The following is a 72,089-nucleotide window of genomic DNA, read 5'->3' as shown; positions in this document are numbered from 1 at the left end:
GGCTGGGGGCCCAAGGCAACATACAGGTATTCCAGGGTAGGTGACAGGAAGACTGCCAGCCTCGTGGAGGGACCCCCTAGCCCAGCGTGGCCCCCTTCCCCAGCGGTCACCCATCCAGTCTCGGGCATGACAAAATAAAATATGTAATATAAGATAATAAATAGCTTTTGATTCAAGTTATTTGCCATTTTTGGTGCTAGTTTTTTCTTACCTGGGAAGTGAAGAGTCGTCACAGTACCGGGGAAGTGAAGAGTCGTCACAGTACCTGGGAAGTGAAGAGTCGTCACAGTACCGGGGAAGTGAAGAGTCGTCACAGTACCGGGGAAGTGAAGAGTCGTCACAGTACCTGGGAAGTGAAGAGTCGTCACAGTACCGGGGAAGTGAAGAGTCGTCACAGTACCTGGGAAGTGAAGAGTCGTCACAGTACCGGGGAAGTGAAGAGTCGTCACAGTACCGGGGAAGTGAAGAGTCGTCACAGTACCGGGGAAGTGAAGAGTCGTCACAGTACCGGGGAAGTGAAGAGTCGTCACAGTACCGGGGAAGTGAAGAGTCGTCACAGTACCGGGGAAGTGAAGAGTCGTCACAGTACCGGGGAAGTGAAGAGTCGTCACAGTACCGGGGAAGTGAAGAGTCGTCACAGTACCGGGGAAGTGAAGAGTCGTCACAGTACCGGGGAAGTGAAGAGTCGTCACAGTACCGGGGAAGTGAAGAGTCGTCACAGTACCTGGGAAGTGAAGAGTCGTCACAGTACCGGGGAAGTGAAGAGTCGTCACAGTACCGGGGAAGTGAAGAGTCGTCACAGTACCGGGGAAGTGAAGAGTCGTCACAGTACCTGGGAAGTGAAGAGTCGTCACAGTACCTGGGAAGTGAAGAGTCGTCACAGTACCTGGGAAGTGAAGAGTCGTCACAGTACCTGGGAAACTGAGTTATGAATGTTGTGCTTTGGTTACTGAAGAAGTAATGGTTCATTTGTGTTTCATTCATAGTTAACTAAACTATCGTTTAGTTAACTATGAATGTTCAGCTTGCTGCATATACTGGTAAGTGTCACTCCTGTACATACTGGTAAGTGTCACTCCTATATATACTGGTAAGTGTCACTCCTGTACATACTGGTAAGTGTCACTCCTGTACATACTGGTAAGTGTCACTCCTGTACATACTGGTTAGTGTCACTCCTGTACATACTGGTTAGTGTCACTCCTGTACATACTGGTAAGTGTCACTCCTGTACATACTGGTAAGTTTCACTCCTGCACATACTGGTAAGTGTCACTCCTGCACATACTGGTAAGTGTCACTCCTGTACATACTGGTAAGTGTCACTCCTGTACATACTAGTTAGTGCCACTCCTGTACATACTGGTAAGTGTCACTCCTGTACATACTGGTAAGTGTCACTCCTGTACATACTGGTAAGGGTCACTCCTGCACATACTGGTAAGTGTCACTCCTGTACATACTGGTAAGTGCCAGTCCTGCACATACTGGTAAGTGTCACTCCTGTACATACTGGTAAGTGTCACTCCTGTACATACTGGTAAGTGTCACTCCTGTACATACTGGTAAGTGCCACTCCTGTACATACTGGTAAGTGTCACTCCTGTATATACTGGTAAGTGCCACTCCTGTACATACTGGTAAGTGTCACTCCTGTACATACTGGTAAGTGTCACTCCTGTACATACTGGTAAGTGTCACTCCTGTACATACTGGTAAGTGTCACTCCTGCACATACTGGTAAGTGTCACTCCTGCACATACTGGTAAGTGCCACTCCTGTACATACTGGTAAGTGCCACTCCTGCACATACTGGTAAGTGTCACTCCTGTACATACTGGTAAGTGTCACTCCTGTACATACTGGTAAGTGTCACTCCTGCACATACTGGTAAGTGTCACTCCTGCACATACTGGTAAGTGTCACTCCTGCACATACTGGTAAGTGCCACTCCTGTACATACTGGTAAGTGTCACTCCTGTACATACTGGTAAGTGTCACTCCTGCACATACTGGTAAGTGTCACTCCTGTACATACTGGTAAGTGTCACTCCTGTACATACTGGTAAGTGTCACTCCTGCACATACTGGTAAGTGTCACTCCTGCACATACTGGTGTCACTCCTGTACATACTGGTAAGTGTCACTCCTGCACATACTGGTAAGTGTCACTCCTGTACATACTGGTAAGTGTCACTCCTGTACATACTGGTAAGTGTCACTCCTGTACATACTGGTAAGTGTCACTCCTGTACATACTGGTAAGTGTCACTCCTGCACATACTGGTAAGTGTCACTCCTGCACATACTGGTAAGTGTCACTCCTGTACATACTGGTAAGTGTCACTCCTGCACATACTGGTAAGTGTCACTCCTGCACATACTGGTAAGTGTCACTCCTGTACATACTGGTAAGTGTCACTCCTGCACATACTGGTAAGTGTCACTCTTGCACATACTGGTAAGTGTCACTCCTGCACATACTGGTAAGTGTCACTCCTGCACATACTGGCAAGTGCCACTCCTGTACATACTAGTAAGTGCCACTCCTGTACATACTGGCAAGTGCCACTCCTGCACATACTGGTGTCACTCGTGTACATACTGGCAAGTGCCACTCCTGTACATACTGGTAAGTGCCACTCCTGTACATACTGGTAAGTGTCACTCCTGTACATACTGGTAAGTGCCACTCCTGTACATACTGGCAAGTGCCACTCCTGCACATACTGGTGTCACTCCTGTACATACTGGCAAGTGCCACTCCTGTACATACTGGTAAGTGTCACTCCTGTACATACTGGTAAGTGTCACTCCTGCACATACTGGCAAGTGCCACTCCTGTACATACTGGTAAGTGTCACTCCTGTACATACTGGTAAGTGTCACTCCTGTACATACTGGCAAGTGCCACTCCTGTACATACTGGTAAGTGCCACTCCTGTACATACTGGTAAGTGCCACTCCTGCACATACTGGTAAGTGCCACTCCTGTACATACTGGTAAGTGCCACTCCTGTACATACTGGTAAGTGCCACTCCTGTACATACTGGTAAGTGCCACTCCTGCACATACTGGTAAGTGTCACTCCTGTACATACTGGTAAGTGCCACTCCTGCACATAAAAGTGCCACTCCTGTACATACTGGTAAGTGTCACTCCTGCACATACTGGTAAGTGTCACTCCTGCACATACTGGTAAGTGCCACTCCTGTACATACTGGTAAGTGCCACTCCTGCACATACTGATAAGTGTGACTCCTGTACATACTGGTAAGTGCCACTCCTGTACATACTGGTAAGTGCCACTCCTGCACATACTGGTAAGTGTCACTCCTGTACATACTGGTAAGTGTCACTCCTGCACATACTGGTAAGTGTCACTCCTGTACATACTGGTAAGTGTCACTCCTGTACATACTGGTAAGTGCCACTCCTGCACATACTGGTAAGTGTCACTCCTGTACATACTGGTGTCACTCCTGTACATACTGGTGTCACTCCTGTACATACTGGTAAGTGCCACTCCTGTACATACTGGTAAGTGTCACTCCTGTACATACTGGTAAGTGCCACTCCTGCACATACTGGTAAGTGTCACTCCTGTACATACTGGTGTCACTCCTGTACATACTGGTAAGTGCCACTCCTGTACATACTGGTAAGTGTCACTCCTGTACATACTGGTAAGTGCCACTCCTGTACATACTGGTGTCACTCCCGTATATACTGGTAAGTGTCACTCAAGTTGTAGCCTGGACGAGTCTGAAAGGTGTCGTGTGTTACGCACAATCCTTTGTGGGATATATGAAGCAGTTGAGAGTGGGGAACAGACTTCAGTAATAACTGCATTGACTTCACTAAAGCCTTTGATGCTGTGCCTCACACCTGACTCTAACTACACCTGAGCACTGTATTGAGCTGGTTGTTTTAAGTCGGGTTAGGACGTGATTATTTCCGAGCAGAGAGAGACTTAGCGTCATAACTGAAGGCATATCCTGGCGGGAGACTTGTGAGTGGGGGTCCCTCAGGGCTGTGTCTCGGCTCCTCTCTGGTTTACAGTACATGTAGACCACTAAGACACATCACTGAGCTGTAATATTAGCAGACGATACATAAAAGGGCGGAGATTACATTCAGAAGGTACAAAAACTGAGCAAGACGTCTTTGCTAGGATTATAAAGCGGACGAAAGACTGGACTATACAGAATCACATTATATTGATATATCAATGAACACATCCACACGACCATGTGGTGGCGCAGTGGTCTAGAGCGTGCATCTGGGAACACCCAGCGCACAGGTTCGATCCCTCTTGACGGCTCCTGTGGAGTTATACAGTATAATGCTGACAAACACAGTTGTAAGGCTATGAAATAATAGCTTAGTTACCACACATCAACTGGCTAAGGCGGGGATGGACAAGTCACAGATGGACAACAATAAGCGGTCATCACTTCCTGCCAAACACACACCGAAACTACGACGTTGGTACAACGTTTGAACAAGTTTTAACACTTCCTAACCAGTTATAACAACCAATATAGCAAGTTGTAACAACGTTCTAACACGTCAAAAACACGTTAAGCCAAGATGTAACAAGTTTATTACAAGTTGTAACAAGCGGAAAATAGAGACAGTTTGGGTTTGTGTTTCCAGGGATTGTAAGGCCAGTAACTCCAGAGATCATTATATAAATGTTGGACGTGATGACAATGAGACACTTGGACTCGTAACTTGTGTTTGTAATAAACATTTAACTAAATAATATATACACTGACAGGTGTACATTATTTCTGTGTGTACATACAGTGTGATTGATTTGATTGTTGCCGTCACGGGTGGCTAGTTTATTGTGCACCCTATACTCATCCTGTGAGCGGTAGCGCAAAAAAGTATTACAGAAGGCACACAATGTCTTTATCAGACCTCAGCGAAGATTATTACATTAACAATTACATCTGTCCTGTACACCTAATATTATGTCAGCTAGTTAAGTGATTGCTCCGTTTCAATAGCTATATATTTACAGTTAATCATTATACAGTAATGGCGGACGTTGTGGCTACTACATAATTGTCTTGGAGATATTACAGGGTCATAGGGACGCTTCTGTTAGTCTTAACAATACTTGTTTCTTAATCTCATATGTCGTTTATCTACTGGGAGCGAAATAAGGATACAGTACAAGGATTTCAGGTATTTTATCCTTAGTAATAAGATAGTTTGCCATATCATAGAACGTGAGATTAGATTTATCTCTAAATGGCTCAGTTTTATTAGTTCAAGATATAATGCTCTAGTTTATGTCCCTGTCTTTGTCCACACACTTTACACTTTACTTCATCTAGATCCCTATACAAGCCCAACTGCCAGAGATACTTGTAGCCAAGTCTTATACGAGCTGTGACAACATCTGTTAGTCTACTGACTTTGTTACTTGCCCCATACACATGTTTTACTTCACACATTTCATTGTGATAAACAATGGACCTGCTAGTTCCAGTTTGCACTGTTCTACTTTCTTCAAATCCATCCAGGAGTTCTCGTCTAATGACACTTTTAAGGAACCTATTTGATAACTCAAGATTGCGTTCAATACTGTCTTTATTTACTGCAGCCTTAGCAAGGGCGTCAACTGTATCATGTTCCTGCAGGCCAATATGAGAAGGAATCAACAACATGTTGATATTTACCCTCGTGTTAAGTTTGCGTATATCTTCGGTAATGAAGTGTTGGGCTGTGTTCAGGCTTGTCTTGAGGTTATCTTGAGATGATTTCGGGGGCTTTAGTGTCCCCGCGGCCCGGTCTTCGACCAGGCCTCCACCCCCAGGAAGCAGCCCGTGACAGCTGACTAACACCCAGGTACCTATTTTACTGCTAGGTAACAGGGGCTTGGAGTATACTTGCTAGTTGGTCAGTAAGCTGCTGTCACGGTGTTAATAACCCTCGCGCGGTTGATAAGCCTTAAGCCCAAAACCAAGCTAAAGGCCTAATGATACTCTTCAGCCTTATCTTATCCATGTTAAGCTCCCATTTAGATTGTGAGGTCCAAACTTGGTCTCCGTACCGTACAACGAACATAAATTCTCTACAAAGATTAGGCAAAGAAACATGAAGTTAATCCCTGGGATTAGAAATCTTCCACGTGGAAAGTGACTTGAAAACAGTTACATTTACAATCTCAAGAAAAGGGAACAGAAAGGATAAGAATGACTGAAATATCCAAATGGATGAAAGGGTGTCGTAACAAAGGAATATAATACAAAGGTGGTAAATATGTCGACAGAATATAGAACACGAAACAATGTTTGCAGATTGGGCAAGTATAAATTCAGGAAATACCTGGGTAAATACTGGTTTGGAAACAGGCCAGGTGATTTGCGGAACAAATAACTGGGAAAGACAACTGCCGTGGGGTCCCTGGATTCTTCCAAGAGTAGCCCCGGGCCTGCACCCTGTGTCATGATGGCTTGGTAGCCCCGGGCCTGCAGCCTGTGTCATGATGGCTTGGTAGCCCCGGGCCTGCAGCCTGTGTCATGATGGCTTGGTAGCCCCGGGCCTGTAGCCTGTGTCATGATGGCTTGGTAGCCCCGGGCCTGCAGCCTGTGTCATGATGGCTTGGTAGCCCCGGGCCAGCAGCCTGTGTCATGATGGCTTGGTAGCCCCGGGTCTACACCTTTTCACGTTGGTAGCCCTGGTCTACACCTTGTTAGTAGTACGGGTCTACACGTTTTCATGATGGTATGAAGCACTCAATGGGAGTCAAACCCTGTAGTATTAGGTGACAAGGCACTCTCACGTCTCAAGCTGAGAGTGACTAGACACTCACGTCTCAAGTTGAGTGACTAGACACTCACGTCTCAAGCTGAGAGTGACAAGACACTCACGTCTCAAGCTGAGAGTGACAAGACACTCACGCCTCAAGCTGAGAGTGACTAGACACTCACGTCTCAAGCTGAGTGACAAGACACTCACGCCTCAAGCTGAGAGTGACTAGACACTCACGTCTCAAGCTGAGAGTGACAAGACACTCACGTCTCAAGCTGAGTGACTAGACACTCACGTCTCAAGCTGAGAGTGACTAGACACTCACGTCTCAAGCTGAGAGTGACTAGACACTCACGTCTCAAGCTTAGAGTGACTAGACACTCACGCCTCAAGCTTAGAGTGACAAGACACTCACGTCTCAAGCTGAGAGTGACAAGACACTCACGTCTCAAGCTGAGAGTGACAAGACACTCACGTCTCAAGCTTAGAGTGACTAGACACTCACGCCTCAAGCTTAGAGTGACAAGACACTCACGTCTCAAGTTGAGTGACTAGACACTCACGTCTCAAGCTGAGAGTGACTAGACACTCACGCCTCAGGCTTAGAGTGACCAATGTCACTAGTGTTAGGGACTCTCAGGTAAATTCAGGATTACAGATGCTGCGCTGAGTACTGTTGGTCAGCAGGCAGCCTGCACCTCCACACAACCTGCTGAGTACTGTTGGTCAGCAGGCAGCCTGCACCTCCACACAACCTGCTGAGACTGTTGGTCAGCAGGCAGCCTGCACCTCCACACAACCTGCTGAGACTGTTGGTCAGCAGGCAGCCTGCACCTCCACACAACCTGCTGAGACTGTTGGTCAGCAGGCAGCCTGCACCTCCACACAACCTGCTGAGACTGTTGGTCAGCAGGCAGCCTGCACCTCCACACAACCTGCTGAGACTGTTGGTCAGCAGGCAGTGTGGAGGTGCAGGCTGCCTGCTAAGGACTCTCCACCACTGTTCTTCACGTGTCGTGTGCTACTTCTTTAATTAAAGTCATCGTCCGAAACTGCTGGTGATGACGCCTCCCCAAACAGGACCACTCGAGCCCGCATGCATCAACCAAGAAATAATATTCTCCCATAGCAAAGAATATCACGATACACAAAATAACTAAATATTCTGGCAGAAGACATGGACTGGGTGGTGGTGGCTGGCGACACTCGGCACCTCTCCCCAGTGTGTACATATATACCTGGAGCGTCGTCCACCCGCCGTCACTCTCACCACAGCTGCCGGAGGGGCACTCACCTCTCCTGCTCCCGCCATAACCCAACCCGTCCTTCTAACAGAACGTCGCATTTTGACGTATACTCTACCTAAGGCCAACAAATGTCGTACTAGAAAATGGTAGCGGCTTCACGAAATTGTCACAATGTCCTGTTTTGTGCTGTTTCTGGTAGGTTAGGATAAAGACATTTTAGTACGATAATTTCTTGACTTTGGGAAACCTTAGGAGGACGGGCTGCATAACGGCTCCTAATACCATGTTCCCCTCGCTGCTTTTCCTCAGTTACTACTGTAGGTCACTTATCACTGATAATTGGCCACAGTGAACGTCAGTGAACACTGCCAGTTACACCAGACCGTGACGGTACTCTGTCACCTGCAGGAGAGACACGTGTGGCTGTCACCTGTTGACACCATCTCTCCCAAACTGTGCTGACTGTCCTCTCTTACGGCTGCCATCCTCCACACAACTGTGACCTCAGGTGTTGGGCTGTCTACACACAGGTGGCCCGTCTCCAGGCACACCTAGGGCCGCCCTCCTGACTAGCACTCCTCCAGTTATAACGTGAATCCAATATGGTGACTCCCAGTGCTGGCCGGCGCCGTCTTCCCTCGAACTTGTTGACGTGTCCGTCGCCGTGGGGCGCCCAGCGCTGCGTCGTCCGCTCCTCCTCCACTTCCACCCTTGCCGCTTCAATTTCCTCACTGCACGACGAGCCGACCAGCGCTCGTGAGAGCCCAAACTAAGTAAGAGTTAGTGTCAGGAACGCGAAAATATGTCTTCCTCGCAACGTCTCCACCACCTGAGTGAATCCTGGACCAATCACAGGCCTCCATCTCGGGACACGTCACGGCCAAACTTCTCCTGATTGGCTACCGCTGACGTCATCACCCGACCTCTTGAGCAGCTCTCCTTCCTCGCCACATTTGAATATTTTTTTTATTATAACCGTGAGCCACAACATGTTGGACATGTGTACTTGTCCCAGTGTAACTTCTAGTGTGCCTTTGTATAATAATAATAATATTTTATTTAGGAAAAGTACATACATAGATGCAGAGTTACAAACATTCTGATTATTTATAGGCAGAACTAGTACATACAAATACCTAAAGCCACTAATACACATAGCGTTTCGGGCAAAATAATAATAATAACCTCTGTGTCAGTCGACAGGTAAGTGAGAGGGAGAATAACTCTCACATCAGGCGAGCATAACTGGTGTAACTGCACCGAGAATCACAACAAACTCTACCATCATCGGTGGTGCGGTGCGCGGAGCAGTGTGACACTTGACTCGTCCAGTCAACGTGACCAGCTTCAAGGTGAGAGGTAAATAGTTCCTTAAAACTTGGGGAACAACACGAACAACTTAAGCGTTTAGCGGCAGCTGATGTACTCCCATATGGTCTATGGTTCCCTCGGAATGTTTACTCCGGTGTGATGTGTGACCCACCAGGGTGGTGTTAGTGGTGGGGCAGCCGGTATACTCGACCCACCAGGGTGGTGTTAGTGGTGGGGCAGCCGGTATACTCGACCCACCAGGGTGGTGTTAGTGGTGGGGCAGCCGGTATACTCGACCCACCAGGGTGGTGTTAGTGGTGGGGCAGCCGGTATACTCGACCCACCAGGGTGGTGTTAGTGGTGGGGCAGCCGGTATACTCGACCCACCAGGGTGGTGTTAGTGGTGGGGCAGCCGGTATACTCGACCCACCAGGGTGGTGTTAGTGGTGGGGCAGCCGGCATACTCGACCCACCAGGGTGGTGTTAGTGGTGGGGCAGCTGGCATACTCGACCCACCCGGGTGGTGTTAATGGTGGGGCAGCTGGCATACTCGACCCACCAGGGTGGTGTTAGTGGTGGGTCAGCTGGCATACTCGACCCACCAGGGTGGTGTTAGTGGTGGGTCAGCTGGCATACTCGACCCACCAGGGTGGTGTTAGTGGTGGGTCAGCTGGCATACTCGACCCACCAGGGTGGTGTTAGTGGTGGGGCAGCTGGCATACTCGACCCACCAGGGTGGTGTTAGTGGTGGGTCAGCTGGCATACTCGACCCACCAGGGTGGTGTTAGTGGTGGGTCAGCTGGCATACTCGACCCACCAGGGTGGTGTTAGTGGTGGGTCAGCTGGCATACTCGACCCACCAGGGTGGTGTTAGTGGTGGGGGCAGCCGGCATACTCGACCCACCAGGGTGGTGTTAGTGGTGGGGCAGCCGGCATACTCGACCCACCAGGGTGGTGTTAGTGGTGGGGCAGCCGGCATACTCGACCCACCAGGGTGGTGTTAGTGGTGGGCCAGCCGGTATACTCGACCCACCAGGGTGGTGTTAGTGGTGGGGCAGCCGGCATACTCGACCCTCCAGGGTGGTGTTAGTGGTGGGGCAGCCGGCATACTCGACCCACCAGGGTGGTGTTAGTGGTGGGCCAGCCGGTATACTCGACCCACCAGGGTGGTGTTAGTGGTGGGGCAGCTGGCATACTCGACCCTCCAGGGTGGTGTTAGTGGTGGGGCAGCCGGCATACTCGACCCTCCAGGGTGGTGTTAGTGGTGGGCCAATCGGTATACTCGACCCACCAGGGTGGTGTTAGTGGTGGGTCAGCTGGCATACTCGACCCACCAGGGTGGTGTTAGTGGTGGGTCAGCTGGCATACTCGACCCACCAGGGTGGTGTTAGTGGTGGGGGCAGCCGGCATACTCGACCCACCAGGGTGGTGTTAGTGGTGGGGCAGCCGGCATACTCGACCCACCAGGGTGGTGTTAGTGGTGGGGCAGCCGGCATACTCGACCCACCAGGGTGGTGTTAGTGGTGGGCCAGCCGGTATACTCGACCCACCAGGGTGGTGTTAGTGGTGGGGCAGCCGGCATACTCGACCCTCCAGGGTGGTGTTAGTGGTGGGGCAGCCGGCATACTCGACCCACCAGGGTGGTGTTAGTGGTGGGCCAGCCGGTATACTCGACCCACCAGGGTGGTGTTAGTGGTGGGGCAGCTGGCATACTCGACCCTCCAGGGTGGTGTTAGTGGTGGGGCAGCCGGCATACTCGACCCTCCAGGGTGGTGTTAGTGGTGGGCCAATCGGTATACTCGACCCACCAGGGTGGTGTTAGTGGTGCGGCAGCCGGCATACTCGACCCTCCAGGGTGGTGTTGGTGGTGGGGCAGCCGGTATACTCGACCCACCAGGGTGGTGTTAGTGGTGGGGCAGCCGGCATACTCGACCCACCAGATAGGTGTTAGTGGTGGGTCAGCCGGCATACTCGACCCACCAGGGTGGTGTTAGTGGTGGGCCAGCTGGCATACTCGACCCACCAGGGTGGTGTTAGTGGTGGGGCAGCTGGCATACTCGACCCACCAGGGTGGTGTTAGTGGTGGGGCAGCTGGCATACTCGACCCACCAGGGTGGTGTTAGTGGTGGGGCAGCTGGCATACTCGACCCACCAGGGTGGTGTTAGTGGTGGGGCAGCCGGCATACTCGACCCACCCGGGAGGTGTTAGTGGTGGGGCAGCTGGCATACTCGACCCACCAGGGTGGTGTTAGTGGTGGGGCAGCTGGCATACTCGACCCACCAGGGTGGTGTTAGTGGTGGGGCAGCTGGCATACTCGACCCACCCGGGTGGTGTTAGTGGTGGGGCAGCTGGCATACTCGACCCACCAGGGTAGTGTTAGTGGTGGGGCAGCCGGCATACTCGACCCACCAGGGTGGTGTTAGTGGTGGGGCAGCTGGCATACTCGACCCACCAGGGTGGTGTTAGTGGTGGGCCAGCTGGCATACTCGACCCACCAGGGTGGTGTTAGTGGTGGGGCAGCTGGCATACTCGACCCACCAGGGTGATGTTAGTGGTGGGGCAGCTGGCATTCTCGACCCTCCAGGGTGGTGTTAGTGGTGGGTCAGCCGGCATACTCGACCCACCAGGGTGGTGTTAGTGGTGGGGCAGCCGGCATACTCGACCCTCCAGGGTGGTGTTAGTGGTGGGGCAGCCGGTATACTCGACCCACCAGGGTGGTGTTAGTGGTGGGGCAGCCGGCATACTCGACCCACCAGGGTGGTGTTAGTGGTGGGCCAGCCGGTATACTCGACCCACCAGGGTGGTGTTAGTGGTGGGGCAGCCGGCATACTCGACCCTCCAGGGTGGTGTTAGTGGTGGGGCAGCCGGCATACTCGACCCTCCAGGGTGGTGTTAGTGGTGAGCCAGCCGGTATACTCGACCCACCAGGGTGGTGTTAGTAGTGCGGCAGCCGGCATACTCGACCCTCCAGGGTGGTGTTAGTGGTGGGGCAGCCGGCATACTCGACCCTCCAGGGTAGTGTTAGTGGTGCGGCAGCCGGCATACTCGACCCACCAGGGTGGTGTTAGTAGTGCGGCAGCCGGCATACTCGACCCTCCAGGGTGGTGTTAGTGGTGGGGCAGCTGGCATACTCGACCCACCAGGGTGGTGTTAGTGGTGGGGCAGCCGGCATACTCGACCCACCCGGGAGGTGTTAGTGGTGGGGCAGCTGGCATTCTCGACCCACCAGGGTGGTGTTAGTGGTGGGGCAGTTGGTATACTCGACCCACCAGGGTGGTGTTAGTGGTGGGGCAGCTGGCATACTCGACCCACCAGGGAGGTGTTAGTGGTGGGGCAGCTGGCATACTCGACCCACCCGGGTGGTGTTAGTGGTGGGGCAGCTGGCATACTCGACCCACCAGGGTGGTGTTAGTGGTGGGGCAGTTGGTATACTCGACCCACCAGGGTGGTGTTAGTGGTGGGGCAGCTGGCATACTCGACCCACCAGGGTGGTGTTAGTGGTGGGGCAGCTGGCATACTCGACCCACCAGGGTGGTGTTAGTGGTGGGGCAGCTGGCATACTCGACCCACCAGGGTGGTGTTAGTGGTGGGGCAGCTGGCATACTCGACCCACCAGGGTGGTGTTAGTGGTGGGGCAGCTGGCATACTCGACCCACCAGGAAATAACTGGGAGTAAATTTCATTTCATGTCAAAGGACTAAATTTGCTCAATAACTTGCAATTCTGAAGTGAATGCATCGTGAAATTCCGAAATAACAATAAGAGTATGTTAGATAACATGTTGAATGTTATAGTGTATTTACTTCACAAGACACCTCCAGAGAAGGCTACACAAAGCTGTTTAATACCGTCCTACGCAAGTCACTAGTATTTTAAATTTTTAAATATTACCCCGAGGGGCGAACTTATTGGGCAGCGCCACACATCCTGTGAGTGGACACACCGCCATAGTGACAGTATTGGGCAGCGCCACTCATCCTGTGAGTGGACACACCGCCATAGTGACAGTATTGGGCAGCGCCACACATCCTGTGAGTGGACACACCGCCATAGTGACAGTATTGGGCAGCGCCACACATCCTGTGAGTGGACACACCGCCATAGTGACAGTATTGGGCAGCGCCACACATCCTGTGAGTGGACACACCGCCATAGTGACAGTATTGGGCAGCGCCACTCATCCTGTGAGTGGACACACCGCCATAGTGACAGTATTGGGCAGCGCCACACATCGTGTGAGTGGACACACCGCCATAGTGACAGTATTGGGCAGCGCCACTCATCCTCTGAGTGGACACACCGCCATAGTGACAGTATTGGGCAGCGCCACACATCCTGTGAGTGGACACACCGCCATAGTGACAGTATTGGGCAGCGCCACTCATCCTGTGAGTGGACACAGCACCATAGTGACAGTATTGGGCAGCGGCACTCATCCTGTGAGTGGACACACCGCCATAGTGACAGTATTGGGCAGCGCCACTCATCCTGTGAGTGGACACACCGCCATAGTGACAATATTGGGCAGCGCCACTCATCCTGTGAGTGGACACACCGCCATAGTGACAGTATTGGGCAGCGCCACTCATCCTGTGAGTGGACACACCGCCATAGTGACAGTATTGGGCAGCGCCACTCATCCTGTGAGTGGACACACCGCCATAGTGACAGTATTGGGCAGCGTCACTCATCCTGTGAGTGGACACACCGCCATAGTGACAGTATTGGGCAGTGCCACTCATCCTGTGAGTGGACACACCGCCATAGTGACAGTATTGGGCAGCGCCACTCATCCTGTGAGTGGACACACCGTCATAGTGACAGTATTGGGCAGCGGCACTCATCCTGTGAGTGGACACACCGTCATAGTGACAGTATTGGGCAGCGTCACTCATCCTGTGAGTGGACACACCGCCATAGTGACAGTATTGGGCAGCGCCACTCATCCTGTGCGTGGACACACCGCCATAGTGACAGTATTGGGCAGCGCCACTCATCCTGTGAGTGGACACACCGCCATAGTGACAGTATTGGGCAGCGCCACTCATCCTGTGAGTGGACACACCGCCATAGTGACAGTATTGGGCAGCGTCACTCATCCTGTGGGTGGACACACCGCCATAGTGACAGTATTGGGCAGCGCCACTCATCCTGTGCGTGGACACACCGCCATAGTGACAGTATTGGGCAGCGCCACTCATCCTGTGAGTGGACACACCGCCATAGTGACAGTATTGGGCAGCGCCACTCATCCTGTGAGTGGACACACCGCCATAGTGACAGTATTGGGCAGCGCCACTCATCCTGTGCGTGGACACACACACCGCCATAGCAGCATGTACAACACTCCCCAATAGGAAGAAAACCCGCCAGTGTTGAAGTGGTCTAGATTAATATTTCCCATTTTTTTTGTATTATGAAGGTCTTGATGAGATGAGGTCTGTCATGTCCGTTTTTGTGGTAATTTGAGGCCCCTCGACCGTTCCTTGTCTGAGACTTGACGAAGACCAGGGAGGATACATGTCACTGTGGGCTGAACCTTTCACTGTGGGCTGAACCTTTCACTGTGGGCTGAACCTTTCACTGTGGGCTGAACCTTTCACTGTGGGCTGAACCTTTCAATGTGGGCTGAACCTTTCACTGTGGGCTGAACCTTTCACTGTGGGCTGAACCTTTCACTGTGGGCTGAAGTAGTCTTGTAAATGACGTCTAAATGTCTGGATACATTACCCCGAGGGGGAGGGAGGTGGGTGTGCTGGAGCACCACTTCCCTTCCCTCAAGTAATCAGTTCTCTTGATTATACCTGTTGCTCACAGGTAATTTTCTGTTCAGTCTGGTGCAATATGGAGCGGTCAAGATGGTCGCTGGCGAGCACTGTTGTGTTCTATGTGGAGGGTCTTGCACTGTTGTGTTCTACGTGGAAGGTCTTGTACTGTTGTGTTCTACATGGAGGGTCTTGCACTGTCGTGTTCTACATGGAGGGTCTTGCACTGTCGTGTTCTACATGGAGGGTCTTGCACTGTCGTGTTCTACATGGAGGGTCTTGCACTGTCGTGTTCTACATGGAGGGTCTTGCACTGTCGTGTTCTACATGGAGGGTCTTGCACTGTCGTGTTCTACATGGAGGGTCTTGCACTGTCGTGTTCTACATGGAGGGTCTTGCACTGTCGTGTTCTACATGGAAGGTCTTGCATGGTAAACACTGATTACCTTCCTCTCTCTCTCTGACCTCTGCATCAACTGCTGACATAAGGATATCACACATTGATATCACGACGTGTACCACAACGTGGTCCGTGACGGTGTCTTCTACGTCGCCGACGTCTACCACAACGTGGTCCGTGACGGTGTCTTCTACGTCACCGACGTCTACCACAACGTGGTCCGTGACGGTGTCTTCTACGTCACCGACGTCTACCACAACGTGGTCCGTGACGGTGTCTTCTACGTCACCGACGTCTACCACAACGTGGTCCGTGACGGTGTCTTCTACGTCACCGACGTCTACCACAACGTGGTCCGTGACGGTGTCTTCTACGTCACCGACGTCTACCACAACGTCTTGGCCCTAAAATGTATCCCTCTGGCAACCTGTTCACAACGGTTAATTTTCCAATTTGGTTTTATCCCGTTTAGAGCCATTTTCCTGTCTTGTGTTGGTGAATAAGAAGTGTGATGGTTTATCATTCCAATATTTGTACCCTCATTCCCCGTGCTGGGGGCTGCTGGTGGCTGCTGGGGGCTGCTGGGGGCTGCTGGAAGCTGCTGGTGGCTGCTGGGGGCTGCTGGTGGCTGCTGGTGGCTGCTGGTGGCTGCTGGTGGCTGCTGGAAGCTGCTGGTGGCTGCTGGAAGCTGCTGGTGGCTGCTGGTGGCTGCTGGGGGCTGCTGGTGGCTGCTGGGGGCTGCTGGAAGCTGCTGGTGGCTGCTGGAGGCTGCTGGAAGCTGCTGGTGGCTGCTGGAGGCTGCTGGAAGCTGCTGGTGGCTGCTGGTGGCTGCTGGGGGCTGCTGGGGGCTGCTGGGGGCTGCTGGTGGCTGCTGGGGGCTGCTGGGGGCTGCTGGTGGCTGCTGGGGGCTGCTGGGGGCTGCTGGAGGCTGCTGGTGGCTGCTGGTGGCTGCTGGTGGCTGCTGGGGGCTGCTGGTGGCTGCTGGTGGCTGCTGGGGGCTGCTGGTGGCTGCTGGGGGCTGCTGGTGGCTGCTGGTGGCTGCTGGTGGCTGCTGGTGGCTGCCGGAGGCTGCTGGTGGCTGCTGGTGGCTGCTTGGGGCTGCTGGTGGCTGCTGGTGGCTGCTGGTGGCTGCTGGTGGCTGCTGGGGGCTGCTGGGGGCTGCTGGTGGCTGCTGGGGGCTGCTGGTGGCTGCTGGTGGCTGCTGGTGGCTGCTGGGGGCTGCTGGGGGCTGCTGGTGGCTGCTGGGGGCTGCTGGTGGCTGCTGGTGGCTGCTGGAGGCTGCTGGTGGCTGCTGGGGGCTGCTGGTGGCTGCTGGTGGCTGCTGGTGGCTGCTGGTGGCTGCCGGAGGCTGCTGGTGGCTGCTGGTGGCTGCTTGGGGCTGCTGGTGGCTGCTGGTGGCTGCTGGTGGCTGCTGGTGGCTGCTGGGGGCTGCTGGGGGCTGCTGGTGGCTGCTGGGGGCTGCTGGTGGCTGCTGGTGGCTGCTGGTGGCTGCTGGTGGCTGCTGGTGGCTGCCGGAGGCTGCTGGTGGCTGCTGGTGGCTGCTTGGGGCTGCTGGTGGCTGCTGGTGGCTGCTGGTGGCTGCTGGTGGCTGCTGGGGGCTGCTGGGGGCTGCTGGTGGCTGCTGGGGGCTGCTGGTGGCTGCTGGTGGCTGCTGGGGGCTGCTGGTGGCTGCTGGGGGCTGCTGGTGGCTGCTGGTGGCTGCTGGTGGCTGCTGGTGGCTGCCGGAGGCTGCTGGTGGCTGCTGGTGGCTGCTTGGGGCTGCTGGTGGCTGCTGGTGGCTGCTGGTGGCTGCTGGGGGCTGCTGGGGGCTGCTGGTGGCTGCTGGGGGCTGCTGGTGGCTGCTGGTGGCTGCTGGTGGCTGCTGGGGGCTGCTGGGGGCTGCTGGTGGCTGCTGGGGGCTGCTGGTGGCTGCTGGAGGCTGCTGGTGGCTGCTGGGGGCTGCTGGTGGCTGCTGGTGGCTGCTGGTGGCTGCTGGTGGCTGCCGGAGGCTGCTGGTGGCTGCTGGTGGCTGCTTGGGGCTGCTGGTGGCTGCTGGTGGCTGTTGGTGGCTGCTGGTGGCTGCTGGGGGCTGCTGGGGGCTGCTGGTGGCTGCTGGGGGCTGCTGGTGGCTGCTGGTGGCTGCTGGTGGCTGCTGGTGGCTGCTGGAGACTGCTGGAGGCTGCTAGGGGCTGCTGGTGGCTGCTGGTGGCTGCTGGAGACTGCTGGTGGCTGCTGGTGGCTGCTGGTGCTGCTGGTGGCTGCTGGTGGCTGCTGGGGGCTGCTGGTGGCTGCTGGGGGCTGCTGGAGGCTGCTGGAAGCTGCTGGAGGCTGCTGGTGGCTGCTGGTGGCTGCTGGGGGCTACTGGAGGCTGCTGCAGGCTGCTGGTCCCATCCCAAATCCTTATCCTGACCCCTTCCAAGTGCTATATAGTCGTAATGGTTTGGCAGTCTCCCCTGATAGTTGCCGTCCCTTAATATTCAGGTACGACCTGCCTCACACTGTCTGGCCAGCGGAGTCGGACACACACAGTCAATGCCGCTTTCTACTTTATTGACTTGCAAAACACATTTGTAAATTCCAGTGAGGTTGCTTGGGGGGGTGACGAAACATTCTGACCCGCGCTCATGTTGAATGTGGAATATTTAGAGTCCACGCATGACAGTGTAACGAGAAGTGACACTTAATGTACACTGAACACTGCTATTACTTCGTGAACACTGAACACTGCTATTACTTCGTGTACACTGAACACTGCTATTACTTCGTGGGCACTGAACACTGCTATTACTTCGTGGGCACTGAACACTGCTATTACTTCGTGAACACTGAACACTGCTATTACTTCGTGTACACTGAACACTGCTATTACTTCGTGGGCACTGAACACTGCTATTACTTCGTGGGCACTGAACACTGCTATTACTTCGTGGGCACTGAACACTGCTATTACTTCGTGTACACTGAACACTGCTATTACTTCGTGGACACTGAACACTGCTATTACTTCGTGGACACTGAACACTGCTATTACTTCGTGGGCACTGAACACTGCTATTACTTCGTGGAAACTGAACACTGCTATTACTTCGTGGACACTGAACACTGCTATTACTTCGTGGGCACTGAACACTGCTATTACTTCGTGGGCACTGAACACTGCTATTACTTCGTGGACACTGAACACTGCTATTACTTCGTGGGCACTGAACACTGTTATTACTTCGTGAACACTGAACACTGCTATTACTTCGTGGACACTGAACACTGCTATTACTTCGTGGGCACTGAACACTGCTATTACTTCGTGGGCACTGAACACTGTTATTACTTCGTGAACACTGAACACTGCTATTACTTCGTGGACACTGAACACTGCTATTACTTCGTGAACACTGAACACTGCTATTACTACATGGACACTGAACACTGCTATTACTTCGTGGAAACTGAACACTGCTATTACTTCGTGGACACTGAACACTGCTATTACTTCGTGGATACTGAACACTGCTATTACTTCGTGGACACTGAACACTGCTATTACTTCGTGGATACTGAACACTGCTATTACTTCGTGGACACTGAACACTGCTATTACTTCGTGGAAACTGAACACTGCTATTACTTCGTGGAAACTGAACACTGCTATTACTTCGTGAACACTGAACACTAGAATTACTTCGTGAACACTGAACACTGCCTTTACTTCGTGGACACTGAACACTGCTATTACTTCGTGGAAACTGAACACCGCTATTACTTCGTGGACACTGAACACCGCTATTACTTCGTGGACACTTATGAACTCCAGGTAGCCTGGTGGAGCGAGTCTACCAGGTGAGAGTTATTCTGCTCACCTGACCACAGATTAAGACGTCATGGAAGGCAGTTTATTAACTAAACGTCAGTGAGTGACTTATAAGAACACAAGCCTAAGAGGAGCATCTGATAAAAGTTGGATGGAATGAGATGTCGACATTATTGACGTGACGCTGATAGAGAGGGTAACATGTCACTTGAGTTACCACAGTCTCAGGAGTGGACGTTACGTCGTTGGCCTGCTGGGAAGAGGGAAGAATATAATCCTCGGTTTAGTAAGCGAGTGGAGGCTACTTGTTATCAAGTGTAAGGAAGCTGTAAGCCCGCTAAACACACACCGAAACTACGACGTTGGTACAACGTTCGAACAAGTTTTAACACCACCTAACCAGTTATAACAACCAATATAGCAAGTTGTAACAACGTTCTAATACGTCATAAACACGTTAAGTCATGATGTAACAACTTTATTACAAGTTGTAACAAGTGGAAAATAGGGACAGTTTCGGTTTGTGTTTCCAGGGAGGGACGTCGTACGCTATTTCTCTGTGTAGTGAAATTATTAGAGGCGGCTTGAAGCCTGGATGGGGAGTCACTCCTGTGGGAACTGTAATATGTGTGTTCCTTCAAGTGGAGGGAAATAAGCAGGCGTTTCTGTAAGAAGCCTGCCAGGTCACTTCGTGTACTCAAGTCACGACTGGGAGGAGTTTTGAGAGACAGTCCCAAAGGACTTTTGTGGGTGGCCTGATTGAGTGGCACCATTGTGGACCATCAGTGGGAAGTGTCGCCACCTCGTCATTTCTGCAGATCTCATTAGAAAGTATTAGTGTTTATTATTAATTGATCGTGTGCCCAGCGATCATAGAGAACGTATATGAATATATAGATATGAGTAGATATATCAGGGTAGATTAAAACAGCGTTTGGGATCCTCTCGGTCGTAGGTTCGAACCCTCGTCATGGCCCTTGTGGATTTGTTCATAGGGTAGATATTTTATTAAGATAGTTAAGAGATGTAAGGAGTTAGATATGAGAGGACATGCTGGTGCCAGGAGAAGCACATCTTTGCTCACCTGTGGTCAGTAAGAGACTGAGTTGCCCCAGGGCGCGCCTCTGAGGTTGATTTCGGCGTGGACTCGCCCAGAATGGGGGAGTACCCACCGCAGTTGAACCGACACGGAGCGTCGTCGGATGGCGAGATTTAGTGTTGGCATATAAGTTTATTATTTATGTTTAATTTGGAAAAGTGTTATTATGGCATGATAGTGGAATTACAGTTTGTATGGGAGAAGTTTGTGAAGGAAGTTTGCATCTGAAGAAGATTATATGGTGAACTTCAAGTGGGAGCTGAACTCCAAGTTGAGGAGCCCATGGACAGAGCTGAACGTCTAGTGTCGGGAAGCTACACGTTTCTTTGGTGAAGCCGTTTGGAGGAGCTTCGCTGACATTCAAGTGGGACTTCAGGTGCAGCAGATTGGAAGGACTGCAGGAGTACCTACATGATTATGAGGACCCAGATAAATGTTCTTAGCAGTGGGCCTCGAGGAATAGAACAGAGAATCATATGGACACATTGAGTTGTTTGAGAGAGTACTTGATTGTGTTTTGGCATGAGAGGCGCATAAGGTGGGGTATTGATTGATTTTCTTGTTGGAGATATGTATATATAGTTGTGCCAGGTATTTCTGCCCCAAGCAGTGAGGGAGCAGTAGGCTGCGAGCGGAAGATGGAGCAGCAGCCTAATGCGGTTTATGTGATGAAGGTCTGAGGTGATATTGGAGTGTTATCAGTTGGTAGCAGCCTAGGGTGATGCACTGTAATATTATTATTATTATATTTTCTTGTGTATGTTTTTATGTAATAAATGTTTGTATGTTAACAGCTGATTTTTTCCTTGTCCTGGTGAGGCTTCCTGGATAGTGAGAGAGAGACATACAGTTACAAACTGGGTGACAGTGGTCAGTAACAATATAAAGGGGAATATAGATCATCCCACAATAAGGAGAGTGTAGGGGAGTCACGGCGGCTCGAGTGGGTATGTTCTCATGACAACTAGGCCTTCGTGGACACTAAACACTCGGCTATAACTTCGTGAACACTGAACACTCTGATATTACTTCCTGGACACTGAACACTGGACTACTTCTTAGTGGACACTGAACATTCAAGTATTAGTGGACACGTGTTGGACAGTCGCCTGTTCGTGGACACTTGTTGAGCATTAACACTAACAACGTGCCGGTCACGGCCTTGATTAACTGTATTTAAATTAGTTTGGTTTGGGAGCGTATTAGCATACGTGTTCGAGCGTGTGAATGGTGTCAATATACATATGTATATCTCTATACACGGAGAGGAGAATGCGTTAGGAATACCAAGTGTCCCGTATTTACACCGCATTAAGTATTAAATACGGGGAAGCATTGTACTGGGACTTAAGAAATAAAGTAGAAATAGTGTTGTAAAGTGTTTTGGAAGAAGATTGTTAATGTTATCACATCCAGTATTAGTGTTATTGTTATCCTTCATCTTGCTACTTGTTATCATATTCTAAGACGACAGTTAAGGGTAAGGTAATACTTATTACAGTTTAACCCTGACTTGGGGGCCGGTAGTGCAAGTAGTTTGGGAATTCACATGATAACTTGATAGTTCCTCGCTGCATGTTCATATTGTTCATCAAGCATTTGGGCGTTACTTTGTGAACACAGTGTTGAACACTTGGTTCTTGGTTAACAATGTTGAACACTTGGTTAAAAGTGTTGAACACTTGGTTTATGGGCAACACATTCTTATCCCTTCATATGCACCTTTGGACCTGGGGGGGGATTAACAGGAATGGACTGCCCGTGGAAGCCTTGTGACAGTTGTGACCAGTGACCGTTGGACGTGATAACGGCTCGGTGTGAGTGAATCCGTAAACAGTAGCCGTTTATGAGGCTACTGATGAGACAACCGAGGTCCTGGTCAGCAAGTGCTCCTTCTCATATTCGCCTGTGAAGTGGCAAGTGGAGTGTTGACTTTGACCCTGGAAAGGGAGTTCTTTATTTAACTGTGTACTAGACTATATGAAGGGGAGTACAGTGTGTCTAAAAGCTAGTTACATGATGCTAAAAAATCGCCCATCACACAGGATGGTTAGTCATAGAGGCATGTGATCAGTAGTCTGCACTGGCAGACTCCGGGTGCATTATGAGGATATCATCAACACAGGAGTGAATAAGGCAGCAGTGGTACTAAAAGTCCCCATCTCGCAGGATGGTTAGTCGAAGAGAGGCATGTGAACAGAAGTCTGCATTGGCAAACTATTCGTTTAAAAACTAGTGTTAAAGTCTATGGACTGGGAACTGAGCATTTTACCTCCACAGACATGACGGAGGGACAGCGCCGACCCCAGACCGCTTGTGACACTCTTGTGAAAATCACCACTAATACTTCAAGTGTTAATGAGGCTAGCCCTATGTGTCTGGCCTGAGTGGCTTCCGGCCTCGAGCCGGTATACATAGACATTGTTAGACCTACTGGTTGGTGACAGTAAGGTTCACATTGCTAACAATAATGTCTTTCATGACGCCTCCTGGGAGAGGGATAACAGGTTCCTTTTGAACATTTAAACAGTAGAGACAAATACTGTGTTGTGTGTCGTCTCTAAACCGTCTGCTGGTTTGTAAGTCTGACTATAACTAATATAATAGTATATAATATAATATTATGACTACAACTGAGTATAACAATATATAAGCGGCACTCCGGAAGGGTGCCACTATAGTTCAGGCTTAGAGTAGCCTGCTAAGTGTACAGTGTGGCACGTCGACGGGACCACAGACTGGAGGACTGTGACCACACCCACACTTACACCCACACCCACACTTACACCCACACTTACACCCACATCTACACCCACACCTACACTCACACTAACACCCACACTAACACCCCACACCCACACTAACACCCACACTTACACCCACACTTACACACACACCCACACACACACCCACACTTACACCCACACCCACACTAACACCCACACTAACACCCACACTAACACCCCACACCCACACTAACACCCCACACCCACACTAACACCCCACACCCACACTAACACCCACACTTACACCCACACTTACACACACACCCACACACACACCCACACTTACACCCACACCCACACTAACACCCACACTAACACCCACACTAACACCCCACACCCACACTAACACCCCACACCCACACTAACACCCCACACCCACACTGGTCAACACCAGCCCCCAGAGACGCTCCCACACCCACACTGGTCAACACCAGCCCCCAGAGACGCTCCCACACCCACCGCCTGTCAACCACAACAATAACTTAACATACTCCTGTGTGCCCTTAAGGCTGTGGCACGGTGGAGTTAGCAGAGAATGGAGTTGTGTGGCGAGTGTGTCCGTGTGTGTGTGTGTGTGTAGCTCCGGGTCATGATCAGTCAGACTGTGTCTCCAGGCTGGTGGCTCTTGACACTCACATATGTATATCCAGCTTTGTGCTCTCCAGTAGCTGTTGACAGGTGAAGTCCAGACGTTTTGGCAATGTTAGTTTCAATCAGTCAGTTGACCTTTGTTTTATGGTCGGCAGTTGTGTCCTTAAAGAGGGAGAGAGAGAGAGAGAGAGGGAGAGCTCCCGAGTTCAATTCCCGGGTGAAACAGAAATGATTGGGCACGTTTCCTTTCACCTCATGCCTCTTATGTTCATATATGAACATTTATGAAGTTAAACAAGTAGTGTGAGGCTGGCTCCTGGAGAAGGTCGGTGGTTGGACCTTGGGAGGGCCAAGGGACAAGCCTAAACTGTACACAGGCTTCCTGTCCCCGACAAAAGAAAGCAAATTATAACCTTAAAACCTCATAAAAACTAGATTTACTCCCATCTTAAGTACGCACCACTCTCCTGCTCCAGCATATTATATACTCTCTCTTTACTAGGTGGAGAACCATTGAGTACCCCAAGACGACCTTCTGGCCAAGGTGGAGAACCATTGAGTACCCCAAGACGCTTTCTGGCCAAGGTGGAGAACCATTGAGTACCCTAAGACGCTTTCTGGCCAAGGTGGAGAACCATTGAGTACCCCAAGACGCTTTCTGGCCAAGGTGGAGAACCATTGAGTACCCCAAGACGCTTTCTGGCCAAGGTGGAGAACCATTGAGTACCCCAAGACGCCTTCTGGACAAGGTGGAGAACCATTGAGTACCCTAAGACGCCTTCTGGCCAAGGTGGAGAACCATTGAGTACCCCAAGACGCCTTCTGGACAAGGTGGAGAACCATTGAGTACCCTAAGACGCCTTCTGGCCAAGGTGGAGAACCATTGAGTACCCTAAGACGCCTTCTGGCCAAGGTGGAGAACCATACATTATATCAAGACCACACCAGACCTGACCATCAAGACCACACCAGACCTGACCATCAAGACCACACCAGACCTGACCATCAAGACCACACCAGACCTGACCATCAAGACCACACCAGACCTGACCATCAAGACCACACCAGACCTGGTCATCAAGACCACACCAGACCTGAGCATCAAGACCACACCAGACCTGGTCATCAAGACCACACCAGACCTGGTCATCAAGACCACACCAGACCTGGTCATCAAGACCACACCAGACCTGGTCATCAAGACCACACCAGACCTGGTCATCAAGACCACACCAGACCTGGTCATCAAGACCACACCAGACCTGGTCATCAAGACCACACCAGACCTGAGCATCAAGACCACATCAGACCTGACCATCAAGACCACACCAGACCTGAGCATCAAGACCACATCAGACCTGAGCATCAAGACCACACCAGACCTGGTCATCAAGACCACACCAGACCTGAGCATCAAGACCACATCAGACCTGACCATCAAGACCACACCAGACCTGAGCATCAAGACCACATCAGACCTGACCATCAAGACCACACCAGACCTGAGCATCAAGACCACACCAGACCTGAGCATCAAGACCACATCAGACCTGAGCATCAAGACCACACCAGACCTGGTCATCAAGACCACATCAGACCTGACCATCAAGACCACACCAGACCTGGTCATCAAGACCACATCAGACCTGAGCATCAAGACCACACCAGACCTGGTCATCAAGACCACATCAGACCTGACCATCAAGACCACACCAGACCTGACCATCAAGACCACATCAGACCTGACCATCAAGACCACATCAGACCTGACCATCAAGACCACACCAGACCTGACCATCAAGACCACACCAGACCTGACCATCACGACCACACCAGACCTGACCATCAAGACCACACCAGACCTGACCATCAAGACCACACCAGACCTGACCATCAAGACCACACCAGACCTGGTCATCAAGACCACACCAGACCTGACCATCAAGACCACACCAGACCTGACCATCAAGACCACACCAGACCTGGTCATCAAGACCACACCAGACCTGACCATCAAGACCACACCAGACCTGACCATCAAGACCACACCAGACCTGACCATCAAGACCACACCAGACCTGACCATCAAGACCACACCAGACCTGACAATCTTGGAATAATGAATATAAAATGTGGCTGTGGCAGTGAGGTGAGAATGACGTCACAGAGGCGAGGACTGGAGACAGTGAGGTCAGGAGGTGGAGGTCAAGCTCTTAAGGTCAGGAGGTGGAGGTCAAGCTCTTAAGGTCAGGAGGTGGAGGTCCAGCTCTTAAGGTCAGGAGGTGGAGGTCCAGCTCTTAAGGTCAGGAGGTGGAGGTCAAGCTCTTAAGGTCAGGAGGTGGAGGTCAAGCTCTTAAGGTCAGGAGGTGGAGGTCAAGCTCTTAAGGTCAGGAGGTGGAGGTCAAGCTCTTAAGGTCAGGAGGTGGAGGTCAAGCTCTTAAGGTCAGGAGGTGGAGGTCAAGCTCTTAAGGTCAGGAGGTGGAGGTCAAGCTCTTAAGGTCAGGAGGTGGAGGTCCAGCTCTTAAGGTCAGGAGGTGGAGGTCCAGCTCTTAAGGTCAGGAGGTGGAGGTCAAGCTCTTAAGGTCAGGAGGTGGAGGTCCAGCTCTTAAGGTCAGGAGGTGGAGGTGAAGCTCTTAAGGTCAGGAGGTGGAGGTCAAGCTCTTAAGGTCAGGAGGTGGAGGTCAAGCTCTTAAGGTCAGGAAAACAGGTGTGGCGCCTTCCCAGTTACGGTGGAGGTGGTGGGAACATCTGGTTTAGTCGGGACGCCTGCAAGGTCACTATACCCGTCCTCCCAGTACCCCCAGTACCCTGCTAGTGCTCCCAGTACCCTGCTGGTGCTCCCAGTACCCTGCTGGTCCTCCTAGTACCCTGCTGGTGCTCCCAGTACCCTGCTGGTGCTCCCAGTACCCTGCTGGTACTCCCAGTACCCTACTGGTGCTCCCAATACCCTGCTGGTGCTCCCAGTACCCTACTGGTGCTCCCAGTACCCTGCTGGTGCTCCCAGTACCCTACTGGTGCTCCCAGTACCCTGCTGGTGCTCCCAGTACCCTGCTGGTACTCCCAGTACCCTGCTGGTACTCCCAGTACCCTGCTGGTGCTCCCAGTACCCTGCTGGTGCTCCCAGTACCCTGCTGGTGCTCCCAGTACCCCCAGTACCCTGCTGGTGCTCCCAGTACCCTGCTGGTGCTCCCAGTACCCTGCTGGGGCTCCCAGTACCCTGCTGGTGCTCCCAGTACCCTACTGGTGCTCCCAGTACCCTGCTGGTGCTCCCAGTACCCTGCTGGTGCTCCCAGTACCCAGTAGGACACTCACCAGACACATAATAGTGCACCAGGACAGGATACCTATTAAACACAAGGTAGTAGTACTAGTAGTAGGCATCCATCAGTCTCAGGAGACTATGGAGTCGCGCCCTGGGTGTCGGTCTGGAGTGGCCTCACCAGGGCACAAAGCCAGGGTAGGTTGATACGGAGGAGAAGCTGTTACCCATGCAGCAGGTCCCCCCCTCTCCACGGCGCCGAAAGTCTCCAATGGAAAGGCAAACGCCAATACGATTGGTTCCAGCGCCGTCACAGGAACTGTGAGCTCCGGAGTTGACCTCGAAGTTGGTGATAAAAGGCTCAGGGACTCTAAACCCGGAGACCGCCGTGGTCGTGGCCGGAGAAGTACGCAAGTTATTATCAATGAAGGCACCAAGCCGGGAAGGCTATGTAGCACCAGGGCCGGAGAAGACCCACCCCATCCAGGGTATGAACGACCCCAGCCTCCTGAAGCAGAGCCTGGGCCCGCACGACCCCCGGGAGGTGGACGGCCCGGTCCCGCACCTACGGGTCCCAGACAGAGATCGTCACAGCCCTCTTTCACCCGAGGCCGGCCTCCTTCAAGACCAAGCAGAAGGAAGAGTGATAATTATTAATAATAAATGTGTGTTTGTCCACCGTTGGTGGACAAACACATTTGGTGATAGCAAACATTCCCGCCCATTTCTGTCCCGTCCAATAATTCGTACCCGAAACTTGCGAGTGTGAGTCAAGAAGGAAGCCACCTATACTACCGAGACCTTTAATGGGACACATCGCACGTCACAAGCTCACAGACCTGACGCAACATGGGTAGAGTCCGCTGGGTCCCGGTGGTGTGGGGGGGCCTGCTGCCCCACGGCACAGGGTACGGGGCATGAGTTCCGAATGGGTAGCCCAGGCTCACAACATGCCCCTCCCACAACTCGCCTTAAGCCTTACCCTACCCTACTAGCGACCCCTGGAACACTACTCGCCAATCAGTTTAGAGCCACGTCCCCCCAATTACTGCTGGTGAACCGTGCTGGAACCCGGCCGTTATCACTAACACGTAAATAAGCACCTAAGAGAGTCACCTGATATGTAAAAAGTCATTTAGAGAGAGGCCAGGCCATCATGGCGTCCCCTGCTCCACCCCCGGTGAGACAGGAGAGGAAGTGCCACATGCACCACTCTAACATTCCATCCATCAACACACACTGACCTTAACACTGCAATTAATCTAACTTTCTTAACCATACACCTTCCCCATTGACCACGCAGCGCATACAGACGCCGTGACCTTGTGGCTTGACCTTGTAGACGGAAGGTTATCGCGGGTGAGCGGAAGGTCGCCTTCCCAGAACCTCACCTCTATGCCACCCTCACTTGGGAAACATCTAAGATGGTACTCGCTAGTGTAACACAGTTGTTTAGTGCTGTGTAGGAGAGGGTTGTGGGACGTGTAATTATATAGCGTGGTTGTTGTGTTATCATTGTTGTGAAGGAAGAATTCCGCAAGAGTTAAGCCACGGGGCCGCTCTTGGTGTTATGAGGGAGGGTTGAGGCAGCTTAAACTGGGCGCCGCCGCCAGACACCAGCATTTTTTTTTTTAGGTCAGTATGTTATATTTCTTGAGTCCGCGGGAGCAGGTTCCGTGCTGCTACTTCCTGTTATTTTGATTACTTCCTGCTGCTACTGTTACTTCTTACTACTGTTACTTCTTGCTATTGATACTTCCTGCTGTTACTGTTAATACTATTGTGTCTTAATGCTTTCTTAAGAGACAGAGACACAGCGACGGGGAGAGAGAGAGAGAGAGTCAAGGCGAAGGTAAGTGGGACAAGGGTATATAAGAATTCCCTTGCACTTTACTTTTCAATTTTAGGAAAGAATGTTCCGAGGTAATTGGTAAGGACATTATTCAGGCGCTCTGACCCGTATACTTACCCAAGAACATACAGCAGGAACTCCCCACTAGGGCATGTTGGTCCACCCGGCCCGCCTGCCCCCATACCCACTCACGCGGGTATCAGTACAACCCATTATTTAAAGATAGGTATAGTATAGATGGTGTTGTGAGCACACTTGTTACTCTGGTCCACCACTCACAACATTTCACGCTTATAGTCATTAATACAGTTGTAAGCTGATGTGGTAGTTCCAGCACCTTGCTTGTTGATATCTTGGTGATACCTTGGTGATACCATCTTGATATCCTTTTGATATCTTTTCGATACCTTGTCCATATCTTTTTGATACCTTAATGATACCGTGTTGATACCTGCCATTACCAGGAGGGCCGCGGTCGTGTCTACCTGCGCCCTTCTCTCCAGGGCCTGTAAGCTTTCGTCCCACCACTAGTCACGCCCCCACCACTAGTCACGCCCCCACCACTAGTCACGCCCCCACCACTAGTCACGCCCCACCACTAGTCACGCCCCCACCACTAGTCACGCCCCCACCACTAGTCACGCCCCACCACTAGTCACGCCCCCACCACTAGTCACGCCCCCACCACTAGTCACGCCCCACCACTAGTCACGCCCCACCACTAGTCACGCCCCCACCACTAGTCACGCCCCCACCACTAGTCACGCCCCACCACTAGTCACGCCCCCACCACTAGTCACGCCCCACCACTAGTCACGCCCCCACCACTAGTCACGCCCCACCACTAGTCACGCCCCCACCACTAGTCACGCCCCCCACCACTAGTCACGCCCCCACCACTAGTCACGCCCCACCACTAGTCCCGCCCCACCACTAGTCACGCCCCACCACTAGTCACGCCCCCACCACTAGTCACGCCCCCACCACTAGTCACGCCCCCACCACTAGTCACGCCCCACCACTAGTCACGCCCCCACCACTAGTCACGCCCCACCACTAGTCACGCCCCCACCACTAGTCACGCCCCACCACTAGTCACGCCCCCACCACTAGTCACGCCCCACCACTAGTCACGCCCCACCACTAGTCACGCCCCCACCACTAGTCACGCCCCCACCACTAGTCACGCCCCCACCACTAGTCACGCCCCCACCACTAGTCACGCCCCCACCACTAGTCACGCCCCACCACTAGTCACGCCCCCACCACTAGTCACGCCCCACCACTAGTCACGCCCCACCACTAGTCACGCCCCCACCACTAGTCACGCCCCCACCACTAGTCACGCCCCCACCACTAGTCACGCCCCACCACTAGTCACGCCCCCACCACTAGTCACGCCCCCACCACTAGTCACGCCCCCACCACTAGTCACGCCCCACCACTAGTCACGCCCCCACCACTAGTCACGCCCCCACCACTAGTCACGCCCCCCCCCACTAGTCACGCCCCCACCACTAGTCACGCCCCCACCACTAGTCACGCCCCCACCACTAGTCACGCCCCCACCACTAGTCACACCCCCACCACTAGTCACGCCCCCACCACTAGTCACGCCCCCACCACTAGTCACGCCCCCACCACTAGTCACGCCCCACCACTAGTCACGCCCCCACCACTAGTCACGCCCCCACCACTAGTCACGCCCCCACCACTAGTCACGCCCCCACCACTAGTCACGCCCCCACCAATAGTCACGCCCCACCACTAGTCACGCCCCCACCACTAGTCACGCCCCACCACTAGTCACGCCCCCACCACTAGTCACTCCCCACCACTAGTCACGCCCCCACCACTAGTCACGCCCCCACCACTAGTCACGCCCCCACCACTAGTCACGCCCCACCACTAGTCACGCCCCCACCACTAGTCACGCCCCCACCACTAGTCACGCCCCCACCACTAGTCACGCCCCCACCACTAGTCACGCCCCCACCACTAGTCACGCCCCACCACTAGTCACGCCCCCACCACTAGTCACGCCCCCACCACTAGTCACGCCCCCACCACTAGTCACGCCCCCACCACTAGTCACGCCCCCCCCACTAGTCACGCCCCCACCACTAGTCACGCCCCCACCACTAGTCACGCCCCCACCACTAGTCACGCCCCCACCACTAGTCACGCCCCCACCACTAGTCACACCCCACCACTAGTCACGCCCCCACCACTAGTCACGCCCCCACCACTAGTCACGCCCCCACCACTAGTCACGCCCCCACCACTAGTCACGCCCCCACCACTAGTCACGCCCCCACCACTAGTCACGCCCCCACCACTAGTCACGCCCCCACCACTAGTCACGCCCCACCACTAGTCACGCCCCACCACTAGTCACGCCCCCACCACTAGTCACGCCCCCACCACTAGTCACGCCCCCACCACTAGTCACGCCCCCACCACTAGTCACGCCCCCACCACTAGTCACGCCCCCACCACTAGTCACGCCCCCACCACTAGTCACGCCCCACCCCTACACCCCACTGATGTCCAGGGGTCTCCACTACCACCCTGGCAGAAGTCTCAAGCCACACACTAGCAGCACTTCTCAGCAGACGGCCACTACTGTCCTCTTGTAACTACTCTGGGCCATATCCCAGGTCCGTCGGTCCACACAATCACTGGACAATAACAACAGTCAACACACCGTGTACTACCGCCGGCGGCCACTTGTCCTCTCACGGGAAACAAGTCAAGAACTCGGGACTGCCCGAAGTGAACTGCCTGCCACAGCGCAATAGACTTTCCACGTCACCTTTGTGGACATAAGTCATTAGCCAGACAGAAAGTATACAGGGAGAACATAGGATGACACGCTTTCACCGGGGAACTGAAAATGTAATCGAATGCACAATATCACTATATCAATATCACAATATCATGCATTGATATCACTCACCAGACGTCATCACTATCGACCTTACCTCCTAACTGAGGTAGGAAACAGGAGCCTTTCACAGACGCCACACCTCCGCCAACAGATGGCGTTGACTGCATCTCACTAAATGCTTTGGAGTTTTAGTGCAGGTCCATAGATGGCGTCGATATCACCACCCTCACTCCATAGAAAGCGTTGATATCGTAACACTCTCTAACTCTCATGACCAACATCCAGAACATTGAAACGTGTGGGCAGCATATATCCCTTAGAGTTGGTATCAACAATGACATTGTAAACGATCTACAGCGTAAATTGAAAGGAAGACTTAAACCACTGAAAACAGTTACTGGTAAGAATATTGGTATCAATAATAAATACGCTAAATTTTTCTATATGATGTTTGTTAAGTCTCTAGTTGATTGTCATGCCTTGCACCTAATTAGCTTCCCCGCCTCTGTGTTGGACAAACTTGAAGTAGTACAGAATGAGGCCATGAGGATAATTCTTGGTGCCCCAAGATGCACAAGAATCATCAACATGAGGGAAGAACTGAAGCTTCCAACCATACTAGAGAGAATAATGCAAGTCAACACGACCTTTTGTCTTAAAGTCATGAGAGACCCTACATCTCCTGCATTGCTCAGAGACAAATTATTTAGTGCTGTTAAGACCCTATTGACTGGTGCCGACATACCAACTCACTCCTTTTATGACCATTGGCTGAGCAAAAATGCCTACAATCACATTAAACTCACCATTCCTTTTAAGTGCAATCTACCTGTCTCTGATATTCCTCTTTATCTGTGCCCCGCCATTCAAGTATCATACACACCTGTCACCAACAAAGATAATGAGAATCTTGTTCTTCTCAAAGCTGTCACACTTGAACAATTGCCTCCTCCATCCTTCCATCGAAAAGTTAAGATCTCACGAGCACCCCATGGAACATGGGGAGGGTGGGGGTGGGAGGTGAGGAGGGGTTATGGAGGGATGGAGATGGTGAAATAAGTGTGTTCTGAAGATAGTTACAGCACTGGAGGAAAGATAGGCAGTGTAAGGCAAGCCTTGCTATCGGTTTCGCCGTCGCACCGCCCTCTACCTCATATATAATATACATATATAATATATATCCAGTCACCGGGAAACAGCCAAGTCGCATAAATACAAAGATCATGATCACCACTACAATTTTGTCTCCATTGCCTCAGAGACACTTGGTGCCTGGGGGTAAGAGTGCTCCTAGTGTTTGGAAGGATCTGGGTTACAAGCTAATTGAAACAACTAGAGACCCTAGATCATGAGCAAGTGTGAAAGTGCATTTTGGTTTATGAGATAAAGTCTGGGTGTTTTGTGAAAATTATGTTTGTGAAATTGTGTAATTTTAGTGAAAGTGCTTTTTGATTGTCTAAATGTATATGCAATTTGATATATTGGTGTAAATACAAATGTATTTGTATTTGTAAATATACTTATATGTAAAAGTCATAAATACAAGTATATTTGTATTTGCAAATATACTTTGTGTAAATGTCATACTTTGGGTGTACATGCAATATGGCGTAAATTGTATATGTTTGTATGCAACTGGCATATTATTTATGTAGAATGATATATTTTGTCTATAAATGATATATTTTGTGTGTAAATGATATATTTTGTCTATAAATGATATATTTTGTGTGTAAATGATATATTTTGTGTGTAAATGATATATTTTGTCTATAAATGATATATTTTGTGTGTAAATGATATATTTTGTGTGTAAATGATATATTTTGTAAGTAAATGATATATTTTGTGTGTAAATGATATATTTTGTGCATAAATGACATATTTGGCGTGTAAATGTTGTAATTTCTGTGTAAATGGAATATGTGTGTGGAAATGCTTTGTTCGTAAATGCTATACTGAGTGTAAATGTGTATGTGCTTTATTCTGTGTGTTTTTTGATTTTGTGTATTTTTAGTGCAAGTACAAATGCTGCATTTTGGGTGAATGGTGTTAAATAAATATATTTTAGTGCATGTTATCACAACCTTAGCTTTTTATTAATAATTAGTTATATATTTATTTCAATGGGACATATACACTCTGGTTTATCCATATGAATATTATGTAGATGGGGTAATTTATTCACGTAATTACAATATTCGATGTGTTGAATATAATAGGGGTATTTAATAATATTTTGCACTTGTTTGATTAATAAGATTACCTTGCTGATTGGTATGTATTAATATGAATTAACAGTAACACAAATTTATGATTACTTGGGATGAATGAGCTGTGGGGGTTACTGAAATATTGTTCTTAATACATTTTAGGGATTAATATGGTATAAATTACATCTGATTAACAGGGCGATGGTGGCAAAACAGTCTATTGTCTTAGTATGTATGGGCTGTGGAGCATGTGTATGTATGTATGTATGTATGTATGTATGTATGTATGTATGTATGTGTGACTGTTGGTTTAGAAACAAGTTGACTGATTTGCGTAGCATGATTAGGATTTTAGAGATTTGGGAGTGATTAACCTATGAATATAGTGGCTAGGATCCAGCCGAGTTGCCAGATGGATGAATCGCGGTACGACATTTGGGTAGCTATTTAGTTTTGAACTTAACATTGCATAAGAAATGATTACAGTTGTAGATGACCAGCATATGAATACAGGTATTAGAATGCTGCGTTGCTAGCTGTATGATGTCCACCTGTGGAATATAGTGTACAATTCATCTACAGTGATAAATAATCACTGTTGCTGTCTGGGAAACATTGAAATGTCTATGACCGACATTTGAAATGTCATGCTCTTCCCCATTGCATTTTTGTTGTCGAGACTAGAATGTAAACTTTTATTGACAATAAAAATAATAAAATGCATTAAATGTATATTCTTAAACCTGTGATGAGAAGGTTAGGTTAGGTTGGGTATGGATAATTTAGCTATTTTTTTAATAATAACATTTAAAATATTAATATACTACATAAATAAGTAGGATGTCAAGGCCTCATTGTGCATCTTGTGACGTCACTCACAGTTGAAACGTGAGGCGGCTGTGAGTGTGTCACACATTTGTATGTTAGTGGCAGCCAATACTATTAATGTGTAAAGGAGGACATGTAAAAGGTAAAAGGAATGAAAGGTAAAGGAAGAGTCGACTGCAGCATGTGGAGGGATACAAGAAAGTATTCCTGCAGAGGGACAGGACGAAGGAGGAGAGAGCCAGGGCAGCAGAGGCAAGAAAGAAGCGCAGGGAGAGAGGAGCAAACCAGGAAATCACAGCCCCAACACAACAGTCCTAGAGATAAGAGGCGAACCCAAAACCGGCATCCCAGCAACACCAGAGGGGAGGGCAACACCACCCCCCCCCCCCCTCTGCATAGAAACCCTCCCTTCTCCTCACCCTACCTGCCCCCACCCAACCCTCCCTCCCCCCCTCACCCCATTCTTACCCTGTCACCCCTTCCCCATTCCCATCATGTCCCCCTCCCACCTTTCCTCCCCTGTCCCCCCTCCCCCTTCATCCCATACCCTCCCTATCCCTCCTCCCCCCTCACCCCGTATCCTCCATGTCCCCCCTATCTCCTTAACCCACTCCCTACCTGTCCCCCCTTCCCTGAAACCCCCACCCCTCACCCCAAACTCCTCTGAGACCCTGCAAACCACCTGACAGATCTTCTCACCCACGGAAAAGCTTCCCACACCAGCAGAATGCTCGCCAAGAAAGGGACAAGAAAATGAACTGAAGAAAGTGAGCTTCAAGGCAATGTACACTAACATAGATGGGATTACAAATAAAACATGTGAACTCGGAGAATGGGCACTAGAAGAAAACCCAGACATAATAGCATTCACAGAAACAAAGCTAACAAACACCATAACAAACGCAGTGTTTCCACAGGGCTACTATGTAGTGAGGAAAGAGAGAGAAGGGAGAGGAGGAGGTGGTGTAGCTTTGCTACTAAGAGAAGGTTGGAGTTTCGAAGAGATGGTAATTCATAATACTAATCATGGGAGACTTCAACCATGGAAAGATAGATTGGGGGAACAGAGACCCACATGGAGGCCCAGACACATGGAGAGCTAAGCTGCTGGATGTGGCAACAAGAAACTTTCTAAGTCAACACGTCAAGGGACCGACAAGAACGAGAGGAGGGGATGAACCAGCCTTGCTTTATCTGATATTTACCCTAAATGAATCGGATATAAGGGAAGTTATGTTGGAAGCCCCCTTGGGAATGAGTGATCATAGTGTATTGAGCTTTGAGTACCTGGTTGAGCTAGGAATTATCACCCCCCAAAAAAGAACTGGGAAACAAAGGGCTGGCGTACCGAAAGGGAAACTATGAGGAGATGAATAAATTCCTATGGGATATACATTGGGACACAGAACTCGGAACAAAGTCCGTACAAGACATGATGGACTATGTCGCTCAAAAATGTCAGGAGGCTGTAAGCAGGTTTGTCCCAGCCCAACAGGAAAAAACAGAAGCAAAGGAAGAATCCGTGGTTTAATAGGGAATGTATGAAAGCAAAGGAGCTGAACAAAAAGGCATGGAGGAACTTCCGTAATAACAGAACACCAGAAAGTAGAGAGAGATACCAGAGAACCAGGAACGAGTATGTTAGTGTGAGAAGAGCAGCTGTGAAAAGGTATGAAAATGATATAGCTAATAAAGCCAAGACCGAACCAAAGCTACTACACAGTCACATCAGGAGGAAGACAACAGTGAAGGAACAGGTGATGAAACTTAGGGTGGGCGAGGACAGGTACACAGAGAATGAAAAAGAGGTGTGTGAAGAACTCAACAAAAGGTTCCAGGAGGTCTTTACAATAGAACAGGGAGAAGTCACTGCGCTAGGAGAGGTGGCAGCAAACCAGGTGACATTGGAAAGGTTCGAAATTACAAGAGATGAGGTCAAGAAGCACCTATTGGAGCTGGATGTGAGAAAAGCTGTTGGGCCGGATGGAATCTCACCATGGGTATTGAAAGAGTGTGCAGGAGCACTTTGCTTGCCACTCTCCATAGTGTATAGTAGGTCACTGGAAACGGGAGACCTACCAGAAGTATGGAAGACTGCTAATGTAGTACCAATATTTAAAAAGGGTGACAGACAAGAGGCACTGAACTACAGGCCAGTGTCCTTAACTTGTATACCATGCAAGGTGATGGAGAAGATTGTGAGAAAAAACCTAGTAACACATCTGGAGAGAAGAGACTTCGTGACAACCCATCAACATGGGTTCAGGGAAGGTAAATCTTGCCTTACAGGCTTGATAGAATTCTACGATCAGGTGACAAAGATTAAGCAAGAAAGAGAAGGATGGGCGGACTGCATTTTTTTTGGACTGTCGGAAAGCCTTTGACACAGTACCCCATAAAAGGTTGATGCATAAGCTGGAGAAACAGGCAGGAGTAACTGGTAGGGCGCTCCAGTGGATAAGGGAGAACCTAAGCAATAGGAAGCAGAGAGTTATAGTGAGGGGTGAGACCTCAGAATGGCGTGAAGTCACCAGTGGAGTCCCACAGGGCTCTGTGCTTGGACCTATCCTGTTTCTGATATACGTAAATGATCTCCCAGAGGGTATAGACTCATTCCTCTCAATGTTTGCTGATGACGCCAAAATTATGAGAAGGATTAAGACAGAGGAGGACAACTTGAGGCTTCAAGAAGACCTGGACAAGCTGCAGGAATGGTCGAACAAATGGCTGTTAGAGTTTAACCCAAGCAAATGTAATGTAATGAAGATAGGAGTAGGAAGCAGGAGACCAGATACAAGGTATCACTTGGGAGATGAAATACTTCAAGATTCAGAGAGAGAGAAAGACCTGGGGGTTGATATCTCGCCAGACCTGTCCCCTGAAGCTCATATCAAGAGGATAACATCAGCAGCATATGCCAGGTTGGCTAACATAAGAACGGCCTTTAGAAACTTGTGTAAGGAATCTTTCAGAACATTATATACCACATATGTCATACCAATCCTGGAGTATGCGGCTCCAGCATGGAGTCCATATCTAGTCAAGCATAAGACTAAACTGGAAAAGGTTCAAAGGTTTGCCACCAGACTAGTACCCGAGCTGAGAGGTATGAGCTACGAGGAGAGACTACGAGAATTGAACCTCACTTCGTTGGAAGACAGAAGAGTTAGGGGGGACATGATCACCACATTCAAGATTCTCAAGGGAATCGACAGGGTTGATAAAGACAGACTATTTAACACAAGGGGCACACGCACTAGGGGACACAGGTGGAAACTGAGTGCCCAAATGAGCCATAGAGATATTAGAAAGAACTTTTTTAGTGTCAGAGTGGTTGACAAATGGAATGCACTAGGAAGTAATGTGGTGGAGGCTGACTCCATACACAGTTTCAAGTGTAGATAGGATAGGGCCCAATAGGCTCAGGAACCTGTACACCTGTTGATTGACGGTTGAGAGGCGGGACCAAAGAGCCAGAGCTCAACCCCCGCAAGCACAACTAGGTGAGTACAGTCAACACACCGTGTACTACCGCCGGCAGCCACTTGTCCTCTCACGGGAAACAAGTCAAGAACTCGGGACTGCCCGAGGTGAACTGCCTGCCACAGCGCAATAGACTTTCCACCTCACCTCTGTGGACATAAGTCATTAGCCAGACAGAAAGTATACAGGGAGAACATAGGATGACACGCTTTCACCGGGGAACTGAAAATGTAATCGAATGCACAATCTGGATGACATTGATATTGTTACTTCACTCACCAGAGGTCATCGTCATCGACCTCAACCTCCTAAATGAGGGATGAAACCTTTCACAGACGCCACACCTCCGCCAACAGATGGCGTTGTCTTCGTTTCACTTAATGCCTTGGAGTTGGAGTGCAGCTCTAAATCCGTCCTCTTAAAAATAACGTCGCTTTCCGCTCGTATGCGCGCTACGGAAGAAAACTCACGTCATTTGAAATGAAATCGGCTCACGAAAGTGATGTACTGTCCCGTTTTCTGTTTGGGTTCTCCGGCTTAGTCTGTTAGGTTAGGAGAGGACACTGACAATTTACGTTTTTCATAACGTTTTGAAACTTTAGGAGAATTTTCTGCCCTCCTAACCTGCCAGGGGACCCTTAACTTGCTGTTTTGGAAAAAAAATCGAAATTTATTTTTCAATTTTTTCATTTGCAAATTACTTCAGTTTTCGGCCATACGGGTAAACGGCTAAATTCAGACGTAATTTGTAAGAGGACAGGTTGGGTCCATAGATACCGTCGATATCACTACACCTCACTCCATAGAAAGTGTTGATATCGTATCGACATACACTCACACACTACCTCTCTGTGTACCAACACTCACACACTACCTCTCTGTGTACCAACACACACACACTACCTCTCTGTGTACCAACACTCACACACTACCTCTCTGTGTACCAACACACACACACTACCTCTCTGTGTACCAACACTCACACACTACCTCTCTGTGTACCAACACTCACACACTACCTCTCTGTGTACCAACACTCACACACTACCTCTCTGTGTACCAACACTCACACACTACCTCTCTGTGTACCAACACTCACACACTACCTCTCTGTGTACCAACACTCACACACTACCTCTCTGTGTACCAACACTCACACACTACCTCTCTGTGTACCAACACTCACACACTACCTCTCTGTGTACCAACACTCACACACTACCTCTCTGTGTACCAACACTCACACACTACCTCTCTGTGTACCAACACTCACACACTACCTCTCTGTGTACCAACACCCACACACTACCTCTCTGTGTACCAACACTCCCACACTACCTCTCTGTGTACCAACACTCACACACTACCTCTCTGTGTACCAACACTCACACACTACCTCTCTGTGTACCAACACTCACACACTACCTCTCTGTGTACCAACACTCACACACTACCTCTCTGTGTACCAACACTCACACACTACCTCTCTGTGAACCAACACTCACACTCTACCTCTCTGTGTACCAACACTCACACACTACCTCTCTGTGTACCAACACCCACACACTACCTCTCTGTGTACCAACACTCACACACTACCTCTCTGTGTACCAACACTCACACTCTACCTCTCTGTGTACCAACACTCACACACTACCTCTCTGTGTACCAACACTCACACACTACCTCTCTGTGTACCAACACTCACACACTACCTCTCTGTGTACCAACACTCACACTCTACCTCTCTGTGTACCAACACTCACACTCTACCTCTCTGTGTACCAACACTCACACTCTACCTCTCTGTGTACCAACACTCACACTCTACCTCTCTGTGTACCAACACTCACACTCTACCTCTCTGTGTACCAACACTCACACTCTACCTCTCTGTGTACCAACACTCACACACTACCTCTCTGTGTACCAACACTCACACTCTACCTCTCTGTGTACCAACACTCACACACTACCTCTCTGTGTACCAACACTCACACACTACCTCTCTGTGTACCAACACTCACACACTACCTCTCTGTGTACCAACACTCACACACTACCTCTCTGTGTACCAACACTCACACACTACCTCTCTGTGTACCAACACTCACACTCTACCTCTCTGTGTACCAACACTCACACTCTACCTCTCTGTGTACCAACACTCACACTCTACCTCTCTGTGTACCAACACACACTCTACCTCTCTGTGTACCAACACTCACACACTACCTCTCTGTGTACCAACACTCACACACTACCTCTCTGTGTACCAACACTCACACTCTACCTCTCTGTGTACCAACACTCACACACTACCTCTCTGTGTACCAACACTCACACACTACCTCTCTGTGTACCAACACTCACACTCTACCTCTCTGTGTACCAACACTCACACACTACCTCTCTGTGTACCAACACTCACACTCTACCTCTCTGTGTACCAACACTCACACTCTACCTCTCTGTGTACCAACACACACTCTACCTCTCTGTGTACCAACACTCACACACTACCTCTCTGTGTACCAACACTCACACACTACCTCTCTGTGTACCAACACTCACACTCTACCTCTCTGTGTACCAACACTCACACACTACCTCTCTGTGTACCAACACTCACACACTACCTCTCTGTGTACCAACACTCACACTCTACCTCTCTGTGTACCAACACTCACACACTACCTCTCTGTGTACCAACACTCACACTCTACCTCTCTGTGTACCAACACTCACACTCTACCTCTCTGTGTACCAACACTCACACTCTACCTCTCTGTGTTGTCACATAATTCCCCAGCACAGCAGAGGCAACTGACTCTTCCATCTGACCTACGATATTCACCACTCCTCATACCTCATAATACAACCGGTATGAAATACAACCCACTCCCATAAGACTGTCTGGACACTTCTACCAGTACACTCTGTGTGGGAACCGACCTGTGAGATTTATATTTATTTAATTTATATGAACTTATATTTACGTTAATTTATATACTTCGATAGCAATTTGTTTAATGATAAGTGGACTGTATTTCTGCAATAATCTCTTAATCTCACAAATCGATCCTCTACACATTAGGGGGGGGGGTTTATATTAATTAAATATATATGCAGCCAATCAAACTACAGTATTAACTACATACATTGAAAAGGTTCCTTATCTTATAGTACAGCAGGTTAGTCCACCAGGTATAACTAGGGTGTAGACACCAAATTATCCTCTTTGAGGTAGCTTTCATCACCCAGTAACTGGTGCACAAAGTCTTCCTCGTCTTGACCTGTCAAAAGGGCGCTAGCTGTAAAGCCAGATTCTATATATGACAAGCTATGTCAGAGAAAATACTGTACATGGAACGATGAAGACCTAGCTTAATTACCTTTAGTATGAGGCGATTTCGTGATCTAACTGGATCACCCTACCCAATGACATTAATGGCCACTAATGATAGATATACACTTCGTCCAAGTAAAATTAACAGGAGCCGTATTTGCTCCTGTGAGCCTCTGGTCTCAGTATAAACAATGGCAATGTCTAACACTCCATACTATTGACGCTACTGGCCGACATTGTCCAGATATGATAGGAGCCGAATTTGCTCCACACGTCTCGGAGGTGACAACAACAATGGCTGCCCCTCCTTCCTCACCCCTGACGCCTGGCCTACATTGTCCAGATGACAAAGTGATAGAAGGGTCACATTTACTCTACTTTAATATTGATAATTAAGTTAATTTATATGAGATGTTTTTCTGATGGTAAAGTCCAAAGACTAATGTATTTAAGAATAATTCTCACCATAATAGGTGGTGATTTATAATAGTATGTGGTGATGATATCCCGTTTTCTTTAGACGGTAATTCCACTACAAGTTACGTTTTCTATGGGTAACTTGTTGGTAATACAGCAGCAATTATTATCTGTCTGTATGATATATTAAATGGTGTCGGATTTTCCGACACTCTGCACGCAGCCCGAGAGCCCCAGGCTCCACACTTACCTGTTCCTCGTTACGACTGTGAACTGCCAGTTACATCGCCAGTTCCTAGTTCCAAGCATCAGTGACCAAGGATGTGATGTCACCATCAGGGGTATAAATACCCTTGACCTCGGTCAGTTCATCAGTCTATCAGGTGCTCAGGGGATCATTATTATTATGGCCTCAACTGGACGCTTGCTTCCAGCCGCTTCCTGTACAGGTTGTAATAATTTGTGTAAATACTTTCAGTGTTGCCCTTATTTTTGTGTTAATGTAAGTTCGTACATGTATTTGTGTTGTTGTTATTATTATTATCATTGCTTTCATGTGGTAGCCACGTGTGTCAGTCTGGGGTTTGGTGAGTCTTTCATATTATTTGTTCATTTTGATATTAGAGTAAATTGTGATAATTTTTCGTCTGAGTATTCCTTCACTCCTGTGCAATTTTCACACTGCAAAGGCCGATGCATTTTTTTTATTTAATGACTCAAATAAACATATTATTGGATAATATAAATATATTTACAAATAAATATATATATAATATAAATATAGTCCATCTCCCCCGTATAGCCCCAGTACCAATATTCTTGGCTATTGTACATATTTGACTTTTTAAGTATTCATTTTAAAGTAATTTTCAGATTGGTGGCTGAAAATACTTATATTACAGATGTAGTAATTTGTGATCTGTTTATTAGATTGACTTTTTGTGGTTACATCATGTTTTAATGCACAAATTCATGCTGCTAATGGTTAATCCTATAAGCTGTTGATGTACCTTATTTCCCCATAATACGTTTGTCCCAGCTGAAGTGACTCACTCACGCAGATCACCCCTTCAGGTACTTATCTTATACTTTGGTCTGTCTCTGAACTATATAGTTCTACTGAGCATTATGAGATTAGGAGGAAGTATTGGGCCAAAGTTCCATTCACATCCAAGATCTTGTTGTACGTTCAGGACTCGTACACACATCCTCGTCACAGTGTTGGCACTCTCGGACCCCTAAGTCTTCCTTCACAGTCCATGATTAACTGCCCACATAGGAAGTTTGCTATTCCTTCACATAGCACAAGGAGTGGTACATTCTGCAGTTAATTTTCGAAAATCCAGTTGGAAACCTCTTGCCATATCGTCAATAGTCAAGACTATTCACTTGAGTTCCGCGTACAGACATCCCTTCACGTTTCTCTCACTTGTACTGCCTCGAAACATTAATTTATTTTGTTTCATCAAGTCGTTACTAAAGTCAAATGACTTAGTTTAATTTCAGTTCATAATATTCAGTACAATAATTTATCTTGTAAATTTATTTGTGTTGCCTTACATGATAATTACGTACTTACAGTGTTGCCAGTTCTTTAACAATTATTATGAGCATGTTGCCACATCGCATATAACTTTTTTTTTATTTTTTTTTTTTTTTTAGATATATACAAGAGTTGTTACATTCTTGTACAGCCACTAGTACGCGTAGCGTTTCGGGCAGGTCCCTGGAATACGATTCCCGCCGCGAAGAATCGTTTTTTCATCCAAGTACACATTTTACTGTTGCGTTAAACAGAGGCTACAGTTAAGGATTTGCGCCCAGTAAATCCTCCCCGGCCAGGATACGAACCCATGACATAGCGCTCGCGGAACGCCAGACAACAGTCTCCGTGGTGTAGTGGTAAGACACTCGCCTGGCGTTCCGCGAGCGCTATGTCATGGGTTCGTATCCTGGCCGGGGAGGATTTACTGGGCGCAAATCCTTAACTGTAGCCTCTGTTTAACTCAACAGTAAAATGTGTACTTGGTTGTAACAACGATTCTTCGCGGCGGGGATCGTATTCCAGGGACCTGCCCGAAACGCTACGCGTACTAGTGGCTGTACAAGAATGCTACACCATGGAGACTGTATAAGTCAGTCTGATATGCATCACTCATTGTTTCGCCTATAGGATATGAGCGAATTCTTCCACTATTTCTTATTACATTATTTATCTTGTAATATTCGCCATATTTCATTTAGCCGCCTTTCGTTCCAACCCAGAGGAGGACCTTCAGAATTCAGTGCGTGGTACAAGAGCTGAATAACATTAGCCTCGGGGTATCACCTCTGTGCCCCATGGCGCCAACAAGTCAGACATTTACAGTCTGATCATAAACTATCTAGCCGATAATGATATCATCACTTCAAAACAGTTGGAACAATATCAAGTTGCCGAAAAATCTGCCCAAGCTCTCGTGAAAGTGAAGATAGAGTTAGATAGATAGAGTTAGCCTGGTTAGAAGACGCTGCGGACGAAAGAAAACGGGAAATGAGAAGACGGAAGCTGAACCTAGATTCACGAAGCTCCATGTATTTCTTCGTAAGTATGTGTACTACGAAGGTTCCTAAGTACTGGCTAAGAACGCACCAAAGTGTGATTTAGAAAACTATACCTATGAAGATTTTTAAGTAGTTCACTTAGGTCTAGCTAGATGTCACTAGGGCTGCAGGCGATGAGTCAAAATAACGTGGCTGAAGTATGTTGACCAGACCACACATTAGAAGGTGAAGGGACGACGATGTTTCGGTCCATCCTGGACCACAATCGACTTGAGAATGGTCCAGGACGGACCGAAACATCGTCGTCCCTTCACCTTCTAGTGTGTGGTCTGGTCAACATATGTCACTAGGGCTGTTAGTTTGGCCAATCAGAAAGAAGGTAAAATTTTTCATCTTACAGCTGTAGCCAATCACGACACTGGCATATTGTAGTTTATCCGTGATCACCTGCCACTTATTTACATCGAATTTTCTTATAAAATTGGTATATTTCGAAGTAAAACTATGCTTTTTCAACGTGTACAGTCAGCACCGACATTGTAGTAAACAAATGTTACATTTTTGTTTACCTACGTAATTCTAAGAGATACTGTGTAGCTGTCCTTGTTGCTCCCAAGACTTGAGAAGCGATGGCATTTATTTACGTATATATTTACCTAAATTTACCCAAGGGCCACTAACTATCTAGTGGCCTCGACGAAGACAAAAAGCCGGCGGCTTGTTAAGTCCCGCCAATTGTCCTAATGATATTTTCTAGCTGGATTTTGCCATTTATGACTTCAGCGGGTAGGCGGTTCCATTGGTTTATAACTCTCTGGGTGAAAAAACTTCTGTTTTCAGTCCTACTTGAGAGGACATACTCTCCAACACTATATCTGTAAGTGCCCTGTTATCAGTGACGTCAGACCAAATGGTATGAGGTACTTTGAACTCTGTAATTACTTCATACACTCAGGAATATTGGAAGATATTCTTGTGCAACCCGGTCTCGCACTTTCTTACAGTCAATATTGACTTATTAAATACGTGCATATGTGACATACTGAACATACTAGTTTACCTTGAAAAGTTTCATAGAAAACACCGACCTTACCTAACCTTCCTAGTATGTTAAGATAAGCATTTTATTGCTTCGTAATTACAACTATTACTTATCCTATACCTATAATAGGTTAAGTAATAATTGTAATTACGAAGCAATAAGATGCTTATCCTAACATACTAAGAAGGTTAGGTAAGGTCGGAGTTTTCTATGAAGCTTTTCAAGGTAAACTAGTATGTTTAGTATGTCACATATGCACGTATTTAATAAGTCAATATTGACTATACGAAAGTGCGAGAACGGGTTGTCTTGTGCTGTACCCAGATTTTGCTAGTGTAGGCTAATAGATCAGCCTTACATTTCTTGTTCTCTCCTGATTCCATGTATGACTGGTCGTCCTATGAGGTGGGGGATGTTGGATGAGCTTGTAGCTGGTTTTTGATCTACACTGTGTGGTCCTTCACACAGAAGAGGGCAGCAGCACATTGCTGCTTCCCTATTTCCCTTACCTAAGCTTCTTAATAAAAACAATCAGTAACAAAGGTTTTAAATTATAGTTTGTATTATTACCAATATTATCCTTATTAAATCATGTTAACCATGGATCATTAAGGTCTCTTGTTGATATGTAATAGTCATATTTCTTTTGTATCATTCATTAAATTGTTCATTATATCTAAATTTTTCACTTTTCAATTTTTCACAAGCCGCCGGCTTTCTGTCCTAGTCGAGGCCACTAGAGAGTTAGTGGTCCTTGGGTAAATTTAGGTAAATATATGCAATACTTGTCAGTGCATCTTCCGAGCAACAAGGACAGCTATACAGTATCTCTTAGAATTACGTAGGTAAACAACAAATGTAACATATTTGTTTACTACAATGTCGGTGCTGGCTGTAGAAGTTGAAAAAACATAGTTTTACTTCGGAATATACTAATTTTATAAGAAAATTCGACGTAAATAGGGGGCAGGTGAGCTCCGATAAAACAGCATCGTGATTGGCTAAATCTTCAAGATGAAGAATGTTGCCTGCTCTCTGATTGGCCAAACGAAAAGCCCTAGTGACATCTCACGAAACTTCTTCAAAGTAGCTAATAATTTCGTAAGTACTGTTTTTTGAATCACATGTAGTCACGTTCTTAGCCGGCACTTACGAACCTTCATAACACACCTATTTACGAAGAAATACATGGAGCTTTGTGAATCTGGGTCCAGGGACAGGCGACGGAAGTCAGTGAAACCAAGAGAGCGGAGAGTACGTTGGTCGACCTGTGCTAGCCAGTGGGGCTAGTTGAGCACTGTGGACTTCACTCGTGGAGGTGCTAGCCAGTGGGGCTAGTTGAGCACTGTTGACTTCACTCGTGGAGGTGCTAGCCTGTGGGGCTAGTTGAGCACTGTTGACTTCACTCCTGGAGGTGCTAGCCAGTGGGGCTAGTTGAGCACTGTGGACTTCACTCGTGGAGGTGCTAGCCAGTGGGGCTAGTTGAGCACTGTGGACTTCACTCGTGGAGGTGCTAGCCAGTGGGGCTAGTTGAGCACTGTTGACTTCACTCGTGGAGGTGCTAACCAGTGGGGCTAGTTGAGCACTGTGGACTTCACTCGTGGAGGTGCTAGCCAGTGGGGCTAGTTGAGCACTGTGGACTTCACTCGTGGAGGTGCTAGCCAGTGGGGCTAGTTGAGCACTGTGGACTTCACTCGTGGAGGTGCTAGCCAGTGGGGCTAGTTGAGCACTGTGGACTTCACTCCTGGAGGTGCTAGCCAGTGGGGCTAGTTGAGCACTGTGGACTTCACTCGTGGAGGTGCTAACCAGTGGGGCTAGTTGAGCACTGTGGACTTCACTCGTGGAGGTGCTAGCCTGTGGGGCTAGTTGAGCACTGTGGACTTCACTCGTGGAGGTGCTAGCCAGTGGGGCTAGTTGAGCACTGTGGACTTCACTCGTGGAGGTGCTAGCCAGTGGGGCTAGTTGAGCACTGTGGACTTCACTCGTGGAGGTGCTAGCCAGTGGGGCTAGTTGAGCACTGTGGACTTCACTCGTGGAGGTGCTAGCCAGTGGGGCTAGTTGAGCACTATGGACTTCACTCCTGGAGGTGCTAGCCAGTGGGGCTAGTTGAGCGCTGTGGACTTCGCTAGTTGAGCATACTAGCGAGTGCGCTAAGGAGGGGGAGCGCTTGAAGACTTCTCCATACCTACAGCTAGTGTAAGGGCCAGTGGTGCGTTGAAGACCTCGTCAGAGGCATATAAATAGTGTCCGTCATCTTTAAAGCTAGCTAGCGACGGCGCTCTGGATGACCTCTCATAGAGTATATAGTAATGGTGAGGGGTAATAAGAACGGGTAATTTGGAGTGCTATTTTATTATTTACCTTAAACATTACACTATATTTCCACCAAGGTCAGGCTCCTCTGAACTGGAGTAGGATCGTAGAGTGTGAAAAGAAGCCGGTTACGGAAGGGTTCGTAACACTTGCAGACAAGGAAGAGACGAACGTCAGTAATTATGTACAGTTAGCTATCACCTATACTCTCATGCACACAGCTTTTGATTCTTATTAAAGTAAACCTTCTTGGTCAGCTTATTCTCCATTTAAGGTCAGCTCAAAGGACACTAACTATGCACTTTACTTCAGGTACTGCAACACTTAGGGACGCATCATAGAGAGGTGTCCTAATCCTCTCTGTAAATCCACCACTGATCCACATAAGCCTAAACCTCAACCTCCCAAGCCTAATAATAAGCCTCTATTACATGTAAATGTTCCCACACTGATCTTACTTTATTTGACAAACATGTGTTCCAAGGAACTGTCTCTGCCAACGGTAGAGATTCTGATGGAACGGTCCCTATAAGCATCTTGAGGGACACAACTTCGCTGCAGACTATTCTACTGAGAAACGCTGCACTTCAAGTCACCTTCACTGGAGAAACCGTCCTGATCACCGACCTCACAGCCACCACACCTTACCCGCTCGCCACAGTCCACCTGGACTGTCCGTTCATCAGTGGAGAGGTCCAAGTCGACATTCAGGAAAACCTTTCTCCCCGCTAGGAATTCAACTTCTCCTGGGCAACGACCTAGCCAACCAGCAAGACTCCACAAACCTGATCATCTACGACAAGCTCCAGGTATGTGAATCGGCCGTAGAAGAGGAAGACCCTGCCATGACTTATGCGGCAGAAGAAGAGGTTAAGGTGACAGAAGAACCATCAGACATGCAGGCGATGAGTCACAATAACGTGGCTGAAGTATGTTGACCAATCTACACACTAGAATATGAAGGGACGACGACGACTTGACTTGATCGACTTGAGAATGGTCCAGGTCGTCCCTTCATTTTCTAGTGTGTGGATTGATCAACCATCAGACATCTCCAAGCCTGGTCTAGTGACTACCCGTGCTCAAGCAGCCCACCAACCACCTCCAGTAGCAGCAGCTGGCCCTCAAGACGTGCGAGGCCTCCCACCGAATCTCAACCTGTTGGAGTTCCGTAAGTTACAACAGTCAGATATTTCTTTAAAACACTTATATTTCCAGGCACAAATTAAGAAAGATTCCATTCTAATATTTTATATCGGTAACAATCAATTGCTGTATCGTAAATCTAGACCTGTAAACTCAAGGCAGAGGATGTCTAAGGAGATGTGAATCACTTACTGGTATCAACATCCCTAAGATTAGACATTTTGAACGTAGCTCATGGCCCTATGTCTCATTATGGCATCAATAAGACTTATAATGCTCTCCATCAGGATTATTTCTGGCCAGTCATGTCACGAGATGTCAAGACCTTTATTAACACTTGTCACACATGCCAAGTGGCAGGCAAACCTAATGCTCCCATACCTAAGGTACCCCTCATACCAATCCCTGTTCCTACAGAACATTATTCTAAGTTGATCATTGATTGTATAGGACCATTACCAAGATCAAAGTCAGGATATCAGTATAGTATCACCATCACCATTACCAAGATCAAAGTCAGGATATCAGTATAGTATCACCATTACCAAGATCAAAGTCAGGATATCAGTATAGTATCACCATCACCATTACCAAGATCAAAGTCAGGATATCAGTATAGTCTCACCATCATGAGTCCGACCACCAGGTTCCCAACAGCAACACCCGTATAGAACATTACTGCTTCTACTCTTATAAAACACTTGCTGGAAACATTTACTCAATATGCATTTCCAAAATAAATTCAAAGTGACTGTTGACCTAATTTTACCATCGAGTTGTTCAAGACAACCCTTCAGGAGTTAGGAAATGTAGATGTTTATCGCTCAGAATGTTTGGTAACAGGTTTATTGTTTGTGATGTGTGTCTATGTATGTACTAACACGTTGTACTGAACGGGGTGAGAATAGCTTGAGCTACCTCATCCCTTTGTGTGTATTTTACCTCAATAAACTTATTTCAATTTCAATTTCAATTTCAGGAGTTTACTGTGGCTCAAGTCTTGGCTCGCCCGGACGATCCTTCTTCACAAGGACCTCCAGGACGTAACCATCAGACCATAAAGTCTTTGTTAAAGAAGTGCTGCATCAGTATAGAGAAAGATTGGGACATCTGGGATTGGGAAAGATTGAGACATTAGATTGGGACATTGTGATTGGGAAAGATTGGGACATTGGGATTGGGAAAGATTGGGACATTGGGATTGGGAAAGATTGGGACATTGGGATTGGGAAAGATTGGGACATTGGGATTGGGAAAGATTGGGACATTGTGATTGGGAAAGATTGGGACATTGGGATTGGGAAAGATTGGGACATTGGGATTGGGAAAGATTGGGACATTGGGATTGGGACATTGGGATTGGGAAAGATTGGGACAGGTCTAATTGTAATGCACAATTAGACCTCATCATACTTATTTTCAGAAGCACTCCCAATGAACCCCTTAATGGAGTATCTCCTTATGAGTTGCTTAACGGTCGTAAGTGCTATGGTTCCTTTAAAGCTTTCAAAGACTTCTTAACTTCTAACACCTCCAATGATTCCTTCAGTGTCACAGTTTCTTAAAAACCGGAGACATAAACTTGAACAAGTTCATAAGTTTGCTCGTGCTAATTTGTTAACCTCCCAGAGTAAAATGAAACTAAAGTTTGATAATTACTCTAAAGTAAGAAAGTTTAAAGTAGGAGACTTTGTACTTGCATATTGTCTTATCCCTAACAAAAGATTGTTATTTGCTTAGCTAAACGAACTAAGGGTTTAGTTCCTGAACCGATCATGTGCCTCTGTAACCCTTTACACCACCGCCCACGGGATGGGTATGGGGTGCATAATAAAGAAAGAAATTGAATCCTAGCTCGTCTTTCCACAGCAAATATTCAGGACCTTTTCGCATGAAGGAATATAAAAACAACAAGTACATTCTAGAGACTCCTGGCCGGCGTCGCAAGGTCCAACTTTGCCGCCTTTAATTAATACAAAGTATAAAGGTAATGCACAATCAGTTACGTTGTCTGTATCAGCTTTTACTGATAAATATTACACAAGTAACACATACCCTGCCACGTCTCCACTAGACTGTGATACTAGTGATCCAGTGTTATCTAATCTAGACATTTTAAAGGGTCTTCCATCTTATCTGAACAATTTGATAATAGTGTTTCTATGGTAACATTAATCACCACTTAATATTACTCACCACTTATAATAACCTGTTGCAAGACACTCCTCAGGAATGTACTCTTGTGCAACATGATGTACAGTTAAGGATTGACGCCCAGTAAATCCTCCCCGGCCAGGATACGAACCTAAGCCAAAGCGCTCGCGGAACGTCAGGCGAGTGTCTAACCACTTCGCCACAGGGACTGCTGCCCTGCTGTCAAGGAGACCTTGCCGACACCGACACCTGCCTGGATGACGTCGTTGTTGCCACAAACACCTGAGGAGATCACACACTCCGGCTGCGACAAACACCTGAGGAGATCACACACTCCGGCTGCGACAAACACCTGAGGAGATCACACACTCCGGCTGCGACAAACACCTGAGGAGATCACACACTCCGGCTGCGACAAACACCTGAGGAGATCCCACACTCCGGCTGCGACAAACACCTGAGGAGATCACACACTCCGGCTGCGACAAACACCTGAGGAGATCACACACTCCGACTGCGACAAACACCTGAGGAGATCACACACTCCGGCTGCGACAAACACCTGAGGAGATCCCACACTCCGGCTGCGACAAACACCTGAGGAGATCACACACTCCGGCTGCGACAAACACCTGAGGAGATCCCACACTCCGGCTGCGACAAACACCTGAGGAGATCACACACTCCGGCTGCGACAAACACCTGAGGAGATCCCACACTCCGGCTGCGACAAACACCTGAGGAGATCACACACTCCGGCTGCCACAAACACCTGAGGAGATCACACACTCCGGCTGCGACAAACACCTGAGGAGATCACACACTCCGGCTGCGACAAACACCTGAGGAGATCACACACTCCGGCTGCCACAAACACCTGAGGAGATCACACACTCCGGCTGCGACAAACACCTGAGGAGATCACACACTCCGGCTGCCACAAACACCTGAGGAGATCACACACTCCGGCTGCGACAAACACCTGAGGAGATCCCACACTCCGGCTGCGACAAACACCTGAGGAGATCACACACTCCGGCTGCGACAAACACCTGAGGAGATCACACACTCCGGCTGCGACAAACACCTGAGGAGATCACACACTCCGGCTGCGACAAACACCTGAGGAGATCACACACTCCGGCTGCGACAAACACCTGAGGAGATCCCACACTCCGGCTGCGACAAACACCTGAGGAGATCACACACTCCGGCTGCGTCAAACACCTGAGGAGATCCCACACTCCGGCTGCGACAAACACCTGAGGAGATCACACACTCCGGCTGCGACAAACACCTGAGGAGATCACACACTCCGGCTGCGACAAACACCTGAGGAGATCACACACTCCGGCTGCGACAAACACCTGAGGAGATCACACACTCCGGCTGCGACAAACACCTGAGGAGATCCCACACTCCGGCTGCGACAAACACCTGAGGAGATCCCACACTCCGGCTGCGACAAACACCTGAGGAGATCACACACTCCGGCTGCGACAAACACCTGAGGAGATCACACACTCCGGCTGCGACAAACACCTGAGGAGATCCCACACTCCGGCTGCGACAAACACCTGAGGAGATCACACACTCCGGCTGCGACAAACACCTGAGGAGATCCCACACTCCGGCTGCGACAAACACCTGAGGAGATCACACACTCCGGCTGCGACAAACACCTGAGGAGATCCCACACTCCGGCTGCGACAAACACCTGAGGAGATCACACACTCCGGCTGCCACAAACACCTGAGGAGATCACACACTCCGGCTGCGACAAACACCTGAGGAGATCACACACTCCGGCTGCGACAAACACCTGAGGAGATCACACACTCCGGCTGCCACAAACACCTGAGGAGATCACACACTCCGGCTGCGACAACTATCCTACAAACTGCTCCAGGCTCGTCTCGCCATTAATTTAGGCAAGTCCACCTTTGTCAAAGGTAAAGTGCGCTGTCTCGGTCATGTCATTGGCAGTGGAACTATAGAACCTTTATATTTACACCTTGAAGCCATCCAGCAGAATCCACAGCAAGCATCTCCTAAACAACTTATAAGATTTCTAGGATTAACATCCAACTGTAGAAGATAGTTGGATGCTAAGACCTAAGACCAAGACCTTTAGCAATGTTGGAACCTCTTTAATCATCCTCACCAACCCAAAGAGGAAATTCATTTCGACCACGACCCAATCTATTGCCTTCGATTAATTGAAAATCTTGTTCTGTACTAAACCCATTCTCGCCTCCCCAGATGTGAAACAACCCTTCACCCTTAACAATGACGCCAGCAGCACCGGCACTGGTGGAGTCTTGATGCACCAGCGAGAGGTTCCACCTGTCACTGACAACACCTACGAGCTGAAGCCTCGCCAACAACACCACAGTACAATTGTAAAAGAGTTATTAGCCATCGTTCTGTGGCTACACTGCAACGCACCGTTGTACGTGAGTGTTGGTACACAGAGAGGTAGAGTGTGAGTGTTGGTACACAGAGAGGTAGTGTGTGAGTGTTGGTACACAGAGAGGTAGAGTGTGAGTGTTGGTACACAGAGAGGTAGAGTGTGAGTGTTGGTACACAGAGAGGTAGTGTGTGAGTGTTGGTACACAGAGAGGTAGAGTGTGAGTGTTGGTACACAGAGAGGTAGTGTGTGAGTGTTGGTACACAGAGAGGTAGTGTGTGAGCGTTGGTACACAGAGAGGTAGTGTGTGAGTGTTGGTACACAGAGAGGTAGTGTGTGAGTGTTGGTACACAGAGAGGTAGTGTGTGAGTGTTGGTACACAGAGAGGTAGTGTGTGAGTGTTGGTACACAGAGAGGTAGTGTGTGAGTGTTGGTACACAGAGAGGTAGTGTGTGAGTGTTGGTACACAGAGAGGTAGAGTGTGAGTGTTGGTACACAGAGAGGTAGTGTGTGAGTGTTGGTACACAGAGAGGTAGTGTGTGAGTGTTGGTACACAGAGAGGTAGTGTGTGAGTGTTGGTACACAGAGAGGTAGTGTGTGAGTGTTGGTACACAGAGAGGTAGTGTGTGAGTGTTGGTACACAGAGAGGTAGAGTGTGAGTGTTGGTACACAGAGAGGTAGTGTGTGAGTGTTGGTACACAGAGAGGTAGTGTGTGAGTGTTGGTACACAGAGAGGTAGTGTGTGAGTGTTGGTACACAGAGAGGTAGTGTGTGAGTGTTGGTACACAGAGAGGTAGAGTGTGAGTGTTGGTACACAGAGAGGTAGAGTGTGAGTGTTGGTACACAGAGAGGTAGAGTGTAAGTGTTGGTACACAGAGAGGTAGTGTGTGAGTGTTGGTACACAGAGAGGTAGAGTGTAAGTGTTGGTACACAGAGAGGTAGTGTGTGAGTGTTGGTACACAGAGAGGTAGAGTGTGAGTGTTGGTACACAGAGAGGTAGTGTGTGAGTGTTCGTACACAGAGAGGTAGTGTGTGAGTGTTGGTACACAGAGAGGTAGTGTGTGAGTGTTGGTACACAGAGAGGTAGAGTGTAAGTGTTGGTACACAGAGAGGTAGTGTGTGAGTGTTGGTACACAGAGAGGTAGAGTGTAATTGTTGGTACACAGAGAGGTAGTGTGTGAGTGTTCGTACACAGAGAGGTAGTGTGTGAGTGTTGGTACACAGAGAGGTAGTGTGTGAGTGTTGGTACACAGAGAGGTAGTGTGTGAGTGTTGGTACACAGAGAGGTAGTGTGTGAGTGTTGGTACACAGAGAGGTAGTGTGTGGGTGTTGGTACACAGAGAGGTAGTGTGTGAGTGTAGGTACACAGAGAGGTAGTGTGTGAGTGTTGGTACACAGAGAGGTAGAGTGTGAGTGTTGGTACACAGAGAGATAGTGTGTGAGTGTTGGTACACAGAGAGGTAGTGTGTGAGTGTTGGTACACAGAGAGGTAGTGTGTGGGTGTTGGTACACAGAGAGGTAGTGTGTGAGTGTTGGTACACAGAGAGGTAGTGTGTGAGTGTTGGTACACAGAGAGGTAGTGTGTGAGTGTTGGTACACAGAGAGGTAGTGTGTGAGTGTTGGTACACAGAGAGGTAGTGTGTGAGTGTTGGTACACAGAGAGGTAGTGTGTGAGTGTTGGTACACAGAGAGGTAGTGTGTGAGTGTTGGTACACAGAGAGGTAGTGTGGGAGTGTTGGTACACAGAGAGGTAGTGTGTGAGTGTTGGTACACAGAGAGGTAGTGTGTGAGTGTTGGTACTCAGAGAGGTAGTGTGGGAGTGTTGGTACACAGAGAGGTAGTGTGTGAGTGTTGGTACACAGAGAGGTAGAGTGTAAGTGTTGGTACACAGAGAGGTAGTGTGTGAGTGTTGGTACACAGAGAGGTAGAGTGTGAGTGTTGGTACACAGAGGTAGTGTGTGAGTGTTGGTACACAGAGAGGTAGAGTGTGAGTGTTGGTACACAGAGGTAGTGTGTGAGTGTTGGTACACAGAGAGGTAGTGTGTGAGTGTTGGTTCACAGAGGTAGTGTGTGAGTGTTGGTACACAGAGGTAGTATGTGAGTGTTGGTACACAGAGGTAGTGTGTGAGTGTTGGTACACAGAGAGGTAGTGTGTGAGTGTTGGTACACAGAGAGGTAGTGTGTGAGTGTTGGTACACAGAGAGGTAGAGTGTGAGTGTTGGTACACAGAGGTAGAGTGCAAGTGTAGGTACACAGAGTACTGACGGCCGTCGGCCAGGTGATCTTGGTCGGGTCAGATCAAGGCCTCACTCAATATTTCTAGTGAAAAAAAAACAAATAACAAAAAAAACGAAGCGATATTTTTAGCCGTGTTGACCTTTAAGAGATCAACTTGAGCTGGACCCCTGACCCAGGGCCAGGCGCGCGCGCGCTTCAGTACTTGACCAAGAAAACAAATCCTTCAACCTATTTCCTGCTGTTTGGAACACAATTTGTGTCAGAACGTTTGTTTTTGACTCATCCTAACTCATCTTTTGTGTTTATTCATCCTAACATATTTATATGCGTGTTTACTACAAACAGATCAGAAAACATTTCATTGTATTGATAGAAATAGGATATAAAGGAAGATATACGTGTGGCTGATACATATATACCTGACAGTACAGTTGAGGGAGGCGGGGCGGCCACCTTCAGGAAGACTCGGAAAACTAACAAGTACAGGGACCTAGAACATTGTTCGTTGTTTATGTTCGTGCCGATAGGCTCTGACACCCGGGGGCGCCCGGGGTTAATATTCACCTAAGTTCCTGAAGGAGGTGAGCGAGGAACTCATTAGGAAAACTAAAGACTCACGAGCGGCCAGTTTCCAGTTCCAGCGCCTCAGTGTCGCGAACCAGAGAGGAAATGCGTGCTGTATCCTGGGCACGCACCCCACCTCCGAACAGCTGCATGAGGTCTTTGAACAGTGATTGTTATAGGTGTGTGTGTGTGTGTGTGTGTGTGTGTGTGTGTGTGTGTGTGTGTGTGTGTGTGTGTGTGTGTGTGTGTGTGTGTGTGTGTGTGTGTGTGTGTGTGTGTGTGTGTGTGTGTGTGTGTGTGTGTGTGTGTGTGTGTGTGTGTGTGTGTGTGTGTGTGTGTGTGTGTGTGTGTGTGTGTGTGTGTGTGTGTGTGTGTGTGTGTGTGTGTGTGTGTGTGTGTGTGTGTGTGTGTGTGTGTGTGTGTGTGTGTGTGTGTGTGTGTGTGTGTGTGTGTGTGTGTGTGTGTGTGTGTGTGTGTGTGTGTGTGTGTGTGTGTGTGTGTGTGTGTGTGTGTGTGTGTGTGTGTGTGTGTGTGTGTGTGTGTGTGTGTGTGTGTGTGTGTGTGTGTGTGTGTGTGTGTGTGTGTGTGTGTGTGTGTGTGTGTGTGTGTGTGTGTGTGTGTGTGTGTGTGTGTGTGTGTGTGTGTGTGTGTGTGTGTGTGTGTGTGTGTGTGTGTGTGTGTGTGTGTGTGTGTGTGTGTGTGTGTGTGTGTGTGTGTGTGTGTGTGTGTGTGTGTGTGTGTGTGTGTGTGTGTGTGTGTGTGTGTGTGTGTGTGTGTGTGTGTGTGTGTGTGTGTGTGTGTGTGTGTGTGTGTGTGTGTGTGTGTGTGTGTGTGTGTGTGTGTGTGTGTGTGTGTGTTTTGTAAACTGTAGCTGTGTAATAAACGAAAAGAAAATTAAGAAAAAAAAAAGAATGTGGGTGGTAGGAGAAGAAAATATTAAAGTGTTCAGTGAGAATCCACAAGGACTTCTCTGAAAACTCTTTATTTTCTTCTCTGAGCCTATGGGTCCCTGCAATTGCACCAGAGGTGGTATCCTAATTATTATATATATATATATATATATATATATATATATATATATATATATATATATATATATATATATATATATATATATATATATATATATATATATAGTCTTACCTGGGAGACTGGTGTGAAGATCCCTAACCTTCAGAAGTGACAAGATATGTTGAGATGTTTGCCTTCAAGTGTTCTTCAAGATGTTTGACCACAGTCAAGAAGAGGTGAGTAAGGGTCTGCCAGCTGCTGGAGGCACTGTCTCTGCCCACCTCCAGATCCTTCTCCTGCTTCACCAAGTGTGTCTCTAACTTCATCAACATTTTTATTTGCATTTAGTTCTTAATTATTTTTTCAAAGTTGTCACTTTTCATCAAGATAAATAAATTTAGAAAGTTGTGATATATTAGATTCAACTTTCCCCAAAAAAACTTTAGATTTGAGTTTTTTTATCATAAAGGTGAAAAACAGTTTATAGTTCATTTTCATGACGACCAAGTCATATATCATACGTTTCTGTTTCTATTGGTTCATGTTCACTTTCCCTTGACAAAGAGATGTTAGCCCCGGGCCCAGTACCAAGTCCTGGGCCCAGTACCAAGCCTTGGGCCCAGTACCAAGTCCTGGGCCCAGTACCAAGCCCTGGCCCCAGTACCAAGCCCTGGCCCAGTACCAAGCCTTGGGCCCAGTACCAAGCCCTGGGCCCAGTACCAAGCCCTGGCACCAGTACCAAGCCCTGGCCCCAGTACCAAGCCCTGGGCCCAGTACCAAGCCCTGGGCCCAGTACCAAGCCCTGGCCCAGTACCAAGCCTTGGGCCCAGTACCAAGCCCTGGGCCCAGTACCAAGCCCCGGCCCCAGTACCAAGCCCTGGGCCCAGTACCAAGCCCTGGGCCCAGTACCAAGCCCTGGCCCCAGTACCAAGCCCTGGCCCAGTACCAAGCCCTGGCCCAGTACTAAGCCCTGGGCCCAGTACCAAGCCCTGGCCCCAGTACCAAGCTCTGGCCCAGTACCAAGCCCTGGCCCCAGTACCAAGCCCTGGCCCCAGTACCAAGCCCTAGCCCCAGTACCAAGCCCTGAGGCCAGTACCAAGCCCTGGCCCAGTACCAAGCCCTGGCCCCAGTACCAAGCCCTGGGGCCAATACCAAGCCCTGGCCCCAGTACCAAGCCCTGGCCCAGTACCAAGCCCTGGCCCCAGTACCAAGCCCTGGGGCCAGTACCAAGCCCTGGCCTAGTACCAAGCCCTGGCCCCAGTACCAAGCCCTGGCCCCAGTACCAAGCCCTGGCCCAGTACCAAGCCCTGGCCCAGTACCAAGCTCTGGCCCCAGTACCAAGCCCTGGGGCCAGTACTAAGCCCTGGCCCAGTACCAAGCCCTGGACCCAGTACCAAGCCCTGGGGCCAGTACCAAGCCCTAGCCCCAGTACCAAGCCCTGGGCCCAGTACCAAGCCCTGGACCCAGTACCAAGCCCTGGGGCCAGTACCAAGCCCTGGCCTAGTACCAAGCCCTGGACCCAGTACCAAGCCCTGGGGCCAGTACCAAGCCCTGGCCCCAGTACCAAGTCCTGGTAATGTGTGGGGAGGTCGTGGAGCCTGGTGCCGGGGCAGCACCATCACATTCACAGTCTTGTCCTCTCAAATTATAGTGCCGACGTAAATTGCTTCTCATTACCAATTTTCCAACCACGTCCTCACCTGTGGACCCCCGTCAACTACGTCCTCACCTGTGGACCCCCATCAACTTCGTCCTCACCTGTGGACCCCCATCAACCACGTCCTCACCTGTGGACCCCCATCAACCACGTTCTCACCTGTGGACCCCCATCAACCACGTTCTCACCTGTGGACCCCCATCAACCACGTTCTCACCTGTGGACCCCCATCAACCACGTTCTCACCTGTGGACCCCCATCAACCACGTTCTCACCTGTGGACCCCCATCAACTACGTCCTCACCTGTGGACCCCCATCAACCACGTCCTCACCTGTGGACCCCATCAACCACGTTCTCACCTGTGGACCCCCGTCAACTACGTCCTCACCTGTGGACCCCCATCAACCACATCCTCACCTGTGGACCCTCATCAACCACGTTCTCACCTGTGGACCCTCATCAACCACGTTCTCACCTGTGGACCCCCGTCAACTACGTCCTCACCTGTGGACCCCCATCAACCACGTCCTCACCTGTGGACCCTCATCAACCACGTTCTCACCTGTGGAACCCCATCAACCACGTTCTTAACTGTGGCTGGAGTCCATGGACACCTTGGAGTCCGTGGACGCCATGGAGTCCGTGGACGCCTTGGAGTCCGTTGATGCCTTGGAGTCCATGGACGCCATGAAGTCCGTGGACACCTTGGAGTCCGTGGACGCCTTGGAGTCCGTGGACGCCTTGGAGTCCGTGGACGCCTTGGAGTTCATGGACGCCTTGGAGCCCGTGGACGAGATGGAGTCCATGGACACCTTGGAGTCCGTGGACGCCTTGGAGTCCATGGACGCCATGGAGTCCGTGGACACCTTGGAGTCCGTGGACGCCTTGGAGTCCATGGACGCCTTGGTGTCCGTGGACGCCTTGGAGTCCGTGGACGCCTTGGAGTCGGTGCACGCCTTGGAGTTCATGGACGCCTTGGAGCCCGTGGACGCCATGGAGTCCGTGGACGCCATGGAGTCCGTGGACACCTTGGAGTTCATGGACGCCTTGGAGCCCGTGGACGCCATGGAGTCCGTGGACGCCTTGGAGTCCGTTGATGCCTTGGAGTCCATGGACGCCATGGAGTCCGTGGACACCTTGGAGTCCGTGGACGCCTTGGTGTCCATGGACGCCTTGGAGTCCATGGACGCCTTGGTGTCCATGGACGCCTTGGAGTCCGTGGACGCCTTGGAGTCCGTGGACGCCTTGGAGTCCGTGGACGCCTTGGTGTCCGTGGACGCCTTGGTGTCCATGGACGCCTAGGTGTCCGTGGACGCCGTGGTGTCCGTGGACGCCTTGGTGTCCGTGGACGCCTTGGGGAAGTGACTTTGTGGGAAAACATGACTGGTGTAAATCATGAGTCCTATGGATGTTCTTAATTAAGAACATATTGAATATTAAAGGGACTGTATTATGAGTCAAATTAACTCACCCAAAATGGGGGGTTACACGTCAGAATATTAATATATCCCCGAGCATTATTCTGGCGCTGGTTCTTCGCCAGAGTAAGTCAAATGATTGTAAATGAAATATTTACTACCTCTAATTATTATTCTAGGATAATAATTAGCGATAATGCACCTCAATATACTACAGTAATATAAATAGTATATGATAAATCAAAGGGTCAGTAAAATCGATCTCAGTAGCTCATTAATATACTATAGGGTTATTTATCTACAGACAACATTAAGAGCTTAGCTGTAAAATAAGAAATGTGAAATCGGTTGTCACACTCCACTGACGACGTGTCGCGTCGGGGAAATTGTTGCAGGTGAAGGAGGTCGTGGGATAGCCTAGCTCCTCGCCTGACGTGCACCCGGGACCTGGAAGGCAATTACATTGCTGAAATTTTCTACGTAACTAATTACAGACATATCTAATAATAAGGAATTCTTCCTAATATATGAAACGATATCTCTGACACTGCAGAATTCTTCTACAAAAATTAATGGATATAAATTCCTAAATAAAATTAGGGAATATGGCTAGAGAGTGAACGTACTGGATTTTTGTTGTAAATAAATGGCCTAACGACAACTAGTCTAAATGTTAAATGTGGACACAGTAAAACAAATACCAAAATTATAGTTGACGGGTCAAGTGACCGTTGATGGAGGGAACGATTCCAGTCCTCCGTCCTGCAGTACTCTTGCTCACACCTCAATTAAAGGCTGGCGAATTAAGTAGTTCCTAGACACTGCCGTTGTGTGCCCAAATAACGTGGCACCGCTCTCAGGATTGTGGGAGCAAATTAAATGACACTACGCAAGTTCCTTGCAATGACGTTTCTCTCTCTCTCTTGCACGCTGCTAATATGGCGTCTCCTTCCTCCCTGGCTGGGATACGCATGCGCAGAATGCTTAAAGTAATCTCGAGCCTAAAGTATTTCACTTACTTATAATTAATTAGGGAAGTAGGAAATAGTGACAGGTATTTATGTCACTGATGAAAGTATTAAGGTACCAATATATTTTCCATAACGCAAGTTAGCTTATTAAGACTGCATAAAATGAACGAAAGGAATATTACCTAGAATTGTTTTACAATGCAATATTTTCCACTGGAGTTGTTAATTAACCTAAATAAGCGAGTTCAGTAAGCAGTAATATACTATATAAATAAAACAACTAAATAAACGATTATCCTTAGTAAAAGAAAGTAATTAACTGGACTCGGTTTAGATTCAACTAAATGTGGAGAGAATTTCATGTTTCAACTTGCTGCCACCTGCCAGCCTCCTGGAGACTCTGGGAAGGTGGTGGTAAAATATTGCGTCGCAATAGAAACATTAATGGGATTAATTCTACGAATTAGTAAACTTAGTAATTACTGTGGGTCAATACAATTATAATGTATTATTATACAAAAATGATGTATTAGTGTTGGATAATTTCCAACACCCTAGGCCTCCATGGACGCCTTGGAGTCAGTGGACGCCTTGGAGTCCGTGGACGCCTTGGAGTACGAGGACCCCTTGGAGTCCGTCGACCCTTTGGAGTACGTGAACCCCTTGGAGTCCGTGAACCTCTTGGTGTCCATGGACCCCTTGGGACTCCTTGGAGTTCGTGGACGCCTTGGAGTCCGTGGACGCCTTGGAGTACGAGGACCCCTTGGAGTACGTGAACCCCTTGAAGTCCGTGGACCTCTTGGTGTCCATGGACCCTTTGGGACTTCTTGGAGTCCGTGAACCCCTTGGAGTCCGTGGACGCATTGGAGTCCGTGGAATCCTTGGAATCCACGGATTCAAAGTCTTCAATTCAGCAAAAGGAAGCGAGATCGTAGGTTTCAAAATGGAACACCCTTGAGTAACAAATTTAACATCACGTTTAAATTCGCAAACGGGTCGTTACAAAGTACATTAGCAATGCTAACGTTTCTCAGTCTCGACATAGACTAAGAGTAATGGAGAGAGTGGACGACCCACCCACGACCACAGTCAGGCGCAGACTACTGTCGTGTTTACTGCCGTCGACCCGACTGCTTATAGAGCCCTCGAGTCCACTTCCCCCACCGCGCGGGAAACCCAGCACCCGACTCCTCTTCCCCCAATGTTCTTCATATCGTTAACCCTAAGATTCATTTTTTTTTTTTAACTGTCACTATGATTTTTTTTTAAATAAACACAAATTCCAACTGTGAGTTCGTAGCACGTGTTAGAAAATAAGCCGCCATAATGATGGTTATTTGTATTATGGAGTTCAGTTTTGATGTCTATAAAATATGACGGATATAAAATCTACTTGAGTACGAACAGAGGATGATGAAGAAATCCCAGGACTGAGAAACCTCTATTATGAAAATGTATTAAGAAGGATTATTATATTTACCATCCCTACATAAACGAAAAGTAACTGGTGACATAGATGAATATTTCTATTTATTATTTTTTTATATATACAAGAAATGTTACATTTTTGTACAGCCACAAGCACGCGTAGCGTTGCCCGCAAGTCCTTAATTCTAATTTTCACACACACCCAGGAAGCAGCCCGTAGCAGCTGTCTAACTCCCAGGTACCTATTTACTGCTAGGTGAACAGGGGTATTAGGGGGGAAATAAACTCTCCCCATTTGTTTCCGTATGCGCCGGAGATCGAACCCGGACCCTAAGGACTATGAACCTCGAGCGCTGTCCACTCAGCCGTCTGGGCCCCATAACAATAGATAGATGAATGACTAGCTGTGACAGATGAAAGATGGATGAATGGTTTACATTGTCTGTGGTTCTAGGCTCTGCTGGTCCAAAGTGAATGAAATGTTATTATCCACGATGTGATAATAACATTTCATCTATAATAGATGAAATGTCAGCCAGATAATTTCATCAGCCAGATAATTTCATCAGCCAGATAATTTCATCTGGCAGATGAAACCCACTTCGGCTAATCATCAGCCAGATACCCACACCCACGTACAGACTGGCGAAACGACTCAACGGCATCCTGACTCCTTATGTCCCTTGCGCCTTCAGCCTGAAGTCTCCAAAGGAATTTGTTGACTTACTGCGGGGAACACGGGCCACAGGGAAAAGAGCCTCGTTGGACGTAGAATCACTGTTTACCAACGTACCTGTGGATGAAACAATCGGGATGATAGCGGACAGAGTGTATCGTGATCCGGCCTGTACTCCTCTTGACATACCAGAAAACATTCTAAGGAAACTACTCCAAGCTTGTACTAAAGAGGCACCCTTCTTGAGCCCAGATGGGCACATGCATAAGCAAGTAGATGGGGTCGCCATGGGTTCTCCCCTATGTGTCCTGTTTGCGAACTTCTACATGGGTACCATCGAGCAAAAAGTCTTAGTCGACATGAACTTGAAACCGGCCATATACTGCAGGTATGTTGACGACATTTTTACACAGGTACCTGATGTCAGACATCTGCAGGAGCTGAAGGAGACATTTGAGCAGAATTCTGTGTTGCGTTTCACTTACGAGATGGAGAAGGATGGGAAGCTACCCTTTCTAGATGTAACAGTCATGGAAAGGAGTGGAGGTTTCCACACTGCAGTCTACACTAAGGAAACAAACATAGGAATGTGCCTAAATGTCAACAGTGACTGCGCAGACAGGTACAAGAGGAGTGTTGTTAACGCTTATGTCGACCGTGCTCGCAGCCACAGCTCAGGATGGAAGCAAGTCGACGAAGAACTCTGTAGGGTAAGGCAGGTCCTAGTCAACAACGGCTTCTCCAATGGTTTCGTGGAAGACATCATAAGAAGGAAAGTGAAACGCAATGCAACCTCTGAAGAGACAACTAACACAACACCTATACCCCCTATTAGACTATTTTACAGGAACTTCTTTTCCACAGCTCATAAAACGGAGGAAAGGGTCCTAAAAGATATTGTTAATAGAAACGTTATCCCTACAGACAAAAATCAGAGGATACAACTGACGATTTACTATAAAACAAAAAAAAACGGCCAAACTACTCATGAGAAACTCTCCAGACACAAAGCAGAACGCTTTAAAAGAGACCAACGTCGTCTATGCCTTCAAATGCCCTCTTGGGGACTGTAAGCCTCAAAAAACTCAGTATATAGGCAAGACAACAACATCTCTTTCCAGGCGTTTAACGATACATAAGCAACAGGGCTCCATTAAGGAACATATAATCTCTTCCCACAACCAAACCATCACCAGAGAAATCTTAACAAACAACACAGAAATCATCGATAGATACAGCGATAGCAGGCGGCTTGGCATCTGCGAGGCACTACACATCAAGAAGTCAACACCAGCAATCAACAGCCAATTAATGCACAACTATATTCTACTCACTTCAAGACTCCGCTCCAATATAGAAGCATCAAGAAATATGGGCCAATAGGTCCTCTGCAATTACTTCCATTCTTACCTTCAATACCCTTTATTTCGTGTTCTGTCTTGTGTTGAAAGTTTGTTTTCACCTCATCCAAAACTGTTGTAACATATCACCTCACCCAAATGCAGGTATAAAAAATCGAAGATGTTTAAGCTCTATTCAGTTATAGTTCAGTTGTGTGTGTGTAAACTAAAGTCTTTAAAAATGTAATAAGTTTAACGAAACGTGCTCAAGTGTCGCGTCAGACTAGAAATAAAAATGAATTTTGGAGAATTGATTTTTCAATTACCATCAACAGTGAAAAGAAACATAAGAAAGATCGAGAAAATTCGTGTTAGAATTATTAATCTTACTTTTTCGGTCATATTTAATAATATATGTCTACAGGAAAGACTGCTACCAATATATATATATATATATATATATATATATATATATATATATATATATATATATATATATATATATATATATATATATATATATATATATATATATATATATATATATATATATATATATATATATATATATATATATATATTTTGTGACGATAATCTCTTTCAAGAGAGATTGAGCCTGCTCTTCCCTACATAATTCACGTCATTCAAGTACAAGATACTATATTGAAGATACGTCCACCAGTATCGCCAAACGTTTTGCCCAGGAAGCAAAGCATACCTTGCACCACCAAACACACCGGCTCCCGCCCGCCGTCAACGAGCAAACTACCCATTCTCCGCCTGCCTGCTCCTGATTGGCTGGTGTGTCGTCGCACCTGCAGTCGACGTCTGGGCCAGCACACGCCGTACTCCTCTTTGGAGTACTCTTTGGTAATCTCTGTGCTCTTTGGAGTTGACATCTCTCTCTAGTAGACAAAGCTCTGGCTGTCGTGTACTAAGGGAGGTGGCAGCTTAAGCCAGTATTCTCAGCACCTGATTTATATTACCACTATTGTATTGCACTTTATTTTGTTTTAGAGTAAATTTTACAGCCATTAATTATTCATGTTGTTTTGTTTGTTGACTTGTTTTGAATTTTACGTAAGCCAAGGGATTGTCTTTGTTCATATCTTGTTTTCTAGAGTAATTAAAATTTCATTGTTTATATTTTGTGTTTTGTGTGTTTTCCCATTACCTTACCACAGACAATCAGGCAAGAAGTTCTCTTTTTTTTCTGTAAATGTGACGAGGCATTGTCCCCTGCTATTGAAACTGCCAAACATCAACACTCCAACACTTTACCGTCACAATATATATATATATATATATATATATATATATATATATATATATATATATATATATATATATATATATATATATATGTCGTACCTAGTAGCCAGAACGCACTTCTCAGCCTACTATGCAAGGCCCGATTTGCCTAATAAGCCAAGTTTTCATGAATTAATTGTTTTTCGACTACCTAACCTACCTAACCTAACCTAACCTAACTTTTTCGGCTACCTAACCAAACCTAACCTATAAAGATAGGTTAGGTTAGGTTAGGTAGGGTTGGTTAGGTTCGGTCATATATCTACGTTAATTTTAACTCCAATAAAAAAAAATTGACCTCATACATAATGAAATGGGTAGCTTTATCATTTCATGAGAAAAAAATTAGAATAAATATATTAATTCAGGAAAACTTGGCTTATTAGGCAAATCGGGCCTTGAATAGTAGGCCAAAAAGTGAGTTCTGGCTACTAGGTACGACATATATATATATATATATAACTGAAAACTCACACCCCAGAAGTGACTCGAACCCATACTGCCAGGAGCACTATGTAACTGGTGTACAGGGCACCTTATCCACTCGACCATCACGACCGGACAAAAGCTGATGGTAGCCGAGGCTATTTGCCCATCAGCCCGCCGGCACTCTAATGGTAATCTTGGGCATGGTATTTTATCAAATCACCTCATTCTTTGGGGCACACGTGAGGAACACAAATGCGAACAAGCCAGAATGGTCCCCAGGCATATATGCAACTGAAAACAACTAATAAAATACTATGCCCAAGATTACCATCAGAGTGCCGGCGGGGAAGTGGTTCAAATAGCTTCGGCTATCACTTCCTTTTGTCCGGTCGTGATGGTCAAGCGGATTAAGGCGTCCTGTAGATACCAGTTGTGTCGCTCCTGGCAGTATGTGTTCGAGTCACTTCTGGGGTGTGAGTTTTCAGTCGCATATAGTCCTGGGGACCATTCAGGCTTGTTCGCATTTGTGTTCCTCACATGTGCCCCAAATAATGAGGTGATTTGATAAAATGCTATGCCCAAGATTACCATCCAAGTGCTGGCGGGGAAGTGGTTCAAATAGCTTCGGCTATCACTTCCTTTTGTCCGGTCGTGTTGGTCAAGTGGATTAAGGCGTCCTGTAGATACCAGTTGCGTTGCTCCTGGCAGTATGGGTTTGAGTCACTTCTGGGGTGTGAGTTTTCCGTCGCATATAGTCTTGGGGACCATTCAGGCTTGTTCGCATATATATATATATATATGTCGTACTTAGTAGCCAGAACGCACTTCTCAGCCTACTATGCAAGGCCCGATTTGCCTAATAAGCCAAGTTTTCATGAACTAATTGTTTTTCGACGACTTAACCTACCTAACCTAACCTAACTTTTTCGGCTACCTAACCAAACCTAACCTGTAAAGATAGGGTTAGGTTAGGTTAGGTAGGGTTGGTTAGGTTCAGTCATATATCTACGTTAATTTTAACTCCAATAAAAAAAAATTGACCTCATACATAATGAAATAGGTAGCTTTAAAATTTCATGAGAAAAAAATTTGAGAAAATATATTAAATCATGAAAACTTGGCTTATTAGGCAAATCGGGCCTTGCATAGTAGGCTGAGAAGTGCGTTCTGGCTACTAGGTACGACATATATATATATATATATATATATATATATATATATATATGTCGTACCTAGTAGCCAGAACGCCCTTCTCAGCCTACTATGCGAGGCCCAATTTGCCTAATAAGCCAACTTTTCATGAATTAATTGTTTTTCGACTACCTAACCTACCTAACCTAACCTAACCTAACTTTTTCGGCTACCTAACCTAACCTAACCTATAAAGATAGGTTAGGTTAGGTTAGGTAGGGTTGGTTAGGTTCAGTCACATATCTACGTTAATTTTAACTCCAATAAAAAAAATTGACCTCATACATAATGAAATGGATTGCTTTATCATTTCATAAGAAAAAATTTAGAGAAAATATATTAATTCAGGAAAATTTGGCTTATTAGGCAAATCTGGCCTTGCATAGTAGGCCGAGAAGTACGTTCTGGCTACTAGGTACGACATATATATATATATATATATATATATATATATATATATATATATATATGTCGTACCTAGTAGCCAGAACTCACTTCTCAGCCTACTATGCAAGGCCCGATTTGCCTAATAAGCCAAGTTTTCATGAATTAATGTTTTTTCGTCTACCTAACCTACCTAACCTAACCTAACCTAGCTTTTTTTGGCTACCTAACCTAACCTTACCTATATATATAGGTTAGGTTAGGTTAGGTAGGGTTGGTTAGGTTCGGTCATATATCTACGTTAATTTTAACTCCAATAAAAAAAAATTGACCTCATACATAGTGAAAAGGGTTGCTTTATCATTTCATGAGAAAAATATTATAGTAAATATATTAATTCAGGAAAACTTGGCTTATTAGGCAAATCGGGCCTTGAATAGTAGGCTGAGAAGTGAGTTCTGGCTACTAGGTACGACATATATATATATATATATGTCGTACCTAATAGCCAGAACGCACTTATCAGCCTACTATACAAGGCCCGATTTGCCTAATAAGCCAAGTTTTCATGAATTAATATATTTTCTCTATTTTTTTTCTTATGCAATGATAAAGCTACCCATTTCATTATGTATGAGGTCAATTTTTTTTATTGGAGTTAAAATTAACGTAGATATATGACCGAACCTAACCAACCCTACCTAACCTAACCTAACCTATCTCTACAGGTTAGGTTAGGTTAGGTAGCCGAAAAAGTTAGGTTAGGTTAGGTTAGGTAGGTTAGGTAGTCGAAAAATAATTATTTCATGAAAACTTGGCTTGTTAGGCAAATTGGGCCTTGCAAAGTAGGCTGAGAAGTGCGTTCTGGCTACTAGGTACGACATATATATATATATATATATATATATATATATATATATATATATATATATATATATATATATATATATATATATATAAATATATATATATATATATATATATATATATATATATATATATATATATATATATATATATATATATATATATATATATATATATATATATAAATTAATACATTTTGGTAGCAGTCTTTCTTGTAAACATATGTTGTTGAATATGACCGAAAAGGTAAGATTAATAATTCTAACACGAATCTTCTCAATATTTTTTGTTTTTCTTCACTGTCGGTGGTAATAAAAATAACAATTCTCCGAAAATTATTTTTTAATTGTCTGCCGCCTGAACGCGTTTCGTAATTCGTATTACATTTTCAAAGACTTAATTTACACAAATTCTTCGTACTTATACTCTATTGGATGAGGTGACATGGTACAAAAGTTTTGGGTGAGGTGACAAACACAAGACAGAACACGAAACAATGGGTATAAATTGGATAAGTGAACATATGAATGGAAGTAACTGCAGAAGGCCTATTGGCCCATACTTCCTCTTGCTGCTTCTATATTGGTTCGGGGTCTTGAAGTAGGTAGAATATAGTTGTGCATTAATTGGCTGTTGATTGCTGGTGTTGAATTTTTGATGTGTAGTGCCTCGCAGATGTCAAGCCGCCTGCTATCGCTGTATCTATCGATGATTTCTGTGTTGTTTGTTAAGACTTCTCTGGTGATGGTCTGGTTGTGGGAAGAGATTATATGTTCCTTGATGGCTCCCTGTTGCTTATGCATTGTTAGTCGCCTAGAAAGAGACGTTGTTGTCTTGCCTATATACCGAGTTCTTTGGGGTTTACAGTCCCCAAGTGGGCATTTAAAGGCATCGACGACGTTGGTCTCCTTCAAAGCGTTCTGCTTGGTGTCTGGGGAGTTTTTCATGAGTAGATTGGCCGTTTATTTGGTTTTATAATAAATTATCAATTGTATTTTTTAATTTTTGTTTGTAGGGATAACGTTCCTATCAACAATATCTTTCAGGAGCCTTCCTCCGTTTTATGAGCCATCAAAAAGAAGTTCCTGTAAAATAGTCTAATTGGGGGTACAAGTGTTGTGTTGGTTGACTCTTCAGAAGTTGCATGGCGTTTTACCTTTCTTTTTATGATGTCTTCAACGAAACCGTTAGAGAAGCCATTGTTGACTAGGACTTGCCACACCCTACAGAGTTCTTCATCAACTTCTTTCCATCCTGAGCTGTGGCTTAGAGCACGGTCGACGTAAGCGTTGACAACACTCCTCTTGTACCTGTCTGGGCAGTCACTATTGGCATTGAGGCACATTCCTATGTTTGTTTCTTTGGTGTACACTGCAGTATGGAAGCCTCCGCTCCTTTCCATGACTATTACACCCAGAAAGGGAAGCTTTCCATTGTTCTCCATCTCGTACGTGAAATTCAACACAGAATTCTGCTCAAATGCCTCCTTCAGCTGCTGCAGACGTCTGACATCAGGTACCTGTGTAAAAATGTCGTCAACATACCTGCAGTATATGGCCGGTTTCAAGTCCATGTCGACTAAGACCCTCTGCTCGATGGTACCCATGTAGAAGTTCGCAAACAGGACACCTAGGGGAGAACCCATGGCGACCCCATCTACTTGCTTATACATGTGTCAATCTGGGCTCACGAAGGGTGCCTCTTTAGTGCAGGCTTGGAGTAGTTTCCTCAGTATGCTTTCTGGCATGTCAAGAAGAGTGTAAGCCGGGTCACGATACACTCTGTCTGCTATCATCACGATTGTCTCGTCCACAGGTACGTTGGTAAATAGTGACTCCACATCCACATCTCTGTGGACGTAAGCCTTAGTAAATATCGGGCAGAAAATCTTGCGATAGTCGCCGAGATCAAGAGAACTGTGAGAGTACTAACCAATCAGTAAAGAGTCATCAAGTTTCTGTGGATCCCCTCGCATGTTGGAATATGTGGGAATGAACGAGCAGATGTGCTGGCTGCTGAAGGCGCTGAAGGAGACCATATTGAATACTTTTACCCAAAACTCGTTTTACAAATTAGAGGTATTGTCAGGCAATATCATTGCGACAAGGTAACTCAGGAAAGGAGGATAGAAGAACTAATCAGTGAATCTGGTCCTTGACAATGTGGCTGCAGCTGGCAATCCCAATCATTATGGTCAAAGAGGAGGTGGCCGTGGGAGAGAATCAGTAATAATAAGAATCCGTCTTGGATGCAAATATCCATTGAGACTTTTGATGGAAACAACAGTTGAGCAGCGTAGTTGAAGAATCTGTGATGAGAGTGACGGACACCGCCTTGACCACTTCCTGAGAGAATGTGAACATCTAACAGACATTAGAAATATGTGTAGAATAATAAACTTCACGTTGTTTGAGTTAGAAAAACACTATTTCTCAAATATTGATACTGTTCTTCAAAGATTACCCCATTTTGCACCCGCAAGATAACGTAAGATTTTAAAGGTTGACAATGTTAATCTTCTTGTTTGAGAAGCTGTTCACCTAAGACAGTTAAGCAAGTCCCAGCTGTGTCTGGGTACAAGTGACAAGATGAACAACTCAGCGGGTTTTCTTTCTATTGGGGAGTGTTGTACATGCTGCTATGGCGGTATGTCCACTCACAAGATGAATGGCGCTGCCCAATACTGTCACTATGGTGGTATGTCCACTCACAAGATGAGTGGCGCTGCCCAATACTGTCACTATGACGGTGTGTCCACTCACAAGATGAGTGACGCTGCCCAATAAACTCGCCCCTCTGGGCAAAATTAAATAAAATTTACAAATGGAATGCACTAGGCTGTGGATGGAGACTCCATACACAGTTTCAAATGTAGATATGAGTCCAATAGGCTCAGGAACCTGTACACCAGTTGATCGACAGTTGAGAGGCGGGACCAAAGAG

General features: G+C 47.7%; 3 protein-coding genes and 1 long non-coding RNA gene across 4 annotated transcripts; 3 read left to right on the top strand and 1 right to left on the bottom strand.

Annotated features, from left to right (window-relative positions):
* The first annotated feature begins 23,757 nt into the window (after positions 1-23,757).
* LOC138364405 (uncharacterized) lies at positions 23,758-25,879 on the top strand. The gene is made up of 2 exons (XM_069324028.1): positions 23,758-23,846; positions 24,673-25,879. The coding sequence occupies exons 1-2, from the start codon at positions 23,758-23,760 to the stop codon at positions 25,877-25,879; spliced, it is 1,296 nt and encodes a 431-aa protein (XP_069180129.1).
* A 32,159-nt stretch (positions 25,880-58,038) lies between these two features.
* LOC123757093 (protein FAM186A-like) lies at positions 58,039-59,049 on the top strand. The gene has a single exon (XM_045740476.2). The coding sequence runs from the start codon at positions 58,039-58,041 to the stop codon at positions 59,047-59,049; it is 1,011 nt and encodes a 336-aa protein (XP_045596432.2).
* A 688-nt stretch (positions 59,050-59,737) lies between these two features.
* LOC123757094 (major royal jelly protein 5-like) lies at positions 59,738-60,433 on the top strand. Its single transcript, XM_045740478.2, has one exon. The coding sequence runs from the start codon at positions 59,738-59,740 to the stop codon at positions 60,431-60,433; it is 696 nt and encodes a 231-aa protein (XP_045596434.2).
* A 379-nt stretch (positions 60,434-60,812) lies between these two features.
* Positions 60,813-62,726, bottom strand: LOC138364271 (uncharacterized). The gene is made up of 2 exons (XR_011228388.1): positions 61,251-62,726; positions 60,813-60,996 (listed from the first exon to the last, which is right to left on the bottom strand). It is a non-coding gene; the product is annotated as an uncharacterized lncRNA (long non-coding RNA).
* Positions 62,727-72,089: the final 9,363 nt, after the last annotated feature.

Source organism: Procambarus clarkii, chromosome 13 (assembly GCF_040958095.1).
Source record: "Procambarus clarkii isolate CNS0578487 chromosome 13, FALCON_Pclarkii_2.0, whole genome shotgun sequence".
NCBI classification, from domain to species: domain Eukaryota; kingdom Metazoa; phylum Arthropoda; class Malacostraca; order Decapoda; family Cambaridae; genus Procambarus; species Procambarus clarkii.
Note: the sequence above shows the minus strand (reverse complement) of the source record. Positions and strands in the feature narration are given on the sequence as shown.

What these genes read in the sequence shown, in the direction of transcription:
- LOC138364405 (XM_069324028.1), top strand. Translation starts at nt 23,758, where the DNA reads ATGATCAGTCAGACTGTGTCTCCAGGCTGGTGGCTCTTGACACTCACA. An exon ending in TCTCCAGTAGCTGTTGACAG is followed by an intron (nt 23,847 to 24,672) that starts GTGAAGTCCAGA and finishes CTTCTGGCCAAG; the next exon opens with GTGGAGAACCATACATTATA.
- LOC123757094 (XM_045740478.2), top strand. Translation starts at nt 59,738, where the DNA reads ATGGACACCTTGGAGTCCGTGGACGCCATGGAGTCCGTGGACGCCTTG.
- LOC123757093 (XM_045740476.2), top strand. Translation starts at nt 58,039, where the DNA reads ATGTTAGCCCCGGGCCCAGTACCAAGTCCTGGGCCCAGTACCAAGCCT.